Source organism: Tachypleus tridentatus, chromosome 9 (genome assembly GCF_004210375.1).
Source record: "Tachypleus tridentatus isolate NWPU-2018 chromosome 9, ASM421037v1, whole genome shotgun sequence".
Taxonomy (NCBI): domain Eukaryota; kingdom Metazoa; phylum Arthropoda; class Merostomata; order Xiphosura; family Limulidae; genus Tachypleus; species Tachypleus tridentatus.
In genome coordinates this window covers 117,517,439-117,589,527 of record NC_134833.1, presented here as the reverse complement: position 1 = coordinate 117,589,527, position 72,089 = coordinate 117,517,439, and the positions used below count along the sequence as shown (strand labels likewise).

Below are 72,089 nucleotides of genomic sequence, written 5' to 3'. Positions count from 1 at the left end.
ATTTATATGCAAAAACGACTCGCTCGATTCTTAATTGTTCTTGTAACAAGCAAAGTGAAAAAAATCATTTAGATTAGACAGATTTTAAAATAGGCCATAATGCTCAGAGGTCTAAAAAGACTTGAAAACTAGCTGTTGATGAATGTGTTCGTACTGTAAACAGCTTTGTAAGCTGGAAGAATTAGAATATACTAGATAAAGCCTAGCATTTAAAAATAATCATTCACATACAAAATGGATTTGAATAAAAATTGCAAAACATGTATATATTCAACTAGATTCCTGTAAAGGTAATGCAATATCAGGGTGTTTGAGAGTTAAATCAAAGAAGCTTAAGTCCAGACCTAACATTAAAACTTGGATAAAAGAGCTCACCATTGCAGAAGGATGTCAGTGAAACATCAGATTAATTCTCCTATAAGATAAAGAAACAAATTTGAAGGTCATCAGAAACCTAATAAGACAGCAGTTCTTAAGATACTTTACGTAAGATTTAATTTCTTTAAAATTAAAGAGTGGCATGGAAATTTTATAAGAATAACTACATAACTTTTATTGTCTTGAATATTTTAAATGAAATAGAACATGTAGTATGATGCATTATCACAAGGGCTTTTCAATGAATCTATGAAAAACATATATTTTTAAAATGCTTTTGTTTTATTTTGTATTATAGTTACTTTAAAAATATGATAAAAAACAGAAGTTCATGGAAAAAGGTAAAATCTTCACTGTTATACTGAACACAACCTGATACTTTTTGGAAAATATAAGAAAACTATTTTGATTTCAATAATATTGTGACTTTATGAATGGTTCAGTTGGGAATATCAGTTTTTTGCCAAATTGATTATGCAGAAAATCTATAAAAACATATATTTCTGGCCAGTAAGATTATAAAAACCCTGTGGTTTTCTCCTACAGCTTACCTTTCTTTAAAATAGACTTTGTTTTCTTGCTTATTTAGTTTATGTTTACTTTCTAGGAAGATTCTTGACAGAAGAAAGTAATGAAATGAAGATACCAAACTTCTCCAGTTTTGATCTGTGTCAGCCCTTGTGGTAGGACATGAAGACAGGCAATGCCATTTGTCGTTTAACATAAAAAATCTTTTATGAAAAGTGTCCTCTAACAAGGGAAGATATAGGTAATTATTAGTGGAGATCATATTAATTATTATAATGTACAAATAAAATTATGTGCTTAACAATACATTTTGAAATAATACTTGTGTAGACTTTACACATTTTATGATGTATAAAACTAATAAAAAACCTGTGAAGGTGGTAAGAAGCTACTTTTTTTTATCAAGATGATGATGGGACATTTTGCTCAATACCAGAGTTTATTAAACCTGCTAGGCTTCAATATACAGAGAAGTTGAAGGAACACTCTTATATCGGTTGTTTAAGAAGTAACAAGATGGAAGGTGTGTAATACACTAGGTGATAGAAAATTGCATGTTGTTGTAATTACAGTTGTGAAAAAGGGAGTTGGAAAGTTTAACATGTGAATGATAATGGTTTAAGTGCTTTTATTACTTTGGTTTGTATGCACACACACATTATTTTCTTTTTGTTATACATTTTTGTAAAAATATTGTAAGATAATCATACCTTCATGTTCCTTTGATGTTGAATAGTATAAAAAATGGGGTTATTATGAGCCATAATGTTGGTCCTTAAAGAATATTTGTTTATTTATTTTTCAAATAATTTTTTGCACTTCATTAGTTTTAAATTTAAAGAGGTTTCTATAAAATAAACGTTGATGTAATCATTTATGTAAAATAAATGATGAGTATGTCTTGAAGTATGGATATTTCATGTAAAGTAAATTTTATGAAATTGAATATGTATCTATAATTTGAACAAATAGAATTAATCATTTTATGCTCACCTGAAGGAGGTTCCCAAGCCTTTGACACTCAAAGAACATCATATACAGAACAAGCAAAAAAAACTATCTTCTATTTATGCTCTTGAATAGTAAAGACTTATTCCTCTTTTTACTTATACTAACACTTAATGATTCCATTCTAAAATAACTGTATTTGAATTATAATAATCTTGTCTTCAGTGTACTTATACCAATACTTGACATTTCAACACTTTAGTAATTGTACTGCATGTGGGTTATCATCAGTTGAATTATAAATTGGATAGGAATAACCTTAACATTGATATGAAAGAATAGATTTTGATGTAATAGTTGATCAGTCTCTAAAACCATCCAAGGAATGTACTGTTGCAATAGGATTTTAGGTTGTTACTTTAAAAATATTAAATAAAAATCGAAAGAAGCTATAATTTCATTGTACAGGCCACTAGTTATGCCACATTTGAAACATTGTACTGGGCTCCTAAGGAAAGACATTGAATTGTTGGAAAGGGTTTAGAGATGGGATGCTAGAATAGTGCCTGAAATGGAGGGGTTTTCATATGAGGAAAGGCTTAAAACTGTCAACTTGTTTCATTTTGAAAACAAGAAGAGTTAGAAGGTGTCTGATTGAGGTGTTTAAGATTCTAAAAGAATTGATGATGTTGATGCATCATCATTTTATATTTAACAGTGAGAATAGTATAAGTAGGGGACACAAGAATAAATTTTGGCAACATTGGAATCATCTTCAGTTCAAATAATTTTATTTTTCTAAAAGGGTTGGTTGCCTTTGAAAGGTGTTACTTTCAGATATTCTAGAGGCAGTAAATTTAAACGAGTTTAAAAAGTACTTTAAGTTGTTTTTTTATGTTAGAATGTGGAGCAGCTTAGATGGACCAATAGGCCCCATGTTGTCCCAGAATGTTGTGTTATTGTTACACAATTTACCTGCACTAACACTTGAAATTTGAACAACTTATTAACTGTACTGTGATTGCTACATAAATCAGGTATAGATACGACAATGTTAGATAAAGTTACACTTCTTTCTTTTGTTATTAAAGTCCTAATGGCCTCTTAAGATGCTAATTGCATAATCTGCTTTGTGGAAGGTAATAATTGACTCATTTAACCCTGTCACCACACATACCTCTAACTGTGCATGACACGAGGTTTTACTGTCTCATATTAAAACTTTTATTATACTGCTTTTTGTTTATGTTATATCAATTAAAATAAGATAAAATCTCTGCTAATAATACATGTTCTAATAGAATATAAGTTTTAAGTTCTTAATTCTACAATGCAATATTAACAAAAATACTGAATTTTACTTAACATGACACGTTTTCCTATCACCTTTTATTTTTTCTATTTTATCCACCACCTGTTCAAAAAAGTGTGAAATTAAATGTAAATTGTTCTCTATAAAATGATCATTGCTCAGACAAACCGTTTTTATAAGTCTTGAATTTTTTTCATTTACAGAGGTATGAAATAAGAAATCAGACTTCTCATGTCACACCTGTTTGTTACATCCTCTGTTTCATAATTTGTTAGTAGTTATCCTTTATGTTTAATTTTGTTTGTTTGTTTTTCGCACAAAGCTACTCGAGGGCTATCTGTGCTAGCCGTCCCTAATTTTGCAGTGTAAGACTAGAGGGAAGGCAGCTAGTCATCACCACCCACCGCCAACTCTTGGGCTACTCTTTTACCAACGAAAAGTGGGATTGACCGTAACTTATAACGCCCCCACGGCTGGAAGGGCGAGCATGTTTTGGCGCGAACCCGCGACCCTCAGATTACGAATTGCACGCCTTAACGCGCTAGGCCATGCCAGGCCCTTATGTTTAATGATATGTTACCCATAACCAATAGGAAGTCAAGTTCTGAATGGTTAAATGTCAGTTTCAACTCAGAGTACAATCATTGTTCCGATAGAAAGTTAATGATCAGTTTTGATGAATTTGTAATGACTGTTGCTGCATGGTTAGAAAGCCAGAAACATTTTGACAGATAAGGGAATATGCCTACTGTGTGCATCATTAGTATATATTATTTTGGACATTTTGTAGTTGAATAAAATTTATTAAATGCAATACTATGAGTGGTATAAAATATTTAGTTAGCTTTCTTGGATAGTTGAGAGAAATAAAAAAAAGATTGGATAAATATTTTATTTCTTGTTTCTCATGTTTGTTCATGGTGTATAATTATAAAAGTAACAAAAATGTAAAAACAGAATATGTTTTGGTTGAGATAGGGTAGAGAGAAAACATATAAAATATATAGTTTTAGTGAACAAAAACATTTTAAACATACTAAGGATGTTTTAGGGATTAACAAACGAATTTTCGATTTTTAGATGAGTGAAAGTATTTTTAATTTCAACATGAAAATTACTTTGCACATGAACTATTCAAAACAAATACACAATGTATTTTGTTTGTTTGTTTGTTTTGGAATTTCGCACAAAGCTACTGAGGGCTATCTGTGCTAGCCGTCCCTAATTTAGCAGTGTAAGACTAGAGGGAAGGCAGCTAGTCATCACCACCCACCGCCAACTCTTGGGCTACTCTTTTACCAACGAATAGTGGGATTGACCGTCACATTATACGCCCCACGGCTGGGAGGGCGAGCATGTTTATGCGTGACTCGGCGCGAACCCGCGACCCTCGGATTACGATTCGCACGCCTTACGAGCTTGGCCATGCCAGGCCCTCACACACAATGTATTCATAGATAAATTTTATTTTACTTCATTAAGAGTACTACACTAAAAATATAAATTTTTATGTGTGAAAGACATATAATATCAGCTAAAAGACTGCTTGCTAAATTGTGTAACATTCATACAATATAATGAAATATAGAAGCATTCAATCTAAAAAGACTATAAATGTGTACAAAGAGGTCACATGGTTGGTCATATAGACTGAACTTGTACTGAGAGACTTAAATGATTAAGTAGTAATGTCTTTCAATTCAAAGCCAAAAGTTTATTTTTAAGATATACTCTACTTCCAATTTTTGATACCTCTTTTGAAGCAAAAATCCTAAAACAAAGTAATCCATGTATGTCAACTGATACTATGAAGTTACAATATAAAAGATATATTGATTAAATCAGCCATGTGGATGATGAAAACTTCAAGTGTTTTTTATTTTTCGTTTAAGGCAAAATTCTTAAACAAAATAGCCCATGTATTCAGTCAGAAAGTTCCTGGGTTATAATACAAAAAAGTTATGGTCACTGTACCAGCCAGTTCTGGTTGATGTATGCTAATGAACAGACATACATGTGTAGCAGTGGTTCCCAACCCTTTTTATGCCCTGCACCCCTAAAAAATTTTAATATGTTCCTGCCCCCTCACAGTAATTATTTATTTAAGAATAAAGGTGAAAATGGCTAAAACAAATGTTATCTTGCACCCTCTGGAATGCTTTGTTGCACTCCTTGAGGGTACAAGTACCCCTGGTTGGAAACCATTGATGTATAGGGTGTCATTTTCATAATAAGACTTAGACTTGTCAATTTTACACTTTAGTAGCTACATTGTGATTTTAATGTCAGAGATTAGTAAAACCAGTTTGACAATGAAGTTACATACAAAATAAGATTTTACTCTTCAGCTTGATCTTGTAACATTGGACCTTATGAAGTTACAACAGGAAAACCTAAGCTGAAATTGGCTAACTTTATTGCCGATAGATGCACTGCAAATTCTGTGAAAATAGAGGAGAATTCTACTTTTAAATAACAGCACTATGATTAACATATTGTATAACTGTTAAATTTGTAAGGGTGAACTATATAAGAATCACAGTAAATTTTAATAAATTTACGTATTTAATGATAAACAGAATGTGCAATTTTATTGTACTTACATTACATTGTACTTACTTTTTGCTAACTGTATTCTAGTGTAATGATTTAATTTTTTGTTCACATACAGTAACACAGACCAATTCCACACTTCCTCTAAATGTTCTTTGAATATATTGTTAGTTTTTTTAAGGTACTATTTCTAGGCTGTTTCACTTTTCATTATCTCTTCTGTAATTTTATTGATTAAGACTTTGGTCTTCTTATATTAACATGTGCAGATCAAATTGCACTGGTCATGACATTTTTAAGGTTGTATTCAAAAGTTAATTGAACTACAATACTGTGCAAAATGTCGGGACAAAGTCAAAATTTAGATTTCAGGCTGCTTTCTTGTCTGTCCAGTATATGCTGTAGTTTGTGTCATTCTTTTTAAAGCTTTTTCAGTTGAATCTATTTCCCACAATTTCCTTTCTTTACTCCACTGCTTTGTCTGCGATTTCTTACACTTTTTTCTTAACTCATTGGGTTTGAATTATGTTCCAATGGGTCTTTCATTTGTTGTCACCTTCTTTCTGTCATTTTCAGGTGTCCTCACTCCAATCATATGCCTTCCCTTTACCCCACATATTAACCATGTAGTCTGTTAGAGGTACTTCATCTGTTGAGAACTGGGACTGCATGTCATATGTTCATCTCCCATTGTCTAATTGGGTAGTTATTTCTTCTTTGTGGGGACTTTCATTCACCTATTATCATTCTTCAATCTTTCTTGAGATAGTGATTTGGTAAGTTACCCTTTATTATCAACGCCTCTTATTCTTCAGGGCCATGTCCCTCTTTTTCTTTATAGATCTCACATTGTGGCAAGTGGTGCTGATCCAAATATACTTAAACTAATCAAAGCTGCACCAAAAGGCCATGATAGGTTTATAATCATGATATGGTTGTTTCACTGGTTTGTCTGACCTGGACTGTAGTCATCCATGGACTACATTGGTGAAGCAGAAAGGGATAGTACCCATTTTTACTTACCTTGTATTGAATAAATTGATATGGTCTCTTTTCAAAAAAGGGTTTTGTGGTCAGCCATTGCATTCAGTATTGTTATTCCCCCAGATTCACCACTGTGGTTCTGCCACCTTTTCACTTTAGAGGAGTTTGGAAATCTTGGCCACTTTCCAGTTCCATGTTTCCAAGGTGGTGGACCACAGCAGCATCTTCCTGAATGAGAAGCTGTATATAAACTAAACCAATCAGTTGAGAGTAGGTTGATGGTGTTTGCTTCTATAGAAGACATGTTGTCCTGTCCTTTGTTTTATATATCTTGAGAATGAACCATCAAAATTGCAGTTCAGCCATCTGATAGGAATCTCTAATACTACTTCTACATGAATGTTGGTTTCCAGTGACCAGGTTATGGATTTAGACCTGAACCAATCAACATACATCCTCACAAATATATTACACATGAGCCTATTCCTTTACTCAATTACACTCTTGTTATTCCATCCATGTTTTGGGTCACAGTGGTGGTACTTGCAGATATATTAACAGATTTGGATTATAGTTAGTTCTTATATGAACGGCAAAATATAGGGCTTGAAGTTATCACTGGCACACTAGCAGGTTGCTGGTTTGTGTTGCATTTTATTTTGTAAAATTAAGAGCTCTTGAAACATTGATAATGCACACCTTATAAAGAAGATTTTCAGATATGTGTATTTCAGTTGTTTACATAACAAGATTCTGCACATAGGAGGAAACTATAATTGTGATTAACAAGGTTGTTTCTCATAAATTGCATGTTTACGTTTGTTTTCTACATTCCTCTTAATTCGTGCATGATTAACACAAATTTTACATATAATATTTTAATGCTTTCATAACTTTTGGAATTTAAAACATAATTTTTGTTAATATAATTTTTTTTAATATAGTGTGACTATCAGCAGTGATATACTGTATACTTTGTCAATACAGGTACTTATGATCTAGATACAGCAGTTTCTTCTTGAATCAAGCATATTTTAGCTTTTGTGAAATAGTTCTAATAAAAATGGGTTTTAATATTTCAAAATATTTTAACATAAAGCCTTATTCAGAAGATTTATAGAAGGGAGTAACAGTTGAATCTCCAAGCTGTGGGAGAGGGTGTAAACTAGATGTTTCAGAGAGACATTTCAAGTTATTCTTGATTAACACATATACAAAAATTATGCCCTTTCATAAGGCATCAGCTGCATTGGATAGTTAGTTTAACATCAGCTTTGTTTGTATCCCTGTGTCTTTTGTGAAATGGTGCTCCTGTTTATACGTGAACAAGATATATATATTTATTATGAACATTTAACACTTGAAAAAATTTTGGCACATTCACATTCCAGAATTATAATGTTATTGCAAGTAGGAGTCCTATATTTATTGGTAAGAAAAAGTTTATCTTGCAACCCTTTGCTATCATCTTCGAAAATTAAAGGTGAGACCTAAAATACGGTGTATAGTTTGACCAATGGTTAAGACTTGGCTTATGCAAAATGCTAGATGGTATGGTATCAAAGTGTAGGTAATATTCAATATCTGTCACAAAAAAAAATTAGGAGATGTCTCTTGTGGTCAGCATTATACTTCATATTATTTGGGTACATGCTAAAACTTAGATTATATAAAATATGTAATTTGGTCAGTATTCAAGACCTAGCTTTTGTACAAGACTAATAATTATCAACTTCAGTTACAGACATTGATACTTCAATATTAGTTCGATTAATTGATCTTTTATTTAACATGGTTTGCATGATCTATTAGCTCACCCCTTTTATTTTGAGTAGTTTGTGACTTTGAGTTTTAAAGCCTCTAATTTGCCTGTTTTGAAGAGTATATTTTCTTTTTTATTTTTAAAAATCCTTGTTATTTTTCATTTATTTTTAATACAAGTCTACATATAGTTTAGGTAAATGTAAACTTGAAATCCCAGAATTCAACATTTTGTGAACTACAATTTCTCAGAGAGCACTTTTTTGCGAGGTATTACATTTTTTGCCAGGTTTTAAATTTTTATAGGGAAGCATGTAGACTCAAAACTGTTAGCTCTGCTGATGCATTTAACTGCAGTTACACCTGTAGTTGTTCTTTGTATTAAAAGCACACAATAATAATTTTATTTTTGTATCCAAGAACTTTTTCTACATGTTATTCCTTTTTGTGTTTGTTGACATTTTAAAATAATAACAAAAGAGAACAAATTATCATTAATTGAGAACTTTCGTATTTGGGCATCACAATAAAACATTTTGTTGGATATATATTCTACATTAATTATATCATATTATGAGTGCATGAAAAGGGAAACGAAATAAGAAATTGTTTCAACAATATATTCTTCTTATTCAGTATTAAATCAATTAAGGAAATATAAACCTGGTCACAAGGTTTTATGAGTTAGTAAAAATTATTTTAAACGAAAATAGAAATTAAGTTCAGCTAACATTTTTATTTCTTCCATAAGAGATTGTATATCAATTTATATGTCACTAAAAGCAAATGTTGCCATTTAAATTTGGGAGTTCACTGTCATCTGGTATATGTACATTAGGTCACCTACAGCTGATTTCTTGTTCAAAATTTCCTCAAGCCATTTGTGTATAGAAGTTGTGCCAAAAAAAAATATTCCCCCTTGAAACTTTTCTTGTTATATTCTTTGTTAGATAACAGAAAAATATGTAAAAATATGTTTTTTAGAACATACTTAATGAGATATGTTTTAATAGTATCTCAAATCCTAAGTATAACACTTGCTTCTGTAAATACCTGAACTTTTCATTCAGTTGGCATTCACTAGGATTTCAGTATTGCTTCACATCGACATTGCATGCGTTCAGTGAGTTTGTGCAAATATTACAGAGTGATTGACTACCATCCTTCTTTGGGTACTTCAAAAAGTTTATCTGCTATGTTTGGCTTGCAAGCTTTCATTAATCTTGGTTTGATATCAGGTGATTGATCTGGCCATTCCATAACATTGATCTTCTTATTTCCACGATATCTTTTCCTTTGTATGATGCAGTGTGAAGTGAGTTGACTGGTTTGACAGACATGACTTTTAGAATTGAGCTGTTTATTTTAAAAGAGGATTTGTACATATCTTCTTCCTGTGAATTAGGACATTCAGAAGACATATTATTATGTGCAGCCTGGAGGGTCTGAAACCTTTATTCATGGGTTATTAGTCAGACTTCTAAATAAGTAGTCAGCCTGAAATGTCTCTTTTTGTGTAGTGAAGCAATTCTTGAATGAGTGTCGAGTCTTGTCTTTTAATTACTATCTAATTCACTGTTGGAATGAAATCATCTTTTGTTATGATATGCAAATGTTACAAGTTAGAAAAGTTTGGGAATATTTGGAAGCATGTAAAACATGATATACAAAAAGGAATCTTTGAGGATATTTGAGATTAGTAATATTTATCTTGCAAACCTGTTACTTTTATATTAAAATCTTGCTGAAGTATGTGTGTTATAATGCATTTAGCATTTGAGGCATCTCGAAACAGATACAACCATTTTTAAGTGTGTTGCTCTTACAGTAAAATTCCTTAGTACTACAATTGTAGACATTTTGGGGAAATCTGAAAGTAGTAAAACATGATATATGGTCTTCAGAATATGTCAGTGTTATACTAAAATGTTTTTATACATACATATATATGCATTGTTGTATCTAAGGGAAGCTTAGAAAAAACATTATTCATAAATTGCATAAAAAAAAGAATGTAACATTGCAATGCTTTGTGTATGCATGAGCTTAGTTGGAGGAAAGGGATAAATGACCATCCCAAAATTCTGGGAGATCCATTACCTTTACATTCTTTTTAAATATATACTTGAATTTCTCATTCATTTTCAATACCTGTGTGTTTTACAAGTTTAATTTAGGCTAAGGTGAATAACTTAAAGCTTTTATTTGCAAGAAGGGTTTTCTTTTTTTGAAGTTCTCTCCCATCCAACTCCATACTGTTGGTTATGCACTGATATGTTTTAACATCATTTGTAAATTTTACAGACTTGATTAAAAGAGAAAAGAAAAAAATGAATGTAGTGAGTGACACTTGTGAAAAAAGTGACTACAGCTTTTTGTTTCACACTTCAAAGTTTGTATCCATTGAAATAATTATATCTTTTATCATTTTTTAAGATCTAGTTAAAAAACTAGCTTTACTTTTTTAATAGGAGACACAATTTTGAAATTCTACTTGTACATTCTTTATCTGCTCATGGATACAAATTTTCTTTATTAGTTTTATAACCAAGAATGATAAATAGCTAATAGTTTGCTTTTCTAACTAGTCATTATATAAAGATTCTTGTAACTACAAAAGAAGACTGGTTAATTATTTATATCAAGGTTATTGAGTACTCACGTACACCAACTCCCATTAGTAGCTCATTTTTGCTTGTTCTTTACTGTGTTAGTGGTACATTTATGGATTTACAAAACTAAAATCTGTTTCCATTCTCTGCAGTGGATGTATGACAGACAGTGTATTGTACTAATGAAAAAAATAATTTTTTCTCAATGTTCCACATTATTCAGAAGTTTCAGTATGACTGTCAAACATCCAGAGTTGTATTTTCTGGTGATCTGTTGGCTCTCTTAGAACTGATTACTTTGTGATTTATATATAAATTCACAGCTCAGCTTTGGTTTATTTATCAACAGACCTTTATTTTTAATCAGTGTACTGTTGTTCTTGTTTTCCTTTCATATAGCAACAGCATTCTTCATTGATCTTGTCAAGATATCAAAATAATTTTGAATTCTGAAGTAAATATCACTAATTTGTGTCATGTTTTAAACTTTACAGCTGGGTTTCAACAGACCATTTCAATCTTAATCAATGACCACTGAGTGTTCTCAGTCAGTTGAATCTTTTAAATGTCACCTAATGGTCGGCTCCATGTAAAATTTTGGAAATGGTTACTACAGTTGGGCTGTAACACAAACATTTTTGATATTTTTTTGTGGTAGAATTCTTGCTCTTTGATCCAAGAAAAAAAGAACAAAAAAGAAGGTGTAATCTACATTTGAAGTTTTAGGTATTTCTAATTCAGTATGAGGTGAAAGTAGACAGATAAGCTTTCATGGTTTGTTTTTCATATGTAAAGCTTCTTACATGCATAACATAATAATATTGGTAAAAGCTGATTTTGGATCCATTTTAATTCTTTGGGGATGAAGTACTTATGATAATGATCATTATAGTTTTGTAAAATTGTAAATAGGATAGCTTGATGGCAGGAATATACTTGGCATACAAGATTTGTGCTCAAATGTACAATCTTTACAAAAGAATATTATTGTGAAGGCAATTGAATGGTAACTATAGCACATTAAACTATTATGTAGTTTTAAGAAAAATCTTTAAAATGATTAATACAATTTCTCAAGAAATGTGACGAAATAAGTTTCAAGTTTATGAAGATATATACACAGATATATTTGAAATTATTTGCCCAATTGGATTATTCTGTTTGAGTACTTCAAGAATGCCTAAATTACTTCCAGGTGAGTCTTATTCTGAATTTCAAATACATAATTTGTTTTACCTTATACCTTTTATGCCTTAACAGATGTTATTTGAAATTAATTTTCCTTGGGCTTAGTGGGAACAAAGTTTATCCCAGCAAACTGTTTGAACCCTTAACATTTTTAAATTTGATATAATAATTCATTTAAGAAATCTCAATATATCACAGTTAACTGTTATTGTTTTACAAATATATCTCCCCAGCATACGTGCGATATGTTACAATACCAGTAATTATATTACGTCTTTAAGAAACAATATAACAAACTTCAAGAATGGAAAAGTTGGGAAAATTGAGTTTTATGTACTAGCCCAGAAGAAGCTGCATAGGCGAAACGTCGATTCAAATAAAAGTTCTCTTGTCGTTATCTGGAGTTTACAACGTCGTTTCTTTTCTTGCGTTATCATCTACATGTGAAAGAAACACCTGTTATGGCTACCTTCAAAATGTTATAGATTACAGGCAATCCCTTATTCATACGAATATAAATTATTCCAGAAAATGACTAGTAATGTTTGTTGCACACGCGTTTCTGCTTTTCTCTTTATGTATATATTTAGCGTTTTAATACTTTCTTCGACATCCACAGATCTGTTATCAATGTGTGCTGTACCTAAAGTAGATGTAAAAAGAAATAGGCTTTATTGCCTTTTTAAGCGTAACGCTGACCTCTGCCTAGTGCAGGTACCGAAATTCGATTTTCAGCGTTATATAATCTCAGACCTTCCGCTGAGCCACTTGGAAGGGGGAGGAGTAAATATTTTTATATTATTGCACACAAACAAACAAATACAACACTTAAGTCAATAGCGGAAACTTAATGTAGTTGTCTTCCAACACATGTAGCAGATCAGTATATACTGTACTATACCAGAACTATAAATATCTTCAAAACTGTACCTATTCTAACGCTCATATACTTAAGAGACAAAAAAAATTATTTCATTAAATTGGTAGCCTTCAATAATTCATCGTTACTGTTTTATCGGCTGAATCCATGTCAAATTCAGCATTACAATGAGCCAGGAAATTCATCAGGTTGAATCACCTAGCTTACACACGTTACAATAAGTATTTTATAGTCTCACCAAGACACTGCTAAACATTTTTCTGGATGAACTAAATAACATTATCTAGAAAGAAACATATCTTATCTCATAATGAAAAACAAAAAGCAAAATTAATGGTTGGTGGAAAGTCTATGTGAGTAGTAATTATAATGGACGCTCCACATTACCTATACGACATCTTTGTAACCGTCTTCAAGCTTTGCGGAAATTAAAATCTTAGTCTTGACGAGTAAAAGGGTTCAGGTAATTACCGGAACTTTAGCAGTGAAAACTAACTGTTCAGCACCACACAGCTAGCCACTGCCTGTGCTTAACATGTGTTATCGATTTTCAGATTATTCAGACTGTTATTAATTACTTCTTTCTGCTTCTTACTACCGTAAATAATCATATTTTACCTAATCAGTAACTGCCATTTATTCTTAAATCTCTCTAACTGTCACAGGTTGTTTGCTTACATCAAGTGTAACTGCGGGATAAGCCAGCCACAGTAACAACTTTTACGTTAGGCGCGTGCGCACGTGTCTTACCGACCGAGACCGGTACATAACACCAAATCATTATTGACGAACATAGGAAGCCAGCGTGTCTTTAAGAGTGTTTAGAATAGTCGAGTGGTTTCTTGGCGATACATCCTCACAGGTTACATCCCGAATTTTATGTGCGCTTGGAAATCCAAGAAATCGAATATTCATCGTTTTATACATTTTTTTTTTTCCAAATTTTCATCGTAATGAACTTTTTACATACAAATACATATAGAACAACAAATCATAAATTAAAATAGAGAGTTGTTTACAAAATACGATTTGAATTCAAATCTGAGAGAAGTAATAGGAGAGCAGTAAAGAATGTTTGTTTTGGGACAACCCTGACAATAAATTGACATCGCATTAAAAGAAAATATTTTTCTTATAATGGTTGTTATAAACGTGACAGTCAATCCCGTTATTCCGTTCAAAAAAATCGAAAAAACATTTTGACGACGAATGTTTTTTTTCTTGTCATAAATTTAAAATTAGAGACGGTAATCATGAGCCATGGGTTATCTTCTCTGTATGATTTTGTAATAAACGATTGACAAGGAAAAATAGAAGAAATGCAATCATTTCAATTCAGTGAGAAATAACATGAAACTGTGATGGGCATTTGTAATATGGCAGAGACGTACGAACACTTCTATATCTGTAGTGAGATTTTCCGTCTGGGTCGATCTGTATAGTTAGTTTAGGTAGATATGTTGCGTTGTTTATCTTTAAAGTTATAATAAATAGTTATAAACTAGCACATTTTATTAAGCTTAATTAAACATATATTAATTAAAAATCATCTGAGTTGCAAAACAAAATTATAAAACGTTGAACTCTTAATATGTTGCCAATTTTATTTTCAATCAACTGTTCTCAAGGAAAACGGAATTTAAAAAGGAAACCAGAGTATTGATTTCTGGCAGACAATTCTGCAAATCTTTAAAGATAAGGAATTTCAACGCAATTAAATCAAGAACAGAATTTGTGACAACAAAACTAATTACTGCGCCTACCAGCGGGCGTAGCTAATGGAAACAAAAACATTTTGGGCGATAAAATATCGGATGACAAATGGAACCAATCACATCGCGTAAGACAGACCATATGACACATAAAAGAGAGATAAAAGGAGACACGAAAGGGTCATATGACACTGAACTGGCGATGTGTTTAACTTTATTGGCGTAAACATACATTATCAGATTTATTATGTTAGAAAAACACGTTTGATTCATGTAGAATCCTCACTGGAACAGTGGCATGTCTACGGACCCATCCTACTGGAAACTGGGTTTTGATAATCGTGGTGGACAGAGTACAGATAACCTCTAATGTAGCTTTGTGCTTGATTTTAAATAACCAAGTTTTATGAAGTATTTATAGAAATAAATAAAAATATGTTTTACCTTCATGAGTGGATTTAAATATTGTTGAATCGTTTATTTTTGCTGAAGATAAAAATGTAAAACGTGAAGAAATTTAATAAATCGATTAAAAGGGTTAGCTATTTTGAAAAAAAAATCATACTATATAAACACATAATAAACAAGTGATAAGGGTTTTACCAACACCACGCACTCACTAACGGAGACATCGTCTGAACCTTTTATTTTTGTTATAATATATCAGTAATAAAGTTAACAAATGATAACTGCTATATACGTAGATAGTACAGCACAGTAGCGAAATAAACCATACATATTTATCCTAATTTAAGTCTAGGCCCCATATAATGCTACAACAGAATGATCATTTGTTGGTATTTCATGTTTATGGTTTATGGATTTTATAAACAGGCATAGGCCTAGCGCGCGTTACGGCGTGCGCTTCGTAATCTGAGGGTCGCGGGTTCGCGCCCGAGTCGCGCCAAAACATGCTCGCCCTCCCAGCCGTGGTGGCGTTATAATGTGACGGTCAATCCCATTTTTCGTTGGTAAAAGAGTAGCCCAAGAGTTGGCGGTGGGTGGTGATGACTAGCTGCCTTCCCTCTAGTCTTACACTACAAAATTAGGGACGGCTAGCACAGATAGCCCTCGAGTTGCTTTGTGCGAAATTCCAAAAAACAAACAATAAACAGGCATGCAATTGTTTAAGCTATATTTCATACAAAATCGCTCGGTCAGTTAATATCATAGCGCCTATATTTTACGAATTTTCGGATAATATGCATTGGCTCTCAGAAACTGGAGCCTTTCTATCAAACATTCTCTGTACGAGCCGGTATATTAAAAAAAAATATATACTCTATATGATTGTTTATTCTAAATTTTGTATAAAGGTACAGGAAGGCTCCTGCGCTCGCCGTCCTTAATTTTGCAGTGTAAGAATAGACGGAGGCAGCGAGTCATTACCATTCACCGCCAACTCTTGGGATACTCATTCACCAATGAATAGGGAATTGAATACCACCATTTCACATCACGTTATTGACAGTGCGAGCGCGTTTGGTTGGACTGGGATTTGAATTCGCGACTCTCAGATTATGAGTCGAGCGCCATAACCACTTGACAATGTTGTACCTAGACCAAAGTTTACTGAATCTAATGATTAAAATGCGATAAATAAATTTATTTTTGTTCAAAATTAGAGTGAGTTAATGAGCTTTATTGAAGAAATTTTATAATGCTGAATTAATCAAGTTCTACTTGATAAGGAACAATAAATCACAGATAACGGTAACCTTCTAAAATATCGTATTTGATAAAAAATAAGATAACCACAGATAATGGTTACTTATCCAAAAGATCTTTCTTAATAAGGAAGAAGAAACCATATATAAAGGTGTCCTATCCAGAAGATCTTACTTGATGAGTAACAATAAAATAGATAATTCTCATGCTGTAACAATTGTTTCTTAAAATTAGCCTGAAATTACATCTATAATTTGATAATAATATCACTTCAACAAGACCATTGTTCGCTAATGCACAACATACTTTTATCTGAATTGCCTTCCTTCCCACTGCGGGTATAAAAACCCGTTTTTAGAGTTATAAACCCTAAGTCTTGAGGTTTATCTGTGGCAACCCAGCCACATTCTCCGATGAAAATATCTTGTGGGGTCTGTAAATTAGCAGCCTTTTGTTTCCTACTAGTTTCAAGGGGAAAAAAACTAGGGATAGTTGGTGTAGTTATCCTTTGCTTAGCTTTGCGCTAATATATTAAATATAATAAATAGAAACTTGGATCATGTTAATTTTCTGTTTTCATTTGTTACAACACTCAGAGTAATGTAATTTTTGAAAAAAAATGAAATGTTTTAGTTCATTTTTAAATGGTACGGAAAGTAGTTTTCAATTTGTGGATGGCAAAAGGTATCAGGTGGCTCGCAAATAAAACATAAATATAATTTTATTTTAAAGGTATTTATCGAGCAATAATCTCAAAATGTTTTGAATAAATAAACAAATACACTATAAGAACACTAGTATTACATTTTATAGACACTAAAACAGTAACATTTCCGATTTATTAGTGTTACCAAAAATTGTTTGTCTACTCATGTAAGTCGTGGGTTGTAAAGTTTGAGAATCCCCTTATATGGAATCCCAGAAGTAATTAATAGAAATAATTGCAATACCGATGCTAATCTTGTCAGGTTTTATTCATTCTTTATTTTAGGGACGCACAAGGAATATGGTGAATAAATAATTTTAAAAAAATGTGTTTCAGAAAGAAAGAGTCGGGACCATTAATAATTCTTTTGAAAAAATCTTTGAAAGTAAATCTCAGATGCTTATATAGTTATATGTCTTAAAAACATTTGAAACTCTAATAGCCATAACTCCAAGTCTTTAGGTTTGTCTTTGGCGGCTCAGCCACATTCTCCGATAAAAGTATCTTGTAGGGACCGTAAATTAGCAGCATTTTGTTTTCTTCTAGTCTGTTTGTTTGTTTGTTTTGAATTTTGCACAAAGCTACTGAGGGTTATCTGTGCTAGCCGTCCCTAATTTAGCAGTGTAAGACGACAGGAAGGCAGCTAGTCATCACCACCCTACTCTTTTATCAACAAAATAGTGGGATTGACCGTCATTTTTTACGCTCCCACGGCTGAAAGGGCGAGCATGTTTGGCGCGACAGGGATGCGAACCCGAGACCCTCAGACCTTCTAGTCTGAAAGGAATCAAATACAGAATAAAGTAAGTTCTGAATAAAAAATAGTGAAATATTTTAGTTTCTCTGTGAAGAAAACAGAACAGTAGTACCCAGTCTGTTGGCGGCAAGAGGTGGGTTGATAACAGGGTGTTGGTCATTAAATGACGGAAAATACATTATTAGAACTTACACATAAATTATAATGAAGGATGAAACTTCATTTTTTAATAGTTACTTATTAGGAAATGAAGCTGAAACCACAGGTGTTATCATTCATTGAGAATCACTTTTGACACGAAAATCAATAATCATTAAAAGTAAATCTGAAATATATTGGTTATTTAATTATTCAAAAACTTGGAACACCGACGCATATTTGCTTGAAAAATGTGTAATTAATATTCGGTAAGAAAAAACTTCAAAGTGAAATGAATGCTTGTAGGATACGAACTTATAACTGGAACACAATTTAGATAAGAAACTGTGAAATATTAATTATCAAATCTAGCAATCTTAGAAAGATAATTTGATGAACGAACACGAACTATCATAAATTTCTAATACAAACTAAATTTGAATCTATAATGGAAACTTGCTAAGATTCGTTAATGACAGCTTTTCAAAAGTAATTTTATATGTTAGTATTGTTATTAGTAAGAACAACTTCGAAAAAGTGTAACTAAACCGTATTTGCATATTGGAAGTTTTATTGTCGGTATTTCCATCATACTCAGCCAACATGATATTCTGACCTTATCTCTGGTTGCTATATGTCACAGTTCCTCCAACTCATTTATTAAGTGAAGAAAATTATCGAGGTTTGGCATTTAAATACCATAATTAAGTTGAATATAATAATGCAAAATTATTTTTTTACAGTGATGTAATTACATGCTGTTTACAGAAACTAGTGAAAAACATGTTGTATTCCTTATGTATGTAAGCTAAATCTTATGCTTATGTGTTACAGGTTTCCAAGAGGTAAGACCCATTTTGACTTTAACTACTCTGTATTAAACTTTGCAGGAAAGGTATCACATATAATATAATCTTAAACGAAGGAAAAATGACCCTAAGATGGTATTTTCATATTTGAACAGCACCTTACACAACACCTATATCAAAAAGGAAAGATCGAAAATCACAAAGTTCGGCCATAACCGCCCCTCCTTTTAGAAAAGAGAGACGGAAACAAGTCATCACCTTACAATGATAATCTTACATGATTAGCGAGATCAAATTCGACATTTATAATGCTGGAAATGCCGGATGTGTTGACAAAGTTCATTATCATATTGTGAACTCGTTGCTGGAATGTTCGAACAAATGTAATAACACATCCCAAAACACCGGCACTAACGTGAAAAGGGGTAATTTTTGAAATATAATGAAATGGTGGATACCACCAGGTTAAACAGTTTCACACGGAATGATAAGAACAGAATTTTGTAGCCTATTCAGTAAGTGTACTATGTTAAATGGAGATGTTCTATTCTGGAAATGTGCCAAGTTATACTGATTGTAGAGTTTTGAATATGATGCTACATCTCACAAGTGTACTACGTTAAACTGAGATCGCTTATGCAGAACGTTTACTTTAATGCACAAAGCCTTTCATTTTTGGCATGCTCGGCTGACTGGCATCCTCATTCAGGGTTTCAATTATTAAATTGAACTGATAATTACACCTAAATTATAAAGTTGGTTGCTCATGAAAATACCTGTACCCTAGAAGAAAATAATAGATAAAATATGAACATTTCACACAACAGAATGAATTTTAAACATGTGCGCAGTAACACATCAAGTAACTAATTAGGTTATTATGTAATAATGAAATATCATATCTCTCCCACATGGTTCGATTTAATGAAATATCAATTTATACACAATGTTAGATTTTTGCTACACGTTAACACAAACAAATTATTATTCAAAAGTGCTTTTTTTCAGTATACTTCAGTTGGCTTTGAATGCCTTATGAATAAATCTAGGAAAGAATAACTAGAATACACGTAAAATGAAGCCAGTAAAATTACGATATTAGATATTGGATTAGTGTATATTATATCTCTTCTTTCTTGCGTTAGACAGATTATCTGAAATAATACCCTAAGACCAATCTTATAATTTAAAAGTTTCATGAGCCTGAATTTCTTGGAGCTTGAGTAACTGGGGATTCAGTATGTTTTATTTGGATGTTAGACAAATGGTTATGCAAGAGGCTACCTGAAACAGAATGATGTTTAGAAATTATCCAACATTGTAAGTTTTGTAATCGCTACAGCTGGCGCTGCATTCACAATATTCAGTGTTTTTTTTATACATACTTTTACAACCATCCATATTTTACCTACACTTTAAATGTGACTTAATGAAAGTAGAAAAAACACTTTTCAAAGTTAGGTCTCATGTTTGAAATATGTTTATGCAGGTGATCTTTTAATTCATACACAAAAGGTTAAATTTATAGGCAATTGTTAATTTGAAAGCGCATACAAATTAGAAATGGTTTATGAGATTCTTTAGAAAATAACAACAAAAGCGAACCAGTTGTGGTTCAGTTATGTGTTGCAAAATGCTAGTTGACTTTTCAAAAAAACATATGTTTGTATCAAATATTCATTTGAGTATTTTTTTACTTATTCAAAGGTTTAGTCAGTTACATACAAACACAAATAAACCATCTGTTGAGATACCATGGTTATAAATTGTGTTTACAAAATTCAACTATTTGAAACACTGGTGTACTACACCATCTGTTAGATTTGGCAAATGTTTTTGAATAACAGTTTTTACATGACATGTTTTACAGAGATCTACAAAGACCGAAAATGTCAAAGGGTAGATAATTGGTAATTATAAATATTCTTAACTTCACCTCCACTCCAGCAGTCTTCTCAAGAGTGAGGAGATTCTGAGGTTCAACCACAACAGCGACGTGTAAAACGGCCATGTAAGTTATTTTACTGGAACGCATTTCCACTTTGTACATGAGAAATATATTTACCTAATCATATAATCGTTTTTCTTCATATTTTTTTTCTCTTTCCTCTAGGATGTTGTTGACGGTGTTGTTGTTATTATTTTTGAACATTCATAATGTTCAAATGGATGAGTTCTTGACTGTTTCCTCTGATATGCTCAACAAGTACATTCGAGGAAACGAGATTATACATAAAATATCGGAAGGTTTCAAAGAAGACAAGGTATCAGTTGACAAAAAATTTGATGATCAAGCCTCACTTTTATCGATAGAAACGAAGAACGATGCTGAAACAAACTACACCTTCACTCCTTCTCCTGATATCCTGAACAACACAGACTTAGGCAATTTTATTATAAGCAAAGCTTTCACAGATTCCAAGTTGCTTGATGAAGCTATTGATAAAGCTGTGAAAGACCTCAAGAAAATGAAATCATATATCAAAAAACCAATAATGAAAAGTAAGTGATCTGTATAACTAACAATCACAATAGCTTAGAAGTTTATTCACTTTTTACTAATTTCAAAATTAATTTTAATTACCTAAGAATAATAATTTTCTCAGACAATCGACTTCAATCGAACAATGACGAGCAAAACAATCCTCAACTTAGTCTCTTTTGGGAAACGTGATCATAACACATGCTATGGAAATTTTTAATCAATCAATAAATGTAAATATTTTGATGTTTAATTTGAAGTCTATTAGTACATAACAATTATTAATAGAGATTTAATTATATATATATATTTAGTAATATATTAACTGGTATTTAGAATTTTTGCATTCAGTATATTCACTGATAAAACAAATATTTTTTTACACATTTTATTTTTCAATGTAATTATATAATTGTACAGATTTACTTTAATATTTTGATTTACAAAGTGTTTGAAATGAAATCACATATCAAAAAAACAATAATAGAAAGTAAATGATCTGTATAACTAACAATCACATCACATTAGCTTAGAAGTTTCACCATCAATATTAATTAATTTTAATTATCTAGTAATCATAATTTTCTAACATAAATCACTTTAGTCGAGCAAAGAAGAGCAAAACAACCCCCAATTAAATCTCTATTGGGAAACATGATCATTAGATATGCTACGGAATTTTTTAATCAATCAATAAATGCAAATATTTTCATGTTTAGTCTATTAGTATATAACAATTATTGATGGAGATTTAAGGATAGATATATATATTTAAGAATATATTAATGGGTATTTAAAATTTCTGCATTCGTAATTTTCACGGATAATATGAATATTTTACTTTTACATATTTTATTATTCAATGTAATATTACAGATTTACTTTAGTATCTTGCGTAACTAATTTTTTAATATTTAAAAATGTTATTGAAGAAAATCATATTAAGTAATCTTTGAATTCGGTTTTAATAAAGTAAATCTTTTTTGCAGAAGTAGGTAGAAAGTCTTCTCTTTCACAATGCTCAGCTATGACAACCTACCACTACCGAATGTTAGGAGATAGCAGGGTGTCAAAGATGGTTGAAAAAGCTAGAATATTTGAAGAAACAACAAAAGTTTTGGCTAAAAAGTAAGATTTTATATCCACATTTTACGTATTCTAGAAAACAAGCAAAAAACAAAAAAACATAAAAGAAAAATGTAAAAAAAAACAACATTGTATTTAGAAAAATTACATTAAATTCCACCATAATGTCTTGAATAATGATACACATATGTGTTTTAAAAATATACTTTGCCAGTAAATATACTTTATTATGGTACAGCAAAATTACGTTCACTGTTCTACTCTTTCAAGTTTGATGTCAAATGTTTCATTGAACGTTCCAGTGTAAAAGACATGCAGTCATGTGGCTAAAAGCATACTACCTCTTTATTTGGGAAATGAAAGGGACACCTTGTTTACCTCTTTATAGGCTAGGGTTAAAGAGCGAAGAAGTATCTGCTTTAGCTGATGTCCAATTAAAATCAAGCGAGTTAGGAAGTATGTTGAGCGAAGATGAAGAGAAAATAACGTGTAGTTGTTCACAAAAATACCGGGAATTTGACGGAACGTGTAACCGTTTACAATCTCCTCGAGATGGTTCTTCTTTCACCTGTTTGACCAGACTTCTTCCACCAAAGTACGCTGATGGTGAGTATATTAAATTGATTAGCGTACCGTTGTCTTATGTTATAATTTATGAAATTATTCTAAGCCAAAAAAGTATAACATTTCTTGGAGCAACCTTGATAAGGTGCATTATGAAATTTACCTTCTGTAAAACTAACCCGAATGAGAAAAAATGTTTCTTTAAATATATTTTCTTGGTGGTAAGTTTAATTTTTCCCCTATCTAAATTCTTTCAGTACATGTACTAGAGCTTACTAGGTTTAAAAACAACAACAACAACAAATGTTTATCCATGAAACTGATTTTGTCTTTAGTTGAAACTGGCTTTTAAAAAGTAGTCGCAGTTTTTTGCCCCTGGTGAATAGCTCATAGCTTTGTTGTGATCTTGTTTTTTTTTTTACCTTAGATTAATTTACCTTATTCTTACCTTAAAGAATTTCAATTTGAGGTAAATTAGAATTGATTCTTATGAGTATTGAAATTGATTCGGATATACGCATGCCCCACCTTTGGAATTTCTAGCGTATAAAATAATAAATAGCAAGTAAAAAGGGAAAACATTGATCCCAAAGATTAATTTACTCTAATTCTACTGGAAAGAATTTCAAGTGCAAAGGCAATTGAAGATCCCCTCTCGTGTATATGAGTGTGTGTTTATATACTATATATTGTTTTGAAGATAAAATATAAATTGAGACAAATATTGTTAGATTTTACGCTTGTAATCTAGATGTGTAATTATGTATGTAATTATGTATGACTGAACGGCTGGTATGGATATTAACACCTTTATTGATAAGCAGAGAACCACGTTTTGACTTTCCTAGGTCATCTTCAGAGTAACAAGAAAGAAAAGAAGTAATTGTTTAGAATTATTATGTTTGAGAAAAAACCTTTATACTTGTTACAACAGTAAATGTTTTTATTGATATATAGAAAATAAATTTGTCTACAGGTATTTCTGAACCAAGAAAAGCAAAATCTGGAAAAGACTTACCGAATCCACGACTGGTATCAACTACAATTCACATCAATAGGAACAAAGAAGCATCTTTCACACACTTTTTGATGTTGTGGGGTCAATTTATGGACCACGACAGTGCCCTCGCTCCTTTTAACAGCGCCCCAGAAGAAGAAGTGATACTTGCAGGTAGATCTCTATTTTATTTGTTCTTTTTTTCCTGTTTATATATTTACATAGACGTAAAATCACGTAAGATACTATGATTTTAAATTTTTCTTTCAATCAGAAAAGATGGTAGAGTATGCCACTTTATGTTTGAGGAAAGCTCGAAACTTTAAGGAGTGTTAAATAGATACCTTATCAAATTCACAATTTTCATTTTTACTGTTCTAACAGAAACAGACCATGTTTTTAATCGAAGTATTCTGCAATTTTTCTGATTCAAATAGTGTAGAATAATGACACTGAAAAAACCAACAACACAATAAACAAGTAAACATTAAATCAAATGAAAATAAGCAACTGTTAGCATATAATCAAACACTCCAAAGAAACTATGAATATCGTTCAAATTTAATCACAATCATCACCTTATGTTATATATCATTAACCAGAAGGAATATGGGGATACTTTCTCTCGTCAATTAATTACCAAAGCAAAAATAAATTAATCTTTTACTTTTTAATGTTTTATTGTAAGGAAAATTGCATCATTTAACTGATTATGTTTATAACAAAAATTGTTATATAACTGAATTTTTCCATACCTTGATATGTGTTTTAGCCTTGGATAATATCCGGGAAGAGTTAGTCGTTTGAATATTTTTTGTGAACACTAATAAAACACATGAGGAACCTTTACTAATAATTGCATTTAACACTTTCATTTTAACCGTCAAGATGGAGGTGAAGGTGTGGACTGCTGCGATTCAGAGAATAGGAATGACACACGATGTCTTCCGATCGAAATTCCTCAAAATGATGAATTCTTTAGTCGATTTAATGAAAGATGTATGAATTTTCGAAGATCTGCTAGCTGTCCAAAATGCAAACTTGGTAAGGTCATTAGCTAATAACATGAGAAGATCTTAGTGAGTAAGAAAATTTATATCTGTAGAAAAAAAAAGTGATTCAGTGATTATAATTGTTCAACATAAGTCTTTTTTACATTTGTGTTTAATATAAGCCTGAGAACGAAGATTCTCTTATATACAGTTTCTTAAATGATTTTTTTTAATTTAACTATTTAAGTTAATTTAATACATCATGGGCATTTTAACTGTGTTAAATATTTCAGAGTGATTCTTTATAATACACCTTCAAATAATATTCCACATAATACACTGTCTGGTGATGAAAGAATATCGTTAGAATATTTCTTTTTATCATCAGCTAGGATTTTTTTTTCATCGTTATAAATATTTTTTTATGTAAAACAAAGTGGTTCATTATTAAGTGAAAAACTGTCGCAGATGCAAATATTTTTCTTGTTTAACAGGAAACAGTGAGTATTAGTTTCTCCTTATGATCGACTATGGTAACTTCATAGCATCTGCTTTTAATTTTTGTGTGTGTGTTTCTAAATATAATAAAGATAAACATTTTAACTGTTGTCTCCTTATATCGGTTTTGGAAAACAGACTATCAGTGAACATTGATTTCTTAAAAAATATAAAATAAAAAAATTAATAGTTTCCTATAGACTTATCCCACTTCCCCTGAGGTTATTAAGGCTATGTTGACTTTTGCATGACATCTAATTCTTCTAAAAAGTGTTTTGAAAGACATCAATTAAATATAAACCTTTCCTAATACTTATGTTTAACATGTAGAAAATAAGTAACTTCTGAATGAAAGGTTTCAAACAATTCATTTTTTTAAGTTAATTAAATGTATGTCCTATCTTTAAAATAATTCTTAACTGTAGGACCCAGGGATCAATTAAATTCTCCTACCAGTTTCGTGGATGGTTCTATGGTTTATGGAAGTGATCTTCACACCGTTCAATCACTGCGACTATTCATAAACGGTAAGTATTCCTCAACAGTTAGGTTTTTGTTTATAGAAACAGCAAAACTGAATTTTATTACACAATGTGTAGATGACCATAATATGAGCGTTTAGGATATGTTACACCTTAAATTTATTTTATTTATTTATTTATTTATTTATATTAAAGTTATGAAAATGTTTAAAAATTTTGTGAAACACTTCACGAGGGTTATCTGTGTTAGCCGTCTCTAATTAAGCATTGTAAATCTAGAGATAAGGCTGTTAGTTATTACCACTACCGCTAACTCTTGGGCTGTTATTTTACCAACGAATAGTGGAATTAATCGGTTCACTATAACGTCCATTCAGCCATGTCCGATGGGAAGGGGATTTAAGCCTGAGACTGTTAAATTAGGAATCGAGTGCCATGACCACCTTGTAATGTCGGGCGCTCTTATGAGAGAGAATTAAACTAAAAAAAAATCAATTGATAGAGTTTTTTTTACAGAAATATTCGAGTAAAATAGTTTTAATTGATGTTTTACAAATATCTTGTATTGCAATCTCAGTTCATATTAGATTTATAGTAGGAAATTGCTATAAAAGAATGTATTTTAACCGCCTTTCTTTTGCCAGGTTTGATGAGGTTTCAAAAAGATTCAAAAAGAAATACCCTTTTACCACGATCTCGAAACGCCGGAAACGATTTGTGTAGTGACCCAAGAAACAGGTTATTTTGCTTTGAAGCAGGTAATCAATAAAAATTAATTTTTAATGAATAATAAAACGGTCAATAAAACCATTAATGAATTCATTAATTTATAAAATTAATTAATTTCACATGTGAACGTGAAATCAGGTATGACCAACTATATGATCATAAATAATTTTATATTGTTCAGAACCTACAAAAAATTTAATTTTTACATGTGTTAGAAAGGTTGTAAGATGGTATCAGCCGGAGGAAAATTGCATCTCGGACAACTGCCTCCCGCAGTCATATCTTCATATACGAATCTAACTGACTAAAATGGGAAAAGTAACTTGTCTTATATTAACAGAATAATGAATTATATAAAACTGTTTAACCCTGTCGAACTGACAAATGTTTACTATGCATCTCACAAAGTTTTAGTGACTGACCATTAAATGTTAATTAAATCAAAATTGTTGATGTTTAACATTTGTATTTTGTTACAATCAAAAATTTTAACATGAAACCTTTGCCATTTTCTCTTCCTAAACATGAACTTACGTTATATAATTTTGCGTATTTGGGGATTTTTTCGTTTTATAAAATAGACGCAGTTGTTATGTTACCGTTAGAACAAACGCAAGTCCGATCAGGGGTATTCAGTACTGTATATTTTCCAACTAAAGGTTTTCCTCACAAATATGTACATTAAAGTTGTGATATATCATATCAAAATAGAGAGAGTTTGAGCTTTAATGTTCATGTTGCACGATTAGTAACCAAAGAGTGTAACCACTAGTTTTATTGAAGATTACTTAATCAAAATAATGTATTTAAATGGCCTAATCAATCATCGCTTGCAGCAACTAAGTTTTCTATGCCTATTTTCGTTCAAACGGTGTAACCGAAAATGTTTTCCTGGTTTTCCAGGAGATCGTCGCTTGAACGAACATCCAGCCTTGACAGCTGTACACACTGTATTTATCAGAGAACATAACAGAATTGCAAGAGAACTCAGAAGAATGAACCCATGTTGGAATGATGAGAGGCTGTTTCAAGAAGCCAGGTTCAGCTTATATTGTTTAGAATCTGTTCATCAATGCAAACAACCATGATAGATCATAGCTAAATATTAACTAATAATGAAGAGACAAAAGTTAATATATTTTTCTTATTGTAGTATACAAATTCAGGAGAACAGAAATATTATTATCAGAAAATATTTATTCATAAAATTTTACCGTAGCTGTTAAACATATTTTTCTACTGTAATCATAACAGTTTCAAAGGTCTGGCCATTTCTAAAATTAAAGTTAATTATTTTGTTTGCTTCCGGTTAAGTACAAAGCTACACAATGTGTTCTGCTCACATCAGAATCAAAACACGGTTTCTGGCACTGTGAGTCGACAGACATGCCGATATGCCACAAAGGTGCAGATTAATGCTAATTCCAAATGATAATATAACAAGTAATCAGAATAATAACTAATATACAATAAGAATAAAACAAATAATACGTATATTAAACGTTTAACCAATACTACAGGGTGTCCCAAAATAACGTTTACACTTTTTGGATCATTATAACTTGCCTTGTTTATTGATTTTAACAATGAAACAAGATAGATATGATAGCCAAAGGATTTATTTAAAGATTTAATACTGAAATCAAGAGAAAAAAACAAATAAAATTCTTCCCAAGGAAAACTCTTCTTGGTTGAAATTGTAAAATGTCACAATTTGCTTGCTTCACTTTAGGTGTTCAAAATGAAATCCGTTCTGCTCCAGACACATCTCATAACGGGAAGAAATGGAAGTGCACACAACACATCAAACACCATCTCATCTGGTCTTAAAGCACATATTTCTTCAATTGCAACTCTCAATTCGTCAATTGTTGCCCTTTTTGTGCTGTAAACTTTGTCTTTCAGAAACCCCCACAAAAAGAAATCCATGGGTGTCAAATCTGGTGATCTAGCAGGAAATTCTACATTTTCTTTTCGTTCAATCCATCTGTCTGGCATAGATGCATCCAGATAAGCTCTCACGTCGCGATGTAAGTGGGGAGGATCGCCATCCTGCTGAAAGAAACACTCTTCTTCTCCAAATTGTTTTTGGATGCGTGGCATGGCAAACTCTTGTAGCATGTTTAGATAATTCAATCCTGTTACGGTGTCTTTGAAAAAGAATGGTCCGATGAGACCTCTAGCGGACAGACCACACCACACAGTCACTCCAGGCAAATTCAAGTGATGTTTCTCTGTAACATGTGGATTTTCTGTTGCCCAGTAGGTGCAGTTGTGTCGATTTATTGAGCCATTCAGCTTAAACGTTGCTTCGTCACTCCAAACAATTTTGAGTGGAAATTCATCATCGCCTGCACATCTAGCAAGATATCATTCATAGAACTCAACCCTTCGATCAGGGTCATCTTCATTCAGAGCGTGAACAAGCGATGGAATGAAACTTTTGAATTGGGAACGCTACAAAATGCGATGAACGCAGGATTTACGGATACCTGTTTCACGAGACAGTTGGCGCACTGATTTTCTTGGAAAATTCAGTACATTATCAATGACCTCTTGCTTTCTTGTTGGGCTTGTTGATGATCTTTTTCGACTGGAACGACCCTTTCTCATATGGTGGAAAGTTCCGTGTTCATCAAACTTGGCGATGATGCGTGAAATGCTGGGGCGAGATGGCGCAGCCATATGGAACTTTCCAGTAAAACGTCTTTACACTTCAGCTTTGTTTTCGACTTTCCAAAAAGTTTTGAGAATGAATATTTTGTGCTCAATTGTAAGCTGATTATCCGCCATCCTTGGACACAAGTCAAATCTGAAACAAAAGAAACGGTTTATTAGCTATACACAGTCAAAGAGTGTAAACGTTATTTTGAGACACCCTGTATTAAATAAATACCGTTAAAGATGTTATAAACGGCCTTGTTTTACATTTTTATTATGTTACGAAATATCTTTAAAGTAAAAATTACATTTTTTATTTATTCCAGTGATAATTTTCACTTTTATTTTTTAAGATTATTCAGTTATTAAATCATTATTGTTTATTCATTCTGTTGATGTTCAATTGTTATTGTTGTTTCTTTAGGAGGATCGTGATTGCTGAGATCCAAATGATTACATACAATGAATTTCTACGTCTTGTCGTTGGTCCCAGCTACTATAATAACTTTTTATTAAGAACTCTCCAAAATGGTTTCTACACTGCATACAACCCTAACATCAATCCTAGTATGATTAATGAATTTACCTCAGCATGCTTTCGATTCGGCCATTCCACATCTCAAGGTTCTTTCATAGAAATTCAATCTTCTGGAAATCGTACAAATTTCAAGTTGCGAAACAATTTTTTCCACCCATTTGATCTCTACAATGGACAAACAGAACTTCTTGTGAGAGGACTTGCTGATCAGTTGGCTCAAAAATCTGATAACTTTATCGTTGAAGATTTGACTAACCACTTGTACCGCAGGAGAGGAGAAAAGTTCGGACTAGATCTTATGGCTATCAATATTCAAAGAGGCAGAGACCACGGAATTCGACCTTATGTAGATTACCTTCGAGCTATATTTAATTTTAGTGTCACATCTTTTTCAGATCTAAATAATCTCATGCCTGAGCAAGTACTGCAGAAGTTTGAACAAATTTACGAGTACGTAATTATTGTTATAGTTGATCAATTGTGATCAGAAATATGAAGACTTTTGTTTACCCGCTATTTGCAAAGCTATACAATAACAAGTAATCGAACTCCAGAATTTAACGTTAGAAGCCCCTTAAAGTCCTAAGTTTAAAATTTAATTTTCAACGAGTATTTAATTATGAAACATTTTCGTTAGATATTAATATATTTTTCCATTTCTATAATGTTTACTTTTAAATACTCATTTATAAACAATTATAGAAAGTTGAATAATTTTTATCAGTTTATTTTTCTTTGCGTTTGTTTTTTATATTATCACATTTCTAAATCATATTGTACGAACAAGAAACATATTTTGGTTGTAAACAGTATTTATTTCAAACATTTCTAATTCTTCTTTCAGGTCCGTTGAAGATATTGACTTTTTCTCAGGCAGTATTTCAGAGAGACCAGTTTCAGATGGTATCGTAGGACCTACCTGTGGTTTTATTATTGCCTTACAATACAACAGATTAAGATTTGGAGATAGATACTTCTTTGATGTGTATGGAGAAGCTGGCTCTTTCACACCTGGTATGTTCAATCTTTGTTTCGTACATCTCATACAGTTAAAGTTGTTTATTTACTTACAGGTATTGTATATGAAATATGTTTTCACAACGTTTAAAGTGGTTAACACAAAACGAAACGCTCTTGTTGCATTGTAATATATTCCCAATGATTTAGGCCTAGCATGGCCTGGTGGTTATGGCACTCGACTCGTAATCCGAGGGTCGCTGGTCCGAATCTCTGTCACACCAAACATGCTCGCTCTTTCAGCCGTGGAGGCGTTGTAGTGTGACGGTCAATCCCACTATTCGTTGGTAAAAGAGTTGCCCAAGAGTTGGCGGTGGGTGGTCATGACTAGCTGTCTTCCTTCTTGTCTTACACTTTTAAATTAGGGACGGCTAGTGCAGATAGCTCTTGTGTAGTTTTGCGCGAAATTCAAACCAAACTAAACCCAGTGATCTGAAACTTCAATACAAGACAGGAACTGTTACCTTTCTTTCTTTAATTATATTTTGTCAAGCATGCACAGTGTGTAGTTTTGAAGTTGTTTGGTACGTGTGAAATAATAGATAATGTTTTAATAAATAGTACAATTTTAGAAACGTTTGTAAAATAAAATAGAAATATATTATTAGCATTATATTATTATTCAATTGATCTTTACACAGCCCAGTTGAGAGAAATCCGAGAGGTAACTTTGTCCAGAATTTTGTGTGAGAACAGTGACGAAGTGGATGAACCCAACAATGGATATTCCAACCAGTTTCTGAGGAGTGAGTTAGAAAACTATCTTCTTTGTTTTTATTAGTTTGTAAAACTTAATAACAGCTACATTGGTGATGTTCTCGTAACGGAATACTAATAAATTAATTTATGATTTTCTTAATTAATTAATTTGAAAGTTTTTATTTGCTTTTGTAAAGATGTGAAAACAATACCGTTCAGTTAAAAACTTTTAATGTTGTTTTTAACATGTAAGGTAGTATAACAGAACCAAAAATGTATAGAAATTACTATATTTTTATAACTCGTGTATATTTGGACAAAATAACTAACTTTGAAAACAATTCGGATTAAAAAACTTGTTTTCATTTTGTTTGTCCTTAAAACTAGTTTGTAAAGCAAACAATTTTATAATTACTGTATTAAAAACATTTTGATAAATAATTATCAGTTGTGAAAACCGTGATTTGTTTGGTCAGAATCAATGATATTATAGTTATTTAAAATCTTCTCTTAATTTATAGAGCTCGAATTTGAGGTTTGCGGAACGTTATATTAAATACTTTCCATGATTGTTTATTTTAGCAATCCATCTTTGAAATGCTCGTCTCGAAGATCCTTTAACTTCATACCATGGCATGATGCTTGTAAGTTACATTATCAGTGTTGATTTTTTTTTGTTTTTAAACGTTTATACCTGATGTTATAATAGTTTCTAATAACACAGAACAATGTTATTAAGAATCCCGGAATAATAGGTGCAGGTCTGTTTCTTACTATAATAACTTAAGAGACACACAATTAATATATAAATGATCGATTTTGAAAAGATCAACCTTACTATTCTGTAAAATTTCCCATTCGATAAGTAATATACAGTCGTTAATTAAAAACGTTGTATATAGTTTGTGTACAGCTTATTATAGCAGCTAGCTTCTCAAATAAACCTAAATATGAAGGAAATGTTTCTCTCGTATGGTACCTTACCTTTAACAAAAGGATAAAATAGGATCAGGTTAGCTAGAGTAGATTTTGTGGTAGTGATATTGTCTCATGTCGATACCCAAATCTAGAAGGCGACAGCTCTTTGCTCAAATAATACATTTTATAAGTACCTCAATTTTAAAACAATTTAGCTTGCATGTGTTTTTTTTATGACACAAACGTGTTGTAATTTATAGTTGAAAAATGAAAATTGTCTAGTTTGAAATTTTATTTTATCTATGAGACTGTCATCTTGTGTTAAGTAAATAAAATAGCACACTAGATACATTCCTACTTCTTTGTATTTATATTATACCCTAACGAAATTGTTCCCATTTTTTTCAAATAGCATGAATTTTGACACAGAGAATACGTATAAAAAATAATCGGGAAAACTAAATTCATTTTTCCAAAATTATCTTTGTAGAGTTCGAAAACACAGAAACGTAATGTTTCTAAACGGAATAATGTACAACTGTGAAGCTTGGTGATGTTATTTTTGTTTCAGTGGTGCTCCAAAACAAAATACATGTGTTTTTGTGGCTCTTTTCATCATGGACTGAAAGTATTTTTGTGTGTGTGTGTGTTTCATATTGGCATCTACCGAGAATGATTCAAACTTTAAATAATGTACAGTATATTATCTAACAGACTAATTTACTAACCAAATGACAGTATTGGTCACCCATAGTGCAGTATTGATACGTTTTTCTTCTTTTGCAGCGTGCAACAACGAGTAATGGAGGAAGGTGAAAGAAACGAGTGTGTTTTAGTATGCACTTAAGTTGTTGTTATCCACACCAAATAAATAATACAAATATAAGTATTAATTACAGGGTCAAAAGGTATTATAAATAATCTTATGTATACTTTAAGCATATATTAAAATGATATCCATCACTGATATCAGTAGTACTTATTTTCAATATTGAGAGAATCAGACTTTTCCAACTGTATATGATAAACATTACAATACTTTTGTTCTTATTATTTTATTAACCGATTTCGTGACTTGAAATACTAATCTTCATGATATTGTTTTGAATCTCTCCTAAAATAAAAACGTTTAAATACCATTATTCAACTAAATATAAATAACATGAATTTAATAAATATTTTTCAAAATGAGCGGAAATAAAATACAGTTCTTAAATAAGTGAAGTACGTTGTAATATATTGAAAACTAAATTACTTTAAGATTTACGAATATACTTTCTTTCTCTTCCTTCACCCCCACCAGCACAACGGTAATTATACGTATTTACAGCACTAAAATTAGGTTTCGATTCCCGTCGGTGGGCTCATCAGTTAGCCCGGTATAAATTTGTTATAACACATGCACGTTCTATTCCTTTATCATTTTGCTTTTAATAAAAATTTTACTTCAATTAAACTTTCTCCTGTTATTAAAGAAATAAAGTATATTTTCATAATATTTAAGAAATGGGGGAAATCGAATGCTTTAGCCACCGTTACATCCAGTATTTGTAATCAAGTGTTAACAAGTGATTCAAAGCCCTAACTTAAACTAACATGCTGTTCTGGTTTCTCTGATATTGTGTGATATTAAAACAAATATATGAGAGTAAATCCGTTACATATTGCTCAGAACAAAATAATGAACAAAAGTTGTAAGAAAATCTCCACCCGACGTAACTCATTATGATTTTATATAGCCTGAAATTGAGTACAATTGCAATTTAGATTTAGAAGTGAAATTAATGTCGATTTGTATCTAATTTATGATACCTTTCAACAATTGTATTCTAATACAGTTATATTTTAAGATACAAATAATAACAAAATTTACGAGAACAAGGATTACAAATAATGATTTATGTACAAGTTTAAAAAAATATTGAGTCCTCTCTGTGGTCTGAATCTTCCGTTGAATCTTATCGAACGCTCACGATGAGCAAACTAATTTCGAGTTGATGTAAATCCAACTGACTAATTAGAGAGCTAATTAGCTCTTCGTTGTTCACTGATCACACGATGGGTTTTCGCCATTAAAGTTATATAACGTCTTTGTCCAATGTAAATACTAATGTCCAATGTGAATTCGATAACGTTAAACGGTTTTTTAATGTTTGAAAATATATAGATGTTCCTGGTGAAATATTTGCAGGTGCACATTAATAAGCGTTAATCATAGTGATAAATCTGAGGTATATAGTGTAGGAAATGTAGGAAACGAATAATATATACTGTTTCTTGACGCGTCGCACTGGTTACATTATACATGTGAGAAGGGTTTCTAGAAGTTTCATCCTGCACAACAATATACATGATACACTAGATATTTTGAACGCATTTTATTGACCTTAATTGGATTTACAGAATAAGGGTCTGATTTCACAGGAGAAACGTCACTGATATCTACATCATGAACAGCGATGCGGGTTTGATTAGGAACGTCCCGAAACATACCTTCAGGTAGTAAGAAACCAAATGTTGGATCAAGACTGAGCAGAATGTCAGAATTACTTAGTCTGATGTTGCATTTAACTCCGATGTTTTCAAATTTAAAGGTGTCTGAATGAAAGTGAATGTCGTCGGTGCCAGAAGAACACTCAATGACTGAAATATTTCGAAAGTTAATAAATAATTTGGAAAAAAAAAAAGTTTATCATAATTAGACGATGGGATCCAGAAGTAATTATATAAGATAAAATCTTCATTGGAAGATATTTTTGAGGATGAACTATATTTTAAACAATTTAATTTTAGAAGCAAGAAACTCATTTGAAGCTGTGGTTATTTGTAGGTATCTGCTAATAAATAATTGTCACTGTGATAGACACTTGGTAAAGAACAAACTCGAACCCACTGGGAGCACTTACTGAATAGCTAAATTAAGATATGAATAAATATCACTTAATGATCCAATTTTAGTTTTTATTTTTTTACTATTTATTAAGAAGTAAAGCTCAAATCGCAGGAGTTTATACATATACATATATATTTATATAAACATATTGAGAAACAATTTTGATTTGAACCTCTCAGTGGCACAGTGGAGTGTCTGCAGACTTATGTTGCAAAACCCCGAGTTCCGATATCCATGGTGAGAAGAGCACAAATATCCCCGTGTGCAGCTTAATACCAACAATTTTGATATGACAATCGGAAATTGCTAAAAGTAAATGTGAAAGATATTGGTTATTTTAAATTCATGAATTTATGACACGGTGCATTATTTGGGAAAAAAATGTAATTAATATTTGAGAAGTAGCCACTTTAAAATGAAGTAAATAATCTTCAAACACAGAAGTAGAAGTGAAATTTGATAAGCTACTAATTTTGATATATCAACTAAGAAGCAAATCTGATTATGTAGAGGTTATTTTCTAAAAATTAAGACTCAAATCAAAATTATTATTTGTTGGAGAATGAACATCAACTGATGCGGGTGTGTTTCCTATCAAACAACCATTTGAAACGAAACTTTGCCTAAAATCGCAATGTGTTGCATAATCGATATTTTATCTAACAAGTGTACCACGTTAAACTGGAATCGCCTATACAGAACGTTTACCGTAATGCACAACGCCCTTGTTTTGGCTTTAAAAGTGAAGTAAATATTCTAGAAAAAACAGAACTAGAAATGAAATTTGATAAGCTACTAACATTTATATACTGCTGGCCAAAATCTTAAGTCCAATGAATATAAAGAAAATATATGCATTTTGCGTTGTTAGACTTAATTACTTATTTGAGAAGAGCTTCGAAAGATGAAAATAAGAAAAGGGAAAATAAAAATAAAATTTTTTTAGCACAACCGATATTCTATCTAACAAGTGTACCACATTAGAATGGGATCGCCTATACAGAACGTTTACCGTAATGCACAACGCCCTTGTTCTGGCTTGTTCTGGTGATTGGCTTCTTTATGTCACGTTTCTAGTTAGTAAATAGTGATAATTGTACCTAAATTATAAAGTTTGTTGCTCATGATAAAAATATCTGTACCGTAATATGAATAGATAACCTAAGGAACATTACACAAAACGGAATGAATTTTAAACTTTTGAGCATTAATGTATTATCGAAAACAACTAATTGATTATTATGTAATCATGAAGTTTCATACCTCTCATTCACAGTTGGATTTGATGAAATATGAATTTTTACACGTTGTGAGGTTTTGTCAACATGCTTACACTAACAAATTATTATTTAACAGTTCTTCTTTAAATAACTTCGATAGGCTTTGAATTCCTTTTGAATAACTCCAAGGTGAGAATAGTTAAACTGCATGTAGAATGAAGCTAGTAGAATTACATAATTAGATATTGAATTAATGTAGTTCATACCTCTTCTTTCTTGTGTCAGAGAAATTTACTGAAATAATACCTTAAAAGCTATCTTATAATTTAAGAGTTTTATATGATTGAGTTTCTTGGAGTTTGAATAACTGGGCGTTTAATAAATTTTAATTAGACGTTAGATAACTGGTTATGTAAGAGTTTACCTGAAACAGACTGGTGTTTATAAATTCTCTAACGATGTAATTTTTCTTGAATCATTACAGCTGGTGCTGCATTAATAATTTTCAGGTTTTCATACATACTCTTACAATCTTCCATATTTTACGTGTACTTTAAATGTAACTTGTGAAATGTACAAAAAAGACACTTTTCTAAATAAGATTGCTCCTTCGAGATACGTTTCTGCAGGTAAACGTTTATTTCATTCACAAAAAACTAATCTTGTAAGAAACTGTTGACTTCAACGTGCATACAAATTCATAAATGGTTCATGGGTTTTTTCGAGAAACTAACCATAAAACGGACCAGGTGTGGTTTAGTTATGTATTGCAAAATACCGGGTGACTGTTTTCTGTTACGTCTCTCGTCTAAAAGAAGTTTACACAGGTGAACTTTTTGTTCTTTATAAACCTGTTGCAAATTGTAAACTTCTATATGAGTTCAAAGATGTTTTACTGCTTATTTAAAAAAAACAAAAACATCCACAGCTGGCTGGACACTTGTGCTTTTTGTGTATTGCAAAATGTTAGATGATCCGGCTAATGTAACATATATGATATCCAGTTTTTGTCTGTTTCTTTAAAGGTTTGGTCAATTACAGTCAACTTCAAATACACTATCTGTTAGGATATGAAACTTGTTGGTTTTTTTACAACTTTCAGCTGTTTATAAAATAAGTTTACTCTCAGATTCGGCGAGTGGCTTTTGAAAGAACTCTTTTATGTGAAAGGTTTCATACAAATCTATAAAGACCGAACAAGGACTAAGGATAGATGGTTGGTAATTATAAATACTCTTAACTTCACCTCCACTGCAGCAGTCTTCTGAAGATTGAGAAGATTATACTGTCCACACATAACAGTGATGTGTAAAACGGTCATGTAAGTAATTTTGCTGGAACATATTTCTACTTTATACATGAGAAATATATTTACCTAAACATATTAACGTTTTCCTTCATTATTCTCTCTTTCCTCTAGGATGTTGTTGACAGTGTTGTTGTTATTATTTTTGAATATTCATAATGTTCAGATGGATGAGTTGTTGACTGTTTCCTCTGATATGCTCGTCAAGTACATTCGAGGAAATGATATTATACATAAAATATCGGAAGGTTTCAAGGAATACAAGGTATCAGTTGACAAAGAATTTGATGATCAGGCCTTACTTTTATCGATAGAAACGAAGAACGATGCTGAAACAAACTACACCTTCACTCCTTCTCCTGATATCCTGAACAAAACAGACTTAGGCAATTTTATTATAAGCAAAGCTTTCACAGATTCCAAGTTGCTTGATGAAGCTATTGATAAAACTGTGAAAGATCTCAAGAAAATGAAATCATATATCAAAAAACCAATAATGAAAAGTAAGTGATCTGTATAACTAACAATCACAATAGCTTAGAAGTTTATTCACTTTTTACTAATTTCAAAATTAATTTTAATTACCTAAGAATCATAATTTTCTCAAGATTTTATATCCATATCTTACATATTATACAAAACAGGCAATCAATAAATGTAAAAAAATTTGAAAAAATACATAAAGGAGTATTTAGAAAAATTACATTAAATTCCACCATAATGTATTGAATAATGATACACACGTGTGTTTTAAAAACATACTTTGCCTTTAAATATACTTTATTCTGGTAAGGCAAAAGTACGTTCACTGTTCAACTCTTTGAAGTTTGATGTCAAATGTTTAGTTGGACGTACCGGTCTAAAAGGTGACCGAAAGTGCACTTCCTCTTTATTTGGGGAACGAAAGGGACATCTTCTTTACCTTTTTATATGCTAGGGTTAAAGAGCGACGAAGTGTCCGATTTAGCTGATGTCCAATTAAAATCTTCCAGCAAAGTACGCTGATGGTGAGTATGTTACATTGATTAGTGCACAGTTGTCTGGTGTTATAAGTTTATAAACTAATCCAAACCAAGAAAATATGACTTTTCTCAGACCAATCTTATAAAGGTGCAATATGTACTTATCATATACTAGCCTTTATAAAGAAATTAAAATCAGTAGTAGTTTTTCAAAAATGGCGGTTTCTTGGCATGTGTGCGCATATACATAGATACCATATTAACATATACAATGATACAACTGTAAATGTTTTTGTCGATATGTAGAAAATACATTTGTATATAGGTATTTCTGAACCAAGAAAATCGAAATCTGGAAAATATTTACCTAATCCAAGACTGGTATCAACTACAATCCACACCGATAAGAACAGAGAAGCATCTTTTACACATTTTCTGATGTTGTGGGGTAAGTTTATGGATCATGACAGTGCTCTCGCTCCTTTTAACTTCGCTCCAGAAGAAGAAGTGATGCTTGGAGGTAGATCTCTATTTTCTTTGTTCTTTTTTTCCTGTTTATGTATTTGCATAGATGTACAATCACATTAGGAACAATAATTTTAATTCTTACTTTCCGCCAGAATTAGCCGAGAATTTTATTGCATTAACAGAAACAGATTGCATTTGTAATCCAGGGATTCTGTCATTTCTCTATTTCAAATAGGATAGCACAGTAACTTTGGAAAAAAAATACAATTAACAAGTAAACATTAAATGAAATAAAAATTATCAAAGTTTCAGCTCATAATCAAACAGTCCATAAGAACTACGAACATTGTTCAAACTTGATCACAATCATTACCTCAGAATATATGCCATATTAAAGGGTATCATGTACTACCAGGAATATGGATTATTTTTTCTCGTCAATTAATAACCAAAGATAATTATTTAACTTTTTCAATAGAGTACAATTGCGTCATTTGAATAATAATGCTTATAACCGAAAACCGTTATCTAACTCGGTTATTTATTACCTTAACAATATTCGGGAAGTATCAGCTTGTTCTAACACTTTATGAACACTAATAAAACTGTATAGAGCTTCTACTAATATTTCCATTTTCCATTTTCATTTTAATTATCAAGATGGAGGTGAACGTATGGACTGTTGCGATTGAGAGTATATGAATGACACACGATGTCTTCCGATCAAAATCCCTCAAAATGATGAATTCTTTAGTCAATTTAATGAAAGATGTTTGAATTTTCGAAGGTCTGCTAGTTGTCCAAAATGCAAACTGGGTGAGATTGTTAGCAAAAAACATGAGAAGATCTTAGTGAGTAAGAAAAGTTGTATCTCTACATTAAATGTGATTTAGTGTTTATACTTGTTCAAAACAATTTTAGAGTAGCATAATCAGAGAACGAGGATTCTCTTCTTTTCACTTGCTTATATAAATTTAAATAAAGAAACTAATTTTAAAGTTAGCTTGAGCGCAATACAAACTTCAAACTGATAAATCTTTCAAATTGATTCTTGCTGTTAATTTATAAAATACATTATTTATAGATTAATGGATGTGGTAAAGTAATTCTTTTGCAGTTGAAGCTTGTTTTTGCATCATTATATACATTCATATGAATAACGACATTTTTTATTATTGATTGAAAAAATGTTGCAAAACAATCTCCTTCTTCAATTTGTTTTTAATTATTGAGCTATTAATTCTTGGAGATATAACACTAACTTATAATTCTCGCACAATTTTGTGTGAGGGTGTTATTTATGCTTTATGTAATTTTCCCCAGAAGTGTTGATATTTATGTGTTTTAGGTGTGAAGTTTTCCTCTTTAATATATGTATGTATTAGAAAGTATAATTTACCATATTGAAAGAGAGAATATGGAAATGTAATTTTCGGGCTGTGTGTTCAATTCTCAAAAAGTTTAGTCAAATTATAATTAATTAAACTTCTTGATATATTGTTATATATGTTTTCAAGAGCTAAATCAATGATGGCTTTACGCCGCTAGGTTTTACATGTATATTTATTTACATACAAAATTTTATTTTTTGAAGACAGTATTGCACATATTATTTCTTGGTTTCTCCAGGAGATCGTCGGTTGAATGAACATCCTTCCTTGACAGCTTTACATGCCATATTTATGAGAGAACATAACAGAATTGCAAGAGAGCTCAGAAGAATAAACCCATGTTGGAATGATGAGAGGCTGTTTCAAGAAGCTGTTTATCAATGCAAACAGCCATGATAGACCATATCTAAATATTAACTAATAATGAATATAGAAAATTTAATATATTTTTCTTTTGAGGAGTTTTCAAAGCCATGAGAAGAAAAATATTATTATGATTTAAAATGCATTTATTGATGTATTGGTACCTTTATTGCTAACTATATTTTTACGCCATTATTCTAATATCTAATAAATTTTATTACAAAACGAAAGTAACGAAAAAAATATATGAAATAATGACAGTCAACATATTATGTATACTAAACATTTTACTCTGTGCTGTTAATGAAATTTCAGAAGTAATAGAAAGAAACTTGCTTACATTTTATAATGCTTATTGAATTATCCTTATTACAAAAGTTACATATCCTTGTTTTCTTCAGTAGTGAATGACATTTTCTTTCGAAATAATTCTTATGATTATTTATTATGAAATGCTGATTTAAATCTGAAAGATTTTTATATTCATTTATTCATTTTGTTAATGGTCTATTGATTTTATTACTATTTATATTTCTTTAGGAGAATCGTGATTGCTGAGGTCCAAATGATTACGTACAATGAATTCCTAAGTCTTGTCGTGGGTCCTTATCACTATAATAGATTTACGTTAAAACCTCTTCCAGATGGTTTCTTTACTGTATACAACCATAATATTAATCCTGCTATGATCAATGAATTTATCACAGCATGCTTTCGATTCGGTCATTCTACATCTCATGGTTCTTTTACAGAAATCCAGTCTTATGGTAGTCTCACGACTTTCAAGTTGAAAAAGAACTTTTTCCACCCATTTGGTCTCTGCCATGGACAGACAGAACTTGTGAGAGAACCTGCTGATCAATTGGCTCAAAAATCTGATAACTTTATCGTTGAAGTTTAGACTTACCACATGTGCCGCAAGAGAGACGAAAGTTTCGGACTAGATCTTACGGTCGTAAATATTCAGAGAGGAAGAGATCACGAAATTTGACCTTATGTAGATTACCTTTGAATTATATTTAATTTACGTTTCACATCTTTCTCAGGTCTAAGACTTTTATTTCCTGTTGCCGTAGCACAGAAGTTTGAACAAGTTTACGGGTATGTTTGTATGGTGAATATTTCGGGCACCTAAATTTCTAGCTTCAAACAATAATGTAGTTCATTTATATTTTTATAATGGATACTTGTTAGAGTTGATCAATATCAAGTTTTTTTTCTGTTGTTGTTTAACTTTAAATTCCGAGGCTAGACAACAATGACTAAACAAATCGCTGAAATTTACCTGTGCGCCAATGAGGAGACAGAAATATTTAGACTTCGAAGTTCCAAGACTAAAATTTAGCTTTCAACGAGTACTTAATTTAAGAATATATTACAATTATAAAAATTTTTCATAAGGTATTAATATAATTTTTCCATTTCATTAATGTTCATTTTTAAATACTCATTTATAAAGAATTATATATATTATAGAAAGGTGAATAATTTTTATCAGTTTATTTTTCTTTGCGTTTGTTTTTTATATTATCACATTTCTAAATCATATTGTACGAACAAGAAACATATTTTGGTTGTAAACAGTATTTATTTCAAACATTTCTAATTCTTCTTTCAGGTCCGTTGAAGATATTGACTTCTTCTCAGTATTTCAGAGAGACCAGTTTCAGATGGTATCGTAGGACCTACCTGTGGTTTTATTATTGCCTTACAATACAACAGATTAAGATTTGGAGATAGATACTTCTTTGATGTGTATGGAGAAGCTGGCTCTTTCACACCTGGTATGTTCAATCTTTGTTTCGTACATCTCATACAGTTAAAGTTGTTTATTTACTTACAGGTATTGTATATGAAATATGTTTTCACAACGTTTAAAGTGGTTAACACAAAACGAAACGCTCTTGTTGCATTGTAATATATTCCCAATGATTTAGGCCTAGCATGGCCTGCTGGTTATGGCACTCGACTCGTAATCCGAGGGTCGCTGGTCCGAATCTCTGTCACACCAAACATGCTCGCTCTTTCAGCCGTGGAGGCGTTGTAGTGTTACAGTCAATCCCACTATTCGTTGGTAAAAGAGTTGCCCAAGAGTTGGCGGTGTGTGGTCATGACTAGCTGCCTTCCTTCTTGTCTTACACTTTTAAATTAGGGATGGCTAGTGCAGATAGCCCTTGTGTAGTTTTGCGCGAAATTCAAACCAAACTAAACCCAGTGATTTGAAACTTCAATACAAGACAGGAACTGTTACCTTTCTTTAATTATGTTTTGTCAAGCATGCACAGTGTGTAGTTTTGAAGTTGTTTGGTACGTGTGAAATAATAGATAATGTTTTAATAAATAGTACAATTTTAGAAATGTTTGTAACATAAAATAGAAAAATATTATTAGCATTATATTATTATTCAATTGATCTTTACACAGCCCAGTTGAGAGAAATCCGAGAGGTAACTTTGTCCAGAATTTTGTGTGAGAACAGTAACGAAGTGGATGAACTCCAACAATGGATATTCCAACCAGTTTCTGAGAAGTGAGTTAGGAAACTATCTTCTTTATATTTTATTAGTTTGTAAAACTTAATAACAGCTACATTTGTGATATTCTCGTAACGGATTACTAATAAATTAATTTATGATTTTCTTTATAAATGATTTCGCAAGATTTTATTCGCTTTTGTAAAAATGTCAAAACACAACCGTTCAGTTAAATTTTTTTAATGTTTTTCAACGTGTAAGTGGTATAACAAAAGCAAAACAATTACTAAAATTTTATAACTCGTGCATATTTGGGCGAAATAACCAAATTAGAAAACAGCTCAGATTACAGTGGTCGTTTGCATTTTGTTTGCCCCTAGAATTAAGACTAGTTTGGAAAGCAAAATTTTTTGCAATTACTGTACTAAACACATTTTAGTAAAAAAATATTGTCAGTTGTCAAAATCATAAGAAATGAGATACAAAACTATGTTTTTGTGTATCAATTTGTAAATCTCAACAACAGCTACCTTGATGAAACAGAATACTAACAAATTAATTTGTAATTTTATTGTTGAAACATGGAAATTGGAATAAAAATTATATAATTATTGTATCAAGAAATATATTTTGGAGAAAATAGTCATTTGTCAAAACCATGATTTTGTTTGGGCCTGAATCGATAAAAATGTAATGGTTTAGAATATTCTATTACTCAATGGGTTTGCGAATGTGAGAATTGAAGAACGTTACGTTAAAAACTTTCTACATTTGTTTATTTTAGCAATCCATCTTTGAAATGTTCGACAAGAGAATCGTTTGATTTCACACCCTGGTGTGATGCTTGTAAGTAACGTTGCTTATCAGTTTTGATTTTTCCTGTTTTCAAAGGTTTATACACAATGTTTTTAAGAGTCAAGGAATAATAGGTGCAGACTTGATTATTGCTAAAATAACTTGTAAGACATGCGATTAAAATATAACTGATGGATCTCCAAAAATCTCTATCTTACTATTATGTAAAATTTACAAGTCAATTTATTATCCAAATTACATACTGTTAGTCATCCATATCACAGTCGTGATACGTTTTTGTTTTACAGGGTGCAGCAACAAGTGATGAAGGAAGCTGAAAGAAACGAGTTTGTTTTAGAATGTACTTCAGCTGTTGTTTCCTGCACCAGATAAATAATACAAATTTAAATATTAATTAAAGGGTCAAAAGGTAATAGAAATAATATTGCGTATACTATGAGCAGATAATACAATCATATTCATCTCTGAATCTATTGGTATTACTAGCTTTTATTTTCAATGGTGGGAGAACCAGACGTATCTAGCATTTATCTACCAATAGTTAATTACTATAGATTTAGTATGACACATTTCATTTTATCTGTAATCATTACCGGCGTTATTACGGTGTATGAAAAATTTCATAAATACTAAAATAGATTTTATGCTCTTCTGAAACCTAAAGGTTTTACTCAGTTTTGAAATAAGCTTGTCAAAGTAATAAAACATCAGTATGATAAAACCGGAGAAAATAATTATATGTATTTCATATAGAAAAGTAAATATTTAAGGTAATCTTATTAAAGAACATAAGATGTGAGTCAATGTGAATAAAATTCTTGTTCTAAATCATGCATAAAAAATTAAATTTCACTCGCATAACCAGTTAGATATTTTAACTTCCAACATGCAGAAAACAGAGCGTAGATATCTCATTGTGTAGTCTTGTACAAGAACAACTTTTGGTTACCCAAGTATTTCAAGAAAAAGGTTTTGTTAACCTGAGGATGATCGAAGAAGGTCGATGCTTTATTCTTTACTTTATTTTAATAAAAAAATTAATACCCATATCAGCCGTCTTTGGAATATATTTTTACTTCAAGTGGGTTTCTCGTCATCACACTTATAGGCAGCTCAAATGTGGAGAGTAGTGTTTTTGTTCAGGACACCCAGTCCACATACTTTAAGAAAATGTGTTTACTGCGTGAATTAGCGTGTATAATTGTTGGCCTCAGTGATTATTTATTTGAGTTTTCATTGTTATTTCTGATGTGAATAGTCATTACTAATAACAAGTATGATGACGTTGTCAGTTAGAGACATTTTAATCTTTGTCATAGGCATCTGGGTATATGTGGATGTGTACTGTATTCTGGGTAACTAGTAAGAATGAATTAGATAGATATTATTGAACCTTTGGAATGTGGCTTTATTACTTTTGAATACAAGCCACTAAACAAAGTAATCAGCATTACTTGTTTTAAATTTTGGTATAACCTGCTGCATGATGTTTTGAGTGTGTTAAATGAAGACGTAAGCCAAATTTTAGTTTTAAGCGCAGTTATTTGTCCCAAAATATATATTTCTCGTGCTTTATTAGTTGCACTAAAGTAAACTACTTGTTTCTTTAAAAATAGAGATACATTTTGGCTCATAAACTCGGACCTGCATCGGTATAAGTAGACATTAAATGTGCCTTAAAAACTTACGAAACTTCGTCGGAGTATAAAACCTTTTTTAGGCGTAGTTCTTATGTATTTGACTACGATACACATGCTAGTGATAGATAATTGTGTTACTCGTATCTACTTAAAACTGTGACGTCTTTCGGATGAGCTTGTTTGTGTTCTTTTGTCCTTCTAACAATCACCACATTTCCCAAAAAATTGTACAAATTCGTGGATTATATGAACATTTTATAGCTTTTATATATATGAGTTGCTTAAACTTTTGAGCGTTTTAAATAATAACTGTATAGTTCGTAACTTGCAGTAATAAATTAGATAATTTTATATTAACCTTAAGGGTTGGCTTCACTTCTTTCGAATGAAAGTCAATAGATGACGTCACTATATCTGTTATATTTTGAATTCTCATATAACCTGTTACAGTGATTATTTGAACCTTGAAATAAGAAATATTAAATTTTTAATTACCTCGAGGCATTACAGAATTTAAATTTAACTAAGGACTCATGTTTATATTGATATAAAAATAACAGACAGGCTATAATAATATAGTGTATTATATAATAAGATAAAATAACGAATACCACGATCAAGGATGTTCAGCGAAATCGTTTTCGTAACATTCATATTGTGCTGTCATCTGTTGGCATTCCTGTGGAGATCTTAAAAATAATTATTTTGACAATTTCTCTTGCACATATTGCCAGTTTGGGATTAAACTCTTGTCAGTTCAATTACACTGTTAAACAGATTCAATACACAACGTTTGCATTAATCATCAATTCTAATCAATCACTGGTATTCCAAAATATTAGTGGAATTCTCAAACGTACCCTATAATGATCAAAACAAAACATTTATAGTATGCGTTCTCAAGACGGTTGGTATGGATATTAAAACTTTAGTTAGGATAAAGTACAGAACAACGTTTCGACCTTCTTAGGTCATTTTCAGGTCCTAACGTTGTTCTGTACTTTATTTCAATTAAAGATTTAACACCTATAACAGCCGTCTTAGAATACATTTTTACTTCAAGTGGGTTTCTCGTCATCACGAAAGAATTATACTCTTTAAGTTACATATTGGAGACGTAAACAAATTGTTAAGTCTTTAATCGGATAACCATGCTAATTTTACATAGCTTTTTGTGGGTCAAACAACCCATTAGGATTTTTACGCATTGTATAATGATATATTAAACCGTTAAAATTATCAAAGTTATGCTCTGATGATGTAACTAAATCATAAAATATTGAAGCTCACTCACAGTGACGAGAATAGTAGAGTTTTCAAACTTGTAGCCCGATAATTCAGATACATTTTAATAATGTCATTTAACGATTTAAGAATACCACTAAGACATTTAACCTGTTGACTGCCAAGTATTTCAGCTGCTACGGCAGCTCCTATGACGGATCTTGTTCAGCAAAATTGAGTAATTTTTAAAACAAAGGATATAAGCAACATTTTTTTTTCTCTAAGAAGGTCAAATGCACATATGGTGCTGACATCTAGCGTTAACATTAGGTATTATTTAGAACGAATTATCTCGTCTGTGGCACTGTGTTTCCGATCGACTTGGACGAGTTATCTCGTCTACGGCACTGAACAGGTTAAACGTACTGAATCATTCCCGAGACACTGGCCACGTGCTTTTGTGTTCAATACTGAACTAACAGTTGAGAAGGAATGCATAAGCTGCTTTCTGATGGAGTGACCGAAAAACGCTCAATAATTTAAATATAATGTTGTCAAGAAGATGAAATAAATCGGAAATTTCAACTTGAACGGCAACAAAAATAACTGAAAATTGCTGCCATTTTTATAACTCCTTTATAGTAGAAGTGTAAAACTTGTTTAATATCATCATGATATCGGTATACAGCTTGAAATTAAAAAGATTTAGACAGTTGAGTTAAGAGATTAACGTAGCAGGCTAGTCACAGTTAATTAATATTGACTTATGATCAAAGCAAGCTAGCTACATAGATTATAACTTGAGTAAAGCCAATTAAATATACTGTTCTTACTTTTTTTACTTATATAGAAAAGTGTTATTGATAAGTGTTAGTACCCACACCAGCCGTTCTGAGATACATTTTTATTTCAAGCTGGTTTCTTGTCATCAGGAATGTATTGTTTTGTCAGTTGAGTGTTCTCGCTGTTAGTGATAATTTCGGTCGTAATCCTCTAATGACTTAGAGTACACTTGGCAAAGTGTGAAACAGAATAAATTATTAATAGGTGGAACCTGATCTGGTAAGAAAGGGTGTTATTTATACTTTTCATACTCCTTTATAGAAGATGAAAACAATAAAAAGTTATATTTTTCATAGTCTCTACTGCATAAATAACACCATCTTTATTCCCCACTCCTACTTTAAATTAACTCTGAGCATTTTTTCAAGTCTCCTCAGATTCAAGAAGCTATCTCTCATATACCTGACGGGAAATCTAATCCTTTTTTTATGCTCCACTGCGACAACTGGCCTACTTTCGATTTTGAGCAGCTAGACTCAGCTAGTAGCCAGTTGTTGTCGTTAGTTGAACTGTCTTCTTTATATACTCTCAAGCACTAGTACATCAACTGGATTCTATTTCTAAGAGATATGTTCCTATCCAGTATCTTCTATTGTCTATTTGTTCGTAAGTGTACCTTTATAACAATCATTTCTGTCATGAAACAACACCACAAGTTCTGTCATAATGTCTCATTTGAGTGTAACTAAGCACAGACTACTATTATAACAAAAAACAACAACACTGTCAAGAAATTTATCTACTTGCTAGACTGAAAAACGGCAAGAGAGAAAACAACACAGAAGAAGAAAAGTAAGCACTGTGTAAAGATAAACACACATATTGATTATGGTAATTTAAGCCACAGGTTGTTAAAACTGTACATTTTGCGAATAAACATTTCTTTTAACATTATGCAATTTTGGCAGCCTGTTATCATGAACATCGTTTTGTGTTGTCACCTTAATCTCCTGTTCATAAGTCAATATCGAAATGACTACTAGGTGAGTTCGTCCTCAGAAAATCGGTATGCCACAAAACTTCTCTGTAGATAGCATCACTTTTATGGGAACTGAATGATTATAAAATACAATTTTGATTAAAATATGATATATTAACAAAGCTGTCATAAAATATGATGCTCATCAATAATAGTAAAAATAAATATAATTATATGACATATACTAGAAATTTTACGTAAAATATGACCTGTAATGATGAAACAACAATTACAAACATGTTACATGGCCACTTGAATATCTGAAGTCAGTTGTGTGTTGTGGAGTGCTTGCCACTTTGACAAGTTTGACAGATACCAGCAGACCAGCAAGTAGCCACTTTAATTATTAGAAAGTTTCGTTCATCTGTCTGTTACAAATTTACGAAGGTCGTCTTTGACAGGAATGGTGTATCATTCATTCAAAGATGTGATCACTTTTAATTACTATTACCTGCGGCCAAGGGTTCATGTTTCTCATGGTGTCATCCGTCAAGAGCTACTATTCTATGATGAAATGTATTCATTTTATTGATGTTAGAACACGAAAAGAAACCCTTAAAGAAACTGTGCATTAAAACACGATTAAAATGTGCTACAGAATATTTGTCACATAAACAAATCGTAACTTAATATACGTGTCCCTCGGAATTTATAAAAGTACAACTGTTAGTTAATACACAGATTAAAATAACTGATGGTAGATTTTTAAACATCTAATTCTAGTTTTATATATTTTTTCTTTTATTTCGTTACAAAGGATATGTTATCTTCATATTTTCGGCAGCTACTTTCACCATTGTATTGAATTACATAAAACATACTACAAAGATTTAAAAACAGTCATTTTCTTCTTTTTCAAGAGCTTTCTATTTACTTAGTCATGGTAAAAGTATGGTTATACTCATATTTTTATTATTTTTAACAAATTAGATACATTGTAGAAATTACTGGATTTAAACTTATGATAATCAACCCTTGTTAAAAGATGTACTTATCATTTTCCGTTGCAAAAGGCTCCGTCATAAAGCCGTCACGTCCAAAACACAACACTTCTCACTGGATTCTTTGCATATTACATCTAGTGTACAAGAACGTGTTTCAGATCTCGTTTTGTTTGGTCCGCAGGCTGATCCATTCTTCTCTTTTTCTAATGTCCGTAAGTGCAAAGGATATAAAAATCTTAGAATTTCTAAGTTTTTCATCCGTACAAATCTTTATAATTTGAATATATGAAAATTTTGTGTCAAAGAGGCCTATTACACACACTTCAGAAAAAGTATTAATTTACAGTAGCATGATACTACTTACGAAACGTCAAAAATATTGAAAGGTGCGTAACCATTAATTATAGGCTGAGTGAGCACTATAGATGACGAGGAAAGTAGTTCCCAGAACAAACAATAGAATTACTGGAAGATGTGTTTGTGGCTATTAATTTGAAATTTAAAACAAATGTACGAAGAAAATTAATATTAAATAGAATAAGTGAATATTGCCAAAAATATAGAATCAAAATAAACACAACTAGTAGTATTCACTAGTTTAACTAAACATAAAAAAGCACAACCACAGATCTATATGAATGGAGAACTACTCCAGACTGCTACATCAGCAAAATTTTTAGGACTTACTTTTGACTCAAAACTTATGTGGGTAAACCACATAAATAATATTAGAACAAAAATTTGGCGAAGAACAAACTATGCTATGGCAAAAACAGTGGTGCTACGGCAGACATCATAAAAATATATAAAACATACATTAGACCCGTCATTAACTATGCAGTCCTTGTATGGATAAATGTAAGCAAACAAACTACTTCAAACAAAACTACAAACAATACAACAGCTTATAAAGTATCCAGAACGACAACATCTGAATTTATGCATAAATATGCACACATGAAAACAATAGCAGATAGACTTCTAAATAATACAATAAACTATTTTGACAAAAATTGGAAAAAAAATGAACTAGTAAGCGAACTTGACAGGTACTGTTTATATGATGATGATAGACCTAAGTTCCTTTTCCCAGTGAATATATATTTTCTAAATAAACAAATAAAAGGCCACCTATTAACTAAACTCCACATTAGATTAGGGATTAATTACAAAACATTGAAAGGGTTTTATTATGTAAACGTTTTATAGTTAATACCTAACTGATGAAAGTGCAAATAATCTATGGAACTATAAGAGAAATGTTTTATTTGCACCAAGTGTATGTGTAGATTGTGCATGAACATTACCCTGAAAGGGGCCTGAGTAAGTGCGGGTTACTCTGGCCCTCGTGTACAATATATAAATACATTTGACATTTGTAAAACCAAAATTTGAAGGAAGGAGGAAGAGGTTAACGAAACCTGACCCTCCTGGGTAGATGAACATCAATACAAGAGAGAGAAAGAAAATCAATTCTCAATGAAATTACAGCTAATTTGAAAAACTTAGAAATGCGGATCAGATAATTTTATTGCTTGTAGACCTCCAGTATAGGATTTATAGCTTCATAAACATAATATAATGTATATCGATTAATTACACAGCCCTACAAAGGTTTTTTTATCTTGAAAATTTTACATATTCTACTGTAATATTCCCCCGCTATTACAGCGGTAAGGCTACGGATTTACAACGCTAAAATCAGGGGTTCGATTCTATTCGGTGGGCTCAGCAGATAACCAGATGTCGCTTTGCTATAAGACAACACACACACTCTACTGCAATCCTAGTATGTTAAATAAAAAAAACGATATCCATTTTTCTCCATCATGTATTGGTTTTTCACAAAACATCACATACAAATGCAACGTGAGAGTGTTATCGATCGTTCTAGAACCCAAACATAATAATACAAAGTGTCCATTATCATAATAGTTCCCGGGAGGGACAGTGGTAAGTCTTCAAATTTACAACACTAAAATTAGGGTTCGATTTCCCTCGCTAGACACAGTAGATAACTAGTTGTGGCTTTATATAAGAAAACACATACACTCATTACGGTAATTTGATCTAAATAATTTTTTCTTCCCGATTTGAAATAATCCTTATGTGATAAAAGAATACTGTAGTCCAATCCACCAGTACCCCAGTGGCTCAGCGGTATGGCTGTGGACTTACAACGCTAAAATCCGGGTTTTGATACCCGTGGTGGGCAGAGTACAAATAGTCCATAGTAGAACTTTGTGCTTAATTCAAAACAAAAACCAAACCTGTGTAGCTGAATTATGGGAGATTCGTTATTAAAACCAGAACAACTTTTATAACATTAAAATTTTCAGGGTGTGTTATCTCTTCTATAAGCACTTTTATTTAATATGAATTAACGTTTTTACTACTGAATTTGCTTTTGACTGGTTTCTGTTAAACTTTTCGCGAAGCTCAATTTACAAACCTTGTTAAGATGCCATTAAACATGTTATAGTCATTATTGTGGTGTTAAATATTCTTCATTTGAATGAAAAAGCACAGCGTTAGAATGACTATATTAACTGGAATTTAGAAAAAAATATTAACGAATAATGGAAAGTTCGAAAAATCATTACCACAGAAACCATAAAATCTGGTATTTTTTGTGTTGTTTTTTTTTGCTTAATGAACGGTAAAGACTTTATTATTTGTTTTGGTAATACATTTACACCTATCAGGGTTGGAGCCTACAATTTTTGTCTTTCACGAAGCCTGGCATGGCCAAGCGTGTTAAGGAGTGCGACTCGTAATCTGAGGGTCGCGGGTTCGCATCCCGGTCGCGCCAAACATGCTCGCCCTTTAAGCCGTGGGGGCGTTATAATTTGACGGTCAATCCCACTGTTCGTTGGTAAAAGAGTAGCCCAAGAGTTGGCGGTGGGTGGTGATGACTAGCTGGCTTCCCTCTAGTCTTACACTGCTAAAAACATTGTCTTTCACTGTGGCAAAAAAATGTCGTATTTTGTGTTTTTTCATTCTTAGTATATAAACACAGTGTACTTAAAAATAAGCTAATCATCGCCGTGTTGCATCACAATTGTGATTGCTATCAACTTGCTCGAACGATATAAAAATCAACACACGTAGCCCTGGTGTAAGGCGTGATTTTTATTGTTTTGCTGTAAAATGTTTGTTCTTCAAATCATTCTGTGATCACTGTACAGTGTTATTATGGTTTCATAATAAGCGACAGCGTCACAACATTTAGAAAGATATCAGTTTTGAAATTATATAAAACCAAAACGATAAAATCGTGAATATATGAATTTTGTCTGTAAATTCAATAGTTCGATATTAAAATTCTAGAAATGCTCAGAATTTTCATGTTAAAAAAGAAACTAATGTTGTGAGATATGAAACGTTGTTGTTTGAATTAATCACAATGCTACTTAATGGGCTATATGTGCTCTGCACACCAGGTGTATCGAAACCCGGTTTTTAGCGTTGTAAGTCCGCAGACATACCGCCGAACCACTGGTGTACGATATGAAACATTAAGTAAATTGTCGACTTTAATTCTTGGAACCTCAGAAAACTTTAAGTGTTGTTTCTGTTCAATGCTGGTAAGTTTAACAAGATTTATTTACAATGTAATGAAACGAATCTGTGTTGATTTCCCGCAATATGGTTGAGCAATATCAGAAAATTCGCTGAAAAATCTAATTTAAAAAGCTGTTTTTCTCTTATAGTTAAACATCAAACTTGAACCAAATTCAAACAAACCGTTTCGTTATATTCGATTATTACGAAAGTAGTGATTGCTGAAATACACTTATGAGAAATAAATACTTCATAATTATAAAGTATAAACAGAGAACCACAGTTAATCACGAACAGGTGTTTGATATCTGAACGTTAGAGACGACATGGTACATGTAAACCGTATGTGTTATAAACACATAAAACAGAATTGATTAACCTACGATTTCATTGCGAATTCAAGATTAACTTTTCTCACTTTTATTAGTTGCTATGAAGTTTCTTTACTTCACAAAATATGCAAAATTGTAGGTTGAATTTATAAAAAGAAATTAAAAGAATGGGGAAACAACCTGTTTGTCAGCGAAAAACATCCCTTCCGTGGGAGTTCACTTGACATTTGAAAGTATAAGTCAGTGGGCAGTTAGTGAGAATTTTACATCACTTATTGAAGCATACATGACGCGGTAGAGACACGTCACACAGGGATTGGCAAAACTGATGCAAAAGGCTATTTTGTTCACGTCTTTACAATACGGCTGATGTTCGATCACGTACAGCAAATGACACTCGTCTTAGTTTTACTTATTATATGTTACAGAATGAATACGTTGTTACCTCTTATTTAGACACAGAGGAAGTTTGCGACAGTGTATGAGTCAATGAAGCCCAGGTTTCAAATGTCATCATTTGACATTGTAATTTGTACTATCGTGACGTCATTAAAACGTACGCATGCCACGAATCACGAGAATTATGCATAACATGTGAACTTCATATGCAAGAAATAAAAATATTTGTTACTCTTAATTTATGTTTTATTTATTCTTCTAACAGAACGCTTCCAGGGGTCATGCAAAATTACATCTACTATTTAATACAAAAATATAAATATCGGAAAAGTGTCCATTAAAGTTTTACAAATTATATGACATCATATGCCTAATAAACTGTAATATATTACCGGATTTGCTTGAATTCTATGCTTCTAAATCATTTTCGATTTGCTTGTGCGTTACATGAATTTTTAACTGTTACTCTTTTGAAACGAAATATTACTTCTTATGTCTATTAGTTCTACATATGAAATTAACTTTTGCATATTATTCCTTTTATTACAAGCTTTAGTGATGTTACGAATGTTCATTTAGGTTCTCCCAATCTGAGACTAATTAATCACTTAGGAAATACTGCTTTTAGAAAAGGATAACTAGCAGTATTCCAGGTAGTCGCTCAAGAATCTACTATTTTGTTCCAATCCAGTGGCACAGTGGTATATCTGTGGACTCACAACGCTAGAAACCGGGTTTCGATACACGTGGTGAGCAGAGCTTTGTGATTAATTCCCAAACAAACAAACAAACCATATCAAAACTGCCTGCCTGAAGAATTCTTGTGTTAGGCGAAAGACCTCGTCAGCACCGGACAAGCTGACGTAGCGTGTTTGACATATTATAAAATATTCTTCTCTGCTATCATTCATAAGTTCTTAGAATAAACAAATCGTTTGCCTATAAAATGTTGGTCGCACATATAATTTTCTTGCCTTCAATAATCACTACGTCGTTATATCCTGTAAGTTATGAAGAAGACAGAAGGTATGAATTATAATGTAATAAAAACCGTTTAATTATTTTCTTCGTAATAGTAAGGCAGATAATAAGCCTATTGGCCTCATTCGTATACCTCGTGATTTTTGTCTTTGGTTGCTGCTGAACTACAAACCTAGTTAAATCTAGGTTCTACCAGCACGGCAAAAGTTTCTAATCAAAACACTACTGATTTAGTTAAAACTCACAACTGTAAGTATCTTCTAAACCTTTGCTCAAAACAAGATACCTTCATAGATCATACATAACTGAACATCAATCCGGTAGAAAGTATAGAATAATTACACTTGAAATTAACTGAAATGTTTTAAGAGTTATAAGCTCTTTATGTTAGGAAAAGTTTATCTTCATTCTTACAGAGTTCAGCCAACATATTTGTTTTACTCGTTTTTGTTCCCTACACTTTTATTTAAAGCCTTTACGTTATGAGCTGAACTCTCTGAGAAGCAGATAAATTTGCTTTTATAATCATAATAATAACATAAAGAAAACGCCATTTGTGTTGAATTGCGTCATCACGCAGAGAAAAACGAGAAACGGCGTAGACTTGGAGAGCTTTCCGAGAAATCACCTCCTGCCCTTCCCTATATAGGACGCTAATTACAGGCCAGTTCAGGAAGATGTTGTGATTTCCGCTTGAAGGCCTGTTATTAGTTCTAGAACAGAAACGTTTGTAACAGTTTATATAGGGAACATTGCCTGTTTCTAGTTTATTTCACCATAAAGTTATATTCCTTGACAGCTATCACAATTCAAATACATGGTATTCCAGTACACGTTTATTTTATTATATATTTTAATTGCCTTCAATTTTACACTGATCCTCAGCTTTATATATGATAAACAACTCTTAAATGGAAACAAGCAAAATTCAGAAAAAAAACCTGTTTAAGTAAAAGTTTCGTAACTTTTCAAGTGTTAAAAAATAATGTATTTTATCTAGCGACACATGTTGAAAGTTTCTTAGGCTTAAACACAACCTAATACTCTTCAAACAAAGCTGCTCACAGTAAAACAAAATTATATTATTGAGTCGCTGATGTAGAAGAAAAGTAAGGACTGGTTGACTTTAGTTGTTTGTTTTTTTCAATAGTTTAAGAACTTGATGCAACACTGAAAGTGCTTTCAAGATGTGAAATGATTTGTATTTTTGTAAGGGAAAAAAGAATACAATAAATACAAATTTTATGTTTTTGAAACTAGTTTTATCTAGTACTTTTCACATTAGAATCTGTTTTTCATTAACATCTACTCAAAATTACCTACCTTCATAGATCATAACTAAAATTTAAACAAATATCAATTATAGCCAAGTAAGTATATTTTTATTGCGTTGTGAAGAGTAGAATGTACAGTTTTATTAGTTGGATACTCTCGTTTTTAAATATATTTTAGGCCATAATCCGAATAATACCTCATGAGTTTCAGCCAGCTTAGGAAGTTCAAATTATTCCTAAATCAGATTAATTATTAATAACGCAAAATAATCTTTATAATAAAAATGGACATACTAAACATTCTAACGAATAGTGTTAATGAAAATAAGATTAAAGATAAAATAGGCTTTACTTCACTCACAAAGCACATAAACGTTAGTGGCTTACTTCATGTATTATTAGAATTTAATATTCCTTGATGATACTGAAACAATACATACTTAGAACTTTAGAAATCCCTTTTAACAAACTCTTGTTTCCAAAGAAAGTCTATAAATGGCCAGTAGGGTAGCTATTGAGTTGTCTGACATGACATGTGAGATAAAGTTTGTTGTTGTTTTTTTATTTTCGTGTAAAGCTACTCGAGTGCTATCTGCGTTAGCCGTCCGTAATTTAGCAGTGTAAGACTAGAGAGAAGGCAGCTAGTCATCACCACTCACTGCCAATCCTTGGGCTACTCTTTTACCAACGAATAGTGGGATTGACCGTCACATTATAACGTCCTCACGGCTGAAAGGGCGAGCATGTTTGGCGCGACGGGGATGCGAACGCGCGACCCTCAGATTACGAGTCGCACGTGTTAACATGCTTGGCCATGCCGGGCCAATGAGATAAAGTGCTGCAACATGCAGTACGGCATAGTTATAGAGTCAGGGATAAATTACAGGATACATATTATTGTATGGAGTCAGAGATAAACTACAGTAACACATATTATTGTATGGAGTCAGAGATAAACTACAGTAACACATATTATTGTATAGTTATAGGTTCAGAAATAAATTACAGCAACATATATTATTGTATAATTAACTACAGTACAGCGAAAACTATTGTTAATGGAGTTATATAAGTAAACGAGAAAAATAAAACGAGTCATAAAAATCAAACTATAAACTACTAGAATAATGATAATTTAATTAAATTATAATATACTGAACATACGGTGAAGAGTGTCTAATTAAACTAATCATAACATAAATGAAACTGATAGTAACAAGTAAAAATTAATATTAATTCCCAGAATAACGTAATAAGACTTGAGAAAGATTAACAATAATAAAACTTAAGAAGGAAAATAAGAACAATGCTAAATATATGTATTCAAATAATTAGTAAAACATCTAATGACGTAATTTTGCAGTACAAAGGAACTGTTAAATAACTTGTCTAAACTATAATTATAGTTTAAGCTAATGGAAGGTAAAACTAAACGTTTACGATATACTACAGTGATTTATTATTACAGTTCAAAATGTCTATAAAAAATAAACTATGGACGTGCAAGTTTTGAAAAGTTTGTGACTAAGCCCAGAAAAAATGTTTGTTTCTATTTATTTATTAGATTTTTATTACGGCCTCGAAAATAAGGTAGGTAAATGGAGTGTTGAGCTGATTGAATTTTGTTACAGAATCCTTCGGTCTACTGGTACTTTCAAGTTCTGCACGGCATTTGAGTTTAGATCCACAGTGAAATTCAACTGATTTGACAGCGAACGTGGCTCCTAATTGGTTTATTTCAATGACCATTGAAACTTCGCTGAGATCAGCATGCTTTAATGTTTACTCGAAATCATTACACTGATACGACTCGAACATGTCTCTTGTTGTTCCAGCAAACTGTGACACTGTCTTCTTTTTTTTATAGGAACATGTGGGCATTTGGTAAGACGACATCTAATATTCTAGCCGCCATGAAGGAATGTTTGACATTGCCTGAATGGAAGCTCAGCTATAATCGGTTGCAGTCGTTGATACACCACACAAACTACAGAATCGGAGACGTGTTTCTTATGACTTTACACTTGCACAATACGTTATCAGATTCGTGCAATAATTTAATTAAAAAAATTCATTCGAGTCGGTCTGGAGATGAAAGGGAGGAAGCGTTGTAAAAACGTTAAGGTCGGTCGGAAACAAAGCATTTTTGTTCTAAGCCTACGCTTGTCGTCCCCAGTTTAGCAGTATAAGACTAGAGTGAAAGAAGCTATTCATCACCATCCACCGCCAACTCTTGGAATATTATTTAACCAAAGAATAATGGGATTGATCGAAACATAATAATGCACACACGGCTGAAAGGACAAGCGTGTTTGTTGTGACGTAGATTCAAACCCACGACCCTCAGATTGCGAGTCAAGCACCCAACCCACCTAGCCATACCGAGCCTATATTGTTTAGTGAATGGATTATTAATTTTTCTATCAGTTAAGAATAAACTACAGTTTAGTACACCTGGACCTGGTTCTTGCTGTAACAATTCTAGTGTTTAAAATTTCTATGGTGTGTAGCAAACTGAGTATTTGCATTTACAAATGAAAAAATTAGAAAATTAAAATAATTTTCTTTAAAATTACTACTTGTTTTGTTTTTAGTGAAAGAGCTCTTTTCCCAAACTGAATCCTTAGGTATAAATTAGTTTTGCAGAAAATGAACATCAACGGAAGTTACTAAAGTTATTTTCTTTTGTTGTTGTTTTACTAATATATTTTTGTATGAAAATTCCAGTCTGAATAAATATAAATCTTCGACTTGTGTGTCAAAGTTTCATTTACAAGGTATTCCTCATAGATGTTGGAAAACATGATGACCGAATTGCCCATATGTATTGTTAAGTAGAAAAAAACCCCACAAAAACTACATAGCTTTTAAGAATTTGTTTATTGTCAAATCATTGTAATTTTTTATAACTAAATTATCCCACAAAACTGTAATTTAGCAGAATTATTGAAGATACTTCGAAATCGTTGATTAATTTTTTGAAAAAATTGCTCTAAGGGTTTTAGTGTTAAGATTTTAGTTTCAATTCCAACGATGAGCAAAGAATAAGTAGTTGGTTATATAGATTTGGGTCTAAAACCAAACTTTTAAGTTTTACAAGTAGGAAGAGTAGCGTAAAGATAAATAAAACGAAAGTTTCTATTTTTGTCCTCAATACAATTAATATTGCTTTCACATTTAATGGAATTATCGATGACAGTGAATGGGTTAATACTGATTCTTTCTTTAATAATATTACAATATTTGTCGGTCTAAATGTTCTTTATTGTATTTCATGCCACTATGAGATTTGGCAAATTCTTAATCGTAGATTGGTTTTTTTGGTATCACCAGCAAGACACCTATATGTGTATATTATGTTTTATAAATAATACAAAATATATTCTACTCTATTTATGTAAAACTCTACCGAACAGGGGCATAGATCCTGGGGGGATGGGTGGGATACATCCCCTTCATCTTAGGTGGGGGTATGGTGCATACAATCATCCCCCTTACAGTTTGGTCTGTTGAATCGTTTTATTGCATCACAGGCCTACAAATTGTGTGTTTGTTCTTGTGATTCTCGTGTTCTTACCAACCGAATTACATAATTAGGCCTAGATGTAGGCTTTTTCAGTAGCCGAAATGTAATCTTTAATATAGGCGTTTTTCTAAGCTTTTCGATCTAAGCGATAGTTCGTAAGTATCAGTCAGTAGGCCTAAGTATACATGCAAGTATCGTGGCAGCAAGACTACTCTGTGACTACATGTTTACAGCTTTCAGGTTCACGTAATCAGAGATTACCAATTTGCAAATTGAACAGTCCACATAAGTGGTTGCAAAAATCATCCCCCCCATCGGGTGTAAATAATCTACGCCCCTGCTATTGAGTAATTTAAAAGTTACTTATTTTGTGTGGCTCGAATTAATTTTGGGACATTCCGGAGCTTAGGAACTTTGCTTATGAGAGCCATGAATTAGTTACGTTGTCAAGGTTATCGTTTAGTGGTCAGTGGTAGAATGAGTCTATGGAGACTGATTAAATTCGCAATGACACTAACTCTTCATTGGTTATGATATGATCAAATATTCTTCTGTCAATGAACCTTTTACAAATATAGCTAATCATTTGGTATTTAATTTATGGTAATAACTATTATAGAAATGTATCTGACTATAGTGTTTAATTGAACCTATTCTATATTTCTTTCAATAATGGAACGGTAAGAATTTTTGTTGTTTTTCGTCAAATGTTTCAAGAATGCTTTACACCCCACTAGTGGGTATATTTAATTTACGAATATGAAATACGGTAAATAAATACTATATACAATTATTGTTCATGAATATTCATTTTTTTAATTTACTTATATGTGTTTCTTTCTTTTTCTCTTTTAATTCAAAATTATTATCTGCAGTACATTTTCTGAATCTGCGTTTTGTGGACACTTTTAAACATATCTGTTAGACATCTGTGTACCTGGATATCATAGACAAGTTAAAAGTAATATTTAGTATCATGATCGAGAAAATTATCATAAAACATTTGACCCATGCCTTGTTAATTAACATCATTTTATAGCTCGAAAAGTAAGGGTCGTAAAATCCTTTCAGCTGTCGACTTTTTTGATGAACTAACTATACTAAGTGTAGAATAATTAACACTCCTACGAAAAGTGGGGCCTAATAGGCCCCAGAGCAACTTGAAAGATTATCAATATTAGGCTAATAATTTTGTATTTAAATGAAATTTAAATGATATTTAATGAAATGAAATCAAATGAAATGGCAATTTCATTTAAATACAAATTTATTAGCCTAATATTAATAACCTTTCAAGTTGCTCTGGGGCCTATTAGGCCCCACTTTTCGTAAGAGTGTTAAGTGTCTATTACATGTATGTGACGTACATACATTCTCTTGTGAAGCTCCACTTATAGCTTGGAACATAAAGATTTAAAACCTTTTCAGCTGTCATTTTTTTTTACGAACCAACTATCCTAAGCGTAAAATAGGTTTAAGTACATGGGCATATGCATACAACAATACTACCTATTCATAAGGCTTAAATTTTTGTTCTATCTATTCTGTTTTAACATTTATTTTGATATACAACTGCTTTACCCGTTTGTTTCTGAGAAAATTTGTTTGCATCTATTTTCGAAAAAACACAGCTATGCTATATGTTTCTGAGGGTACTTTAATTGTTCTGTCAGATTCACTGGGAGCTATACTTGTTGTTAAAACATCAGAAAATGTGCAGGACAGCCAGTTAGTTGGTACTCATTTGCATTAATCGCCATCATAACATATGACGAGCGCCCATTACATTAATTCAGATAAGGTTAATGAACTTAGCAAGTTTTTGTTTGACTCTCTGTATGGCCCTTTACTCTAAGCCATCAGATTAAGGATGATACGGCGAAGTTCGTGTTTCCACAATAATCATCATTAGACACAAGTCTGCAGGCAACTGGCGACTAAAGTTAAATCCTTGGTCTCTTTAGATATACCAAAGCATGGAATATATGTTTTAGTAAACACATCTGTGATGGATTGCATTAACGTGTCAGCCAATGAATAAGCTTCAATTCACTGGGTTACGTAATGATAATGACCATCACATATTAATTACGTATTTGCATTTTAAGTAGAGGACAAGATTTGTCTAGGGAAACTCTCTTGAGAGTAGAATCTATAATTATTTTATAAAGTTTGGCTAGTTTTCCTATGGGTAGTGCAAATGCATACATCGTCCTCAATATATTTCACTAAAATGCAGTCTGAAAGCCATTTTTGCACATTGGCTGTGTCACAAGTTGACTGTCATATCTCAGAGGCTCATAGTGACTTTACAACTCGCCATCTTGCTCTTGTAAGCTGGAAGCAACTCATGTTTCCTTTTTGAGATGGAGATCCTTTTTGAGTATGTTGCATACAGTTGCTTAGTGTACATGTAGGGCTTTTGCCTTTGACTTTTGTGTTTCTCTATTTCAAAGACAACTTTTCAATATGGATAAGGTACGTATTTTACAAACTCTCTTTTACAAGTCACATTTTTTGGTTGCCCAATGCCACAAAATACGAGAATTATCCCCATTTAATATTGGAAATACTAAATCCTTGATCTGAAAACATCTGATTTGAATTGATGAATATCTTTCGGCGGAAAGAGCTGTTAAATATCCTTCCAAAAATTGATAAAGTTTTGTGGTATCACACTAACTACAAACCCCAAACAATATTAAAACGTAGTTCTGATGCATTTGGCTCCGTGGTAATGTTTAAATGGTTATTGTTGTTGCATGATTTACTGATCTGTCTACTCGAAATTGTTTAATTATAACTTACTCAATATATTGTATACAACAAGCATAGTGCCACAGTGGAATTCCGGAAGAAGATTATTAATTATAGTAGATGGTGTATTTATAATGTCGCTGGTAATTTCTTGTTATATGCTTGTGATTGCACGTCACGTAGTTACTATGAAAACATCTTAACAAGTGAATAATTTAAATCATGTGAATAATATCGGATATTATCATGACGACTAGTTCTGACAGTAGTCGACTAGACGTTTTTTAACAATCACTAAAGTACCTGTATAGGCTACACAGGCCTTATTTAACTGGGTGTCACCAAAGTCGGCATTAATACGTTGTATTCTCGACTCGTAAGCTGGAAGAGCTGCATAACCTTCAAACTAATTGTCTTGATTCCAAAGTGGATGTTTCGGCTACACCATTAAGAAGATCACTACCGTAATCTATTCAATGCAAGCTATCTACAAGGTTCATAACTTAAAGTAAACTCTGTTATAAGTTAAGCTAGGATTAGAATACATTATTTTATTTTCTATCTCCCCTTTTAGCGATATTTTCGGCCGTAACCCCAATGGTATATCACAAGTTCGACCTAAATCCATCAACTAAATATAACAATGCAAAGATGTCTTTATAATAAAGACAGATATATTACAGTTCTAAGCAATATTATTTAAAAAAAAAGAACAAAGTATACCTTGCTTATTGAACACACATGGTTGAAAGCAAAACTTGGCCCGGCATAGCCAGGTGGGTTAAGGCATTCGACTCCCCGTCGCACCAACCATGCTCGCTCTCTTAGCCAAGAGGGCGTTACAAGTTACGGTCAATCCCACTATTCGTTGGTAAATGAGTAACCCAAGAGTGGGTGGTGATGACTCCCTCCCTGCCTTCCTTCTAGTCTTACATTGCTAAATTAGGGACAAACAAACAAAACATGTTACTTTTATTTTACTAAATTTCTGGTGTTGTGAAGTTAACCCAAAGGTTTTAGTTTAACTGAGAAGAAACACAACAAAAAGTTAGTACAATGCAATTAAAATGTAATCAAACTCAAAATGATGAAAAAATATTTTTTTCTAGTCCTATGAAACTTAATCCAAGATAATTAAACACATTTTGCTTAATCATAAGAAAACCAGACAATAAAAATTAAGCGTGTGTTTTTTTTTATAGCAAAACCACATGGGGATACCTGTTGTGCCCACCGAAGAGAATCGAACCCCTGTTTTTAGCGTTGTAAATCCGTAGACTTACCGCTGTATTAGCAGGGTTCGTGGAAAATAAGAACAGTAACAATAAGATAATATTCATTCTAATCAAATTTGTGAGAAAAATTAAAAAATCCCCTTTTATTTGAGAGTTGAATAAAAAGTCTTCTGGGGGTAGCTTTGACGTTGTCGTTGTTTACATACTGTTTTCTGTTTTTCACTATAACCTCAAAGCTTGTCTACAACCTTCGTTTTACATATGTAGCCACATATATCTTGCAAAAATATACAACAGTCACATATACACGTATGTTTAGATCCAAGAATGCACAACATATACATATAATATTGTTATTACATGCTGCCATTTGAAGTGCTTACTAAGTCCACCTTGGATATGTAAAGAATGACAATTACTACAGTAATGTATATAATACACTTCTATTTTTAACAAAAAAGAGCACAAATAACTCACAACATATTCTTTACTGCTATATTACAACTTTAAGCGTGGCATAATACACATGTAAAGTTTTTTGTTTTTTCCTTAGGTCACTTTGATATTCATCTAACATTCAGGACAAATATTTTGATCACCAGTAGCTATGTTTAACTTTTCCCAATCGAATTTTAATGGTGAGACATATCCGTAAACCAAAAAAAGTGGTTCCTATCTTGCACCTGCAAGACAAGGCCCGTTCGTATCGCATTGATTCTATACTCTTTATACCCATCGTATTAGCTGTCGGCGTAGATTATAATCATGTATAATAACAGCTTCGGGACATTTATGATAATACGTGCACGAGGTTTCCTTGTTTCTCTTTAATAGACTATGTTATCAGGTTTAAAAACTAAGATAAAATGTTCAAACCGAACAAAAAAAAACGGAGGCTGTAACAGGTGCGTCTGTTTGACTTTTTTATGATGATGAATAACATACATTTTTAGCTTAAAACAACAAATAACAGAAATGTTCTTTTCTTCTAAATATTTGTTAAACTTAGAAACGAGATTCGTTTTCGATATTTATCAAAAAAACAAACAAACAAACACGAAAGTATGTTATAATAACATTAAATCACTATTATACACCATTACGAATTAAAAAAAACAGTTTTAATAGCATTGAATCAGTATTATAAACCATTAGAAATTAAAACAGTTTTACAGCTTTAATAACATTGAATCAGTATTACAAACCATTACGAATTAAAATAATAGTTATTTATCTGAAACACCTATTTCTGTGAAAGAATGATTTACAATAACCAACGAGGTTGCTATTAATTCTTGACTGTTTGGTTTAACTTAGTCATAATCATTGCTGTTGTAATTTGCCCAATCATTTTGATGGGGAATATTTCAAGTACGCTTTCGAAGAGTAATAATACTAATGCCAAAAATGAGAGCCATGGTGTAATAAACAGCCCAACTGTGATCTTCAGTGAGTTATTTAGTACTCGATTTCTCAGATTTTTAGGAATTTGTAAAAAAACAACAACAATAAATCCGTTAAAGTAAGCAGTCCGTAAAGCAAAAATACTTACTTTATTGTCGTTGTTCTTCAAAGGTTTTGAGTTGAAGATTTCTTGATATTTTGATCATTTCTCTATAAATAAATTTAGAAGAGAAAATTATGGCTTAAAGTTTGAGAGAACAGTGTACTTATTACAATTTGTTGTTTAAATACTATTGAAAACTTACAGGATGCGCCACAATCGGGTATTTACTACATTCGCAAGTGAAAAATGTTGTGTTACTTAAGACTAAACTTTTTTCTTCTACTAATATTTTGTTGTTCAAAAATTACTATTTTATATTTCTTACGAGATGCTTTTGCTGTAAAAAAAATTACGTCCAAAATATGGCAATAGTAGCTTTTATCTGACGTTTGCTAAAGAACATAGAAGCCAATCACACAAATGTTATAACATAGACAACTTATGCATAATGTAGGGTAATCCAATATTAAATTACCAATTGAAAATAATAGGTTTTGTTACTGCTATTTAGATATTAGCAGTTATACGTCGATCTACAACTCGTACAGCAACGTTGTGTCGATACCATATTTTGTGCTAAATTATAGATAAACATATATCTTTTCTTGTTAGCTATTGTATCTCGCACTCAAATGTTAGCCTATCTCGACCAACTAGTTCTCTGAATTTTAAACTATCGTTGTTACATACTGATACGTCTTCAACTTGAGGGTTTGTTTATGGCTATGTTTACTATCAATCATGTAAAGGCTACCGACTGGCCTATAACTTTGGACAAACACCGTATATTACTGGTATGTTGAAAGCAATGCTTTCAAACTGAGTCACATCAGCGTTAAAAACACAATATATTCACTTTAAATAACACAAAAGATACAAGAACGAGAAATGACATCACATATACTTTGTTATTAAAATTTAATGTGATTGTTTCTTAACGTGTTTTATCGGTACATGAGCAATAGTTACATGTTTAAGACCATCGCCCGCATAACCACTGAAGGTGTTCTTTGGTATTATTTGTATTCGTTTCTAACCGCAAAGGCTATAGGTGAAGCCACATTCAAATTCTTCTAAGACGTAGGGTGTTGGCCTAGATAATGGAAGACTGCAATTATATGATCATGAATACTTACGCAATTCGTGGAAAAGCGAAATAACCAAACAATAGTGGGACTCACCTAAGCTGAATGTATACTGTGTCTGATACGGAAAACACGTTTCTCAGCATTTCCTTTGCCCATCATAAAGATTAACGCAATTTATTGTTTACCTTTACATTGTTTGATTACTTTGAAACAGGGATGCAAACTGCTAACGTTATCGAAAAACATAGAACAACTCTTCGAGAAAATAACTGACATTTTGAATTAATTCGTGATAAATAACACACACGTAGATAGGGTTATAACACTTTGTTTTAACGATATATGTTAACTGAAAGGCGAGTCATGATATTTCGTGACCAATCAACAGTGGAATGCTACCAGGATAAACTTATGGCTGCACTTTACACCGCAGATATTACTGAGGAATGATTTTCCTTTAGCAAGGTTGTTTGTTTGTTTTTTGTTTTTTGAATTTCGCGCAAAGCTACTCGAGAGCTATCTGCGCTAGCAGTCCTTAATTTAGCAGTGTAAGACTAGAGGGAAGGCAGCTAGTTATCACCACCCACCGCCAACCATTGGGCTACTCTTTTACCAACGAATAGTGGGATTGACCGTCACATTATAACGCCCCCACGCCTGAAAGGGCGGGCATGATTTGGTGCGACCGGGATTCAAACCCGCGACCCTCGGATTACAAGTCGAACGCCTTAACACGCTTGGCCATGCCGGGCTGGCAAGGTTGTAAAATTATCTAGAGCCGAAGGAGAGCATTTTGTAAATAGACCTTTCGATATTCTGCACAGAAGGAAGAAAATCTCCAGAGCAAAGCATTTAAAATAACAACCCTGTCCGAAATTAATGTTCAATACAATCCAGACAAACACTCTGATCTGCAGGGTTCAAGTTACTATTATAAAAAACAACAACATTGTGATGAAGTTGTAGTTGTATCTTGGTACCATTAAACAATAATTCAAGTTTACGAAGACTCATAAACTTCTCAGCACAGTTATAAATCAATACATGCTTTATTGTAAAAGGTACCTAAAGAAACTGAAATCACAACTTTTAATACGACTATATACAAAACTAGTTAAATGAACTTTTGTGCCTTTGGTCTGCTTGAAGGTCGTTGTAGAAGCAAACATCCTTTTGATAATGGAGTACCTATAACACGTCTGTTAAGATGGAGTCTAAGACTGATCTTAAAATATTTCATCATTCGCAGAAGATTGCTACAATAGAAACTTTAGTGTCGAGAAATGATGTGTAATCGTAGCCATAAAAAAGTAGAAGCACTGATGGAGAAATTAGTTCGAAGAGCACCACAAGATTCAGAACGTCGTTCTTGTAATGTGTGGTTAATCTCAGTATGTAGCTCTTCGACGGCTCCACATGTACACTAAAAATGTATTGTTATATAAAATCAACACGTGTATACAATGTTCTGTGAAGAATGTATTCATGACACATCCCTGCATCAGAGGTGTAGTGCCGCTAGACCGCACCGGATCATCGCTTCAACACCTGAAACTGGAGTTGAGTAATGACAATTTATAAATATTTATGTACCAAAGTTATTCATTTTGCACCTGCAACTAAGTTACTTCTATAACCAAAGGTCGCCTTATTTTAGCTATTTGCATTGGCAGGATAAGAGGTATAGAAATCATTATAAAAACCAATATTGTTAATATTATATTACAGTTAGAAAGATGGTAGATTAATAGGATATGCAATTTTAAAATTCGTGATGTCGAGAAACCCACTCGAAGTAAAATATATCTCAGGACGGCTGGTTTCGGTATTAACACTTTTATTGGTAAGCAGAGAACAACGATTTGATTTTCTTAGATCATCTTCAGGTTAACAAAGAAGATGCTAACCTGAAGACACCCTAAGAAAGTCGAAACATTTGTTCTCTGCTTTATTAGTAAAAGTGTTAATACCCAAGTTGATATGGTAAGCAATTTGTATTTTGTCTTGTTTATTAATTTAAACGAAGTTGAATTGCGTCTTCAATTGGCTTTAACGTAAATATCTCAAATAATTGGTAATGAATATATGTTTTTTTGATTAAGATAGACTAAGAAACTGAAATTAGTCTTTAAGATCTTTATTCTTATAGTGAAATTACATGTTTAACAAATATTGGTAGGGATCCAGCACTGCTCTGCGTTCATCCAAATATAAAGATAAATATCGATATATATCCTAGCAACGAATTTCATATACTAATACGTGAAGTCAAAAGTAAAGTTAAATTTACCCCTACAGGGAATAACAAATACTCCCACAAACATATATACACTCACACAGTTTATAATTATTTCTCCAAGAACTTATACCGCATTGCTTACAGATACGTTTTTTAACACGTCGCCAGTCTAAATTGTCTACATAACTAGAAAACAAATGCAAGAGGAGTCTTAGATCCAACATAAAATCATTACTTTGTATAAATAAATGGTTCCTCAAGGCTTACAGATTTAAGAATATTCAAATATCTTTGCTTAGTTGCCAACTCTACTTCTATAAAGTAAATTGAATGAAGCGTTTCTCCTTCATTTCTCGTCATTTTAGATAGTAATAAAAATCACATTTTAAACAATTAAATTCGTTTCATGTGTTTTCTCAAGTAATACCACAAACAATTTGAATATTATTAATAGGGAATTAAATAATATTTTTCCTAGTGTTTGAGCAATTATATTTCTGTTGCATATTACACAGTCGCTTAACGTTCAGAAGTTTAAACAAAATTATATGTAAATGATCATTGCATTAGAGTTGATACTAAACATGTCCGTAAATAACACCAACCTGGTCCTAGCAAAAAAAAAAGTGAAAAAATATAAAATATGACGTTATTTAATTGGTTATAAAGAATTTTAAACCATTGTAAAACATTTTGAGTCCCGGTATGACCAGGTGGTTAGGGCACTTCACTCGTAATATGAGGGTCGCAGGATCGAATACCCGTCACACCAACCATTCTCGCTCTTTCATTCATGGGAACATTACAATCTTACGGTCAATCCCAGTATTCGTTGGTAAAAGAATAGCCTAAGAATTGGCGGTGGGTGGTGATGACTAGCTGCCTTTTCTCTAGTTTTACACTATAAAATTAGGGACAGCTAGTACAGCTAGCCTTCGTGTAGCTTTGCGCGAAATTCAGAAACAAATAGAAAGAAGAAACATTTTTTCAGTCATTATTTAAGTTGTATCTGTAAGAAATAGTTGTACAATTTGGAAAACGACAAATCGTTACTTTTGTTTTTAGTAAAAAACAAATAAAAAATCAACAAGATGAAACATATAAAATTCTGTAAATATTTAGAAACATAAAACAGAACAAATCGAAAAAAATATTTCATATTAAATGAAATATTGGGGCGAATAAAAGAAAACGATTTTGGTTTGGTTTGAATTTCGCGCAAAGCTACTCAAGGGCTATCTGCGCTAGCCGTCCCTAATTTAGCAGTGTTAGACTAGAAGGAAGGCAGCTAGTCATCACCACCCATCACCAACTCTTGAGCTACTCTTTCACCAACGAATAGTGGGATTGACTGTCACTTAGAACGCCCCCAAGGCTGAAAGGGCGAGAATGGTTGGTGTGACGGGTATTCGATCCTGTGACCCTCATACTACGAGTGGAGTGCCTTAACCACCTGGCCATATCGGGACTCAAAATATTTTACGATGGTTAAAAGTTCTTTATAACCGTTTAAAAAACGACCTCATTCTTGATTCTTGATGACAAAAAACCCACTTGAAATAAAAATGTATCTCAGAACGGCTGGTATGGGTATTAACACTTTTATTGATAAGCAGAAAACAACGTTTAGACCTTCCTTGCCATCTTCAGGTTAACAGAGAGTTTACAACTAACCATTGACGGGCACATGTCTTAGGGACGTGAAACCTTTGTGAAACTTGTAATATATTTTTCACATATCCAGCAGAAACTGTTTTGGTGATTTTTGTACTTTTGAACTTTACTTTAACTGTAGGTAGCCAACATTTGAAATGATTTACGAAAAAGTATAAAAAATATTTTTACAGAACTAGAAGAGTTTAAAACATTTCAAGAACAACGTTTTATATAATTTTATTATATCGCGGACATGATGCGTGGAAGAAGATCATACTTTAGCGAGGCGAAGTGGCTAACATGGTGTCTGAGAAGAAATTGAGAACGAGGCTTCTTACCATGCCCCTTCTTATGTTTAATCGAGGAACTTATGGAATTATATAACAAACTGAGCACATGAGGGTTACGTGAGTTACGAACGGAGCAAATTAGCATGGTATTGAAACAAAAGTGCTGCAATTCGCCACAGTTATATCGAGTACATATTGTATATATTTGGAATTGTACACCAATACAATACAGTCAGTGTTTGAAGTTATCAAAAAATGTATGTCCTTTACCCATTAAATTGTCGAAGTAAACTTAATTTCACAGCATAAATCTATTACTAAGTTGACTGCATGGTATTTCATATAGTGCTTATAAAATATTGAGATTTTACAATAGCTCAAAAAAAAGAGGTGATGAACACATTCTTACCTCATTATCAGAAATCAGCAATATGAACTTAACCCAAATCATTTGAGTTTCCTCCAGTGGTTAATGTTTTGTTGTTCAGTGTTATCACTTTAATATATTAGTCAATGTATAGTAGTTTCTATGTGGGTTATCATATTAACCCGGCCCGGCATGGCCAGGTAGTTAAAACACTGGACTCGTAGTCTGAAGGTCGCGGGTTCGAATTCCCGTCGCACCAAACATGCTCACCCTTTCAGCTGGCGGTGGGTGGTGATGATGTAGCTACCTTCACTCTAGTCTCCCATTGCTAAATTAAGGACGGCTAGCGCAGATAGCCCTTGAGTAGCTTTGCACGAACTTCAAAACAAACAAACATATTGACCCATCATCTTTTCTTTGGTGATCACATTACTTTGTACAAATAATGATTAATTTTTGCAGTTGATTATTTCTTCCATTATCCTAGGTGGTACAGTATAATTATCCTGGTTGAAATATCTTGAAGAAATTAAATGTCGGGATATTTTCGTATATGATTCAAAATATCATAAACGTAAATGCAGATTATTTTTTTAAAATGTAAGATTCATTTTTGAACAGATCTGTAAATCATCTGTTCATCTCAAAAAATACCCTTTCAGAGATATAACAATTAATTAATTATCTCTAAAACACCCTTAATAATTAATGTTTTAATAATATTTTCGTATTAGTATACAATATATTAAGATAA

At 32.0% G+C, this 72,089-nt stretch overlaps 2 protein-coding genes across 3 annotated transcripts; both read left to right on the top strand.

Moving 5' to 3' along the window:
* The first annotated feature begins 20,729 nt into the window (after positions 1 to 20,729).
* LOC143226162 (heme peroxidase 2-like) lies at positions 20,730 to 33,564 on the top strand. The gene is made up of 14 exons (XM_076456755.1): positions 20,730 to 20,945; positions 21,048 to 21,436; positions 22,406 to 22,544; positions 22,891 to 23,108; positions 24,043 to 24,237; positions 24,952 to 25,107; positions 25,979 to 26,080; positions 26,680 to 26,793; positions 27,668 to 27,803; positions 29,850 to 30,413; positions 30,808 to 30,977; positions 31,622 to 31,726; positions 32,262 to 32,323; positions 33,384 to 33,564. Coding segments are annotated over exons 1-13 (2,304 nt in total). The 5' UTR covers positions 20,730 to 20,943; the 3' UTR covers positions 32,276 to 32,323; positions 33,384 to 33,564.
* A 4,165-nt stretch (positions 33,565 to 37,729) lies between these two features.
* Positions 37,730 to 41,624, top strand: LOC143226154 (uncharacterized). Of its 2 annotated transcripts, XM_076456744.1 has the most exons (5): positions 37,730 to 38,031; positions 38,131 to 38,519; positions 39,304 to 39,498; positions 40,107 to 40,262; positions 41,076 to 41,624. In XM_076456744.1, the coding sequence occupies exons 1-4, from the start codon at positions 38,015 to 38,017 to the stop codon at positions 40,136 to 40,138; spliced, it is 633 nt and encodes a 210-aa protein (XP_076312859.1). In that variant the 5' UTR covers positions 37,730 to 38,014; the 3' UTR covers positions 40,139 to 40,262; positions 41,076 to 41,624. The 2 variants fall into 2 exon arrangements, with proteins under 2 accessions (XP_076312859.1, XP_076312858.1); XM_076456743.1 differs by lacking the exons at positions 40,107 to 40,262; positions 41,076 to 41,624 and having other exon boundaries at positions 39,304 to 39,853.
* The last annotated feature ends 30,465 nt before the right edge of the window (positions 41,625 to 72,089 follow it).

What these genes read in the sequence shown, in the direction of transcription:
- LOC143226162 (XM_076456755.1), top strand. An exon ending in ACAAAAGTTTTGGCTAAAAA is followed by an intron (nt 22,545 to 22,890) that starts GTAAGATTTTAT and finishes ACCTCTTTATAG; the next exon opens with GCTAGGGTTAAAGAGCGAAG. An exon ending in TCCACCAAAGTACGCTGATG is followed by an intron (nt 23,109 to 24,042) that starts GTGAGTATATTA and finishes ATTTGTCTACAG; the next exon opens with GTATTTCTGAACCAAGAAAA.
- LOC143226154 (XM_076456743.1), top strand. An exon ending in CAAAAAACCAATAATGAAAA is followed by an intron (nt 38,520 to 39,303) that starts GTAAGTGATCTG and finishes ATTTGTATATAG; the next exon opens with GTATTTCTGAACCAAGAAAA.